The sequence below is a fragment of the Schistocerca americana genome, unplaced genomic scaffold (assembly GCF_021461395.2).
Source record: "Schistocerca americana isolate TAMUIC-IGC-003095 unplaced genomic scaffold, iqSchAmer2.1 HiC_scaffold_16, whole genome shotgun sequence".
Taxonomy (NCBI): Eukaryota; Metazoa; Arthropoda; class Insecta; order Orthoptera; family Acrididae; genus Schistocerca; species Schistocerca americana.
In genome coordinates this window covers 4,949,053-5,021,141 of record NW_025725687.1, presented here as the reverse complement: position 1 = coordinate 5,021,141, position 72,089 = coordinate 4,949,053, and positions in this window count along the sequence as shown.

Sequence of the window (72,089 nt, the reverse complement as noted above, 5' to 3'; positions counted from 1 at the left end):
GCAATTTCTGTGTTTCATCGTCAATAAGAAGGTCCAAGGGATTCAGTATACCTGAAGTGAGGCATCGGAATCTAAAACTGGACTCACAGGACAGGTTCAAATCATAGAAAATTAGAGTGTCATCCTCTTGTACTTAAGTCGGCATTGTGCCTTTTGTATTAAATTCGGATGCAATTTCTGTGTTTCATCGTCAACAAGAAGGTCCAAGGGTTACAGTAAACCGGAAGTGAAACATCGGAATTTAAAACTGAACTCACAGGAGAGGTTCAAATCATAGAAAGTTAGAGTGTCAGTCCTCTTGTACTTAAGTCGGCATTGTGCCTTTTGTATTGAATTCGGATGCAATTTCTGTGTTTCATCGTCAATAAGAAGGTCCAAGGGATTCAGTATACCTGAAGTGAATCATCGGAATCTAAAACTGGACTCACAGGACAGGTTCAAATCATAGAAAGTTACAGTGCCATCCTCTTGTACTTAAGTCGGCATTGTGCCTTTTGTATTAAATTCGGTTGCAATTTCTGTGTTTCATCGTCAACAAGAAGGTCCAAGGGTTACAGTAAACCTGAAGTGAGGCATCGCAATCTAAAACTGGACTCACAGGAGAGGTTCAAATATTAGAAGGTGAGAGTGTCAGTCCTCTTGTACTTAAGTCGGCATTGTGCCTTTTGTATGAAATTCGGATGCAATTATTGTGTTTCATCGTCAATAAGAAGGTCCAAGGTGTACTGTAAATCTGACGTGAAGCATCGGAATCTAAAACTGGACTCACAGGAGAGGCTAGAAACATAGAAAGTTAGAGTGTCAGTCCTCTTGTACTTAAGTCGGCATTGTGCCTTTTGTATGAAATTCGGATGCAATTTCTGTCTTTCATCGTCAATAAGAAGGTCCACGAGATTCAGTATACCTGAAGTGAAGCATCGGAATCTAAAACTGGACTCACAGGAGAGGTTCAAATCATAGAAAGTTAGAGTGTCAGTCCTCTTGTTCTTAAGTCGGCATTGTGCCTTTTGTATTAAATTCGGATGCAATTTCTGTGTTTCATCGTCAACAAGAAGGTCCAAGGGTTACAGTAAACCTTAAATGAAACATCGGAATTTAAAACTGAACTCACAGGCGAGGTTCAAATCATAGAAAGTTAGAGCGTCAGTCCTCTTGTACTTATGTCATCATTGTGCCTTTTGTATGAAATTCGGATGCAATTTCTGTGTTTCATCTTCAATACGATGGTCCTAGGAATACAGTAAACCTGAAGTGAAGTATCGGATCTAAAACTGGTCTCACAAGAGAGGTTCAAATCATAGAAAGTTAGAGTGTCAGTCCTCTTGTACTTATGTCGGCATTGTGCCTTTTCTATTAAATTCGGATGCAATTTCTGTGTTTCAACGTCAATAAGAAGGTCCAAGGTATACAGTAAACCTGACGTGAAGCATCGGAATCTAAAACTGGACTCACAGGAGAGGTTCAAATCATAGAAAGTTAGAGTGTCTGTCCTCTTGTACTTAAGTCAGCATTGTGCCTTTTGTATGAAATTCGGATGCAATTTCTGTCTTTCATCGTCAATAAGAATGTCCAAGGTATACAGTAAACCTGAAGCGGAGCATCGGAATCTACAACTCAACTCACAGGAGAGGTTCAAATCATAGAAAAATAGAGTATCAGTCCTCTTTTACTTAAGTCGGCATTGTGACTTGTGTATTAATTTCGGATGCAATTTCTGTGTTTCATCGTCAATAAGAAGGTCCATGGTATACAGTAAACCTGAAGTGAAGCATCGGAATCTAAAACTGGATACACACGAGAGGTTTAAATCATAGAAAGTGTGTCAGTCCTCTTGTACTTAAGTCGACATTGTGCCTTTAGTATTAAATTCGGATGCAATTTCTGTGTTTCATAGTCAATAAGAAGGTCCAAGGTTTACAGTTAACCTGAAGTGAAGCATCGAAATCTAAAACTCATTTCACAGGAGAGGTTCAAATCATGGAAAGTTAGAGTGTCAGTCCTCTTGTACTTAAGTCGGCATTGTGCCTTTTGTGTTAAATTCGGATGCAATTTCTGTGTTTCAACGTCAATAAGAAGGTCCAAGGTATACAGTAAACCTGAAGTGAAGCATCGGAATCTAAAACTGGACTCACAGGAGAGGTTCAAATTATAGCAAGTTAGAGTGTCAGTCCTCTTGCACTTAAGTCAGCATTGTGCCTTTTGTATTAAATTCGGATGCAATTTCTGTCTTTCATCGTCAATAAGAAGGCCCAAGGGATACAGTAAACCTGAAGTGAGGCATCGGAAACTAAAACTGGACTCACAGGAGAGGTTCAAATCATAGAACGTTAGAGTGTCAGTCCTCCTGTACTTAAGTTGGCATTGTGCCTTTTGTACTAAATTCGGATGCAATTTCTGTGTTTCATCGTCAATAAGAATGTCCAAGGTATACAGCAAACCCGAAGTGAAGAATCAAAATCTAAAACTGGATTCACACGAGAGGTTTAAATCATACAAAGAGTGTCAGTCCTCTTGTACTTAAGTCGGCATTGTGTCTTTTGTATTAAATTCGGATGCAATTTCTGTGTATCATCGTCAATAAGAAGTTCCAGGGTTTACAGTTAACCTGAAGTGAAGCATCGAAATCTAAAACTCATCTCGCAGGAGAGGTTCAAATCATTGAAAGTTAGAGTGTCAGTCCTCTTGTACTTAAGTTGGCATTGTGCCTTTTGTATTAAATTCGGATGCAATTTCTGTATTTCATCGTCAATAGGAAGGTCACAGGTATACAGTAAACCTGAAGTGAAGCGTCGGAATCTAAAACTGGACTCACAGGAGAGGTTCAAATCATAGAATGTTAGAGTGTCAGTCCTCTTGTACTTAAGTCGGCATTGTGCCTTTTGTATTAAATTCGGATGCAATTTCTGTGTTTCATCGTCAATAAGATGGTCCTAGGAATACAGTAAACCTGAAGTGAAGCATCGGAATCTAAAACTGGACTCACAGGAGCGGTTAAATCATAGAAAGTTAGAGCGTCAGTCCTCTTGTACTTAGGTCGGCATTGTGCCTTTTGTATTGAATTCGGATGCAATTTCTGTGTTCCATCGTCAATAAGAAGGTCCAAGGTGTACTGTAAATCTGAAGTGAAGCATCGGAATCTAAATCTGGACTCACAGGAGTGGTTAAAATCATAGAAAGTTGGAGTTTCAGTCCTCTTGTACTTAAGTCGGCACTGTGCCTTTTGTATTAAATTCGGATGCAATTTCTGTGTTTCATCGTCAATAAGAATGTCCAAGGTATACAGTAAACCTGAAGCGAAGCATCAGAATCTACAACTCAACAAACAGGAGAGGTTAAAATCATAGAAAGTTAGAGTGTCAGTCCTCATGTACTTAAGTCGGCATTGTGCCTTTTGTATTAAATTCGGTTGCAATTTCTGTGTCTCATCGTCAATAAGAATGTCCATGGTATACAGTAAACCTGAAGTGAAGCAACGGAATCTAAAATTCGATTCACACGAGAGGTTTAAATCATAGAAAGTTAGAGTATCAGTCCTCTTGTACTTAAGTCGGCATTGTGCCTTTTGTATTAAATTCGGATGCAATTTCTGTGTTTCATCGTCAATAAGAAGGTCCAAGGCTTACAGTTAACCTGAAGTGAAGCATCGAAATCTAAAACTCAACTCACAGGAGAGGTTCAAATCATACAAAGTTAGAGTGTGAGTCCTCTTGTACTTAAGTCGGCATTGTGCCTTTTGTATTACACAGGAGAGGTTTAAATAATAGAAAGTTAGAGTGTCAGTCCTCTTGTACTTATGTCGGCATTGTGCCTTTTGTATTAAATTTGCATGCAATTTCTGTGTTTCATCGTCAACAAGAAGGTCCAAGGGTTACAGTAGACCGGAAGTGAAACATCGGAATTTAAAACTGAACTCACAGGAGAGGTTCAAATCATACAAAGTTAGAGTGTCAGTCCTCTTGTACTTAGGTCGGCATTGTGCCTTTTGTATTGAATTCGGATGCAATTTCTGTGTTCCATCGTCAATAAGAAGGTCCAAGGTGTACTGTAAATCTGAAGTGAAGCATCGGAATCTAAATCTGGACTCACAGGAGAGGTTAAAATCATAGAAAGTTGGAGTTTCAGTCCTCTTGTACTTAAGCCGGCACTGTGCCTTTTGTATTAAATTCGGATGCAATTTCTGTGTTTCATCGTCAATAAGAAGGTCCAAGGCTTACGGTTAACCTGAAGTGAATTTTCGAAATCTAAAACTCAACTCACAGGAGAGGTTCAAATCATACAAAGTTAGAGTGTCAGTCCTCTTGTACTTAAGTCGGCATTGTGCCTTTTGTATTACACAGGAGAGGTTCAAAACATAGTAATTTAGAGTGTCAGTCCTCTTGTACTTAAGTCGGCATTGTGCCTTTTGTATGAAATTCGGATGCAATTATTGTGTTTCATCGTCAACAAGAAGGTCCAAGGTGTACTGTAAATCTGAAGTGAAGCATCAGAATATAAATCTGGACTCACAGGAGAGGTTAAAATCATAGATAGTTAGAGTGTCAGTCCTCTTGTACTTAAGTCGGCTTTGTGACTTTTGTATTAAATTCCGATGCAATTTCTGTGTTTCATCGTCAATAACAAGGTCCAAGGGATACAGTAAACCTGAGGTGAAGCATCGGAAGCTAAAACTGGACTCACAGGAGAGGTTCAAATCATAGAAATTTAGAGTGTCAGTCGTCTCGTAATTAAGTCGGCATTGTGCCTTTTGTATTAAATTAGGATGCAATATCTGTGTTTCAACGTCAATAAGAAGGTCCAAGGTATACAGTAAACCTGAAGTGAAGCATCGGAATCTAAAACTGGACTCACAGGAGAGGTTCAAATCATAGAAAGTTAGAGTGTCAGTCCTCTTGTTTTTAAGTCAGCTTTGTGCCGTTTGTATTAAATTCGGATGCAATTTCTGTGTTTCATCGTCAATAAGAAGGTCCAAGGGTTACAGTAAACCTGAAGTGATGCATCGGAATCTAAAACTGTACTCACAGGAGCGGTTACATCGTAGAAAGTTAGAGCGTCAGTCCTCCTGTACATAAGTCGGCATTGTGCCTTTTGTATTAAATTCGCATGCAATTTCTGTGCTTCATCGTCAATAAGAAGGTCCAAAGGATACAGTAAACCTGAAGCGAAGCATCGGAATCTACAACTCAACTCACAGGAGAGGTTCAAATCATAGAAAGTTAGAGTGTCAGTCCTCTTGTACTTAAGTCTGCATTGTGCCTTTTGTATTAAATTCGGATGTAATTTCTGTCTTTCATCGTCAATAAGAAGGACCAAGGTACACAGTAAACCTGAAGTGAAGCATCAGAATCTAAAACTGGACTCACAGGAGAGGTTTAAATCATAGAGAGTTAGTGTCAGTCCTCTTGTACTTAAGTCGGCATTGTGCCTTCTGTATTAAATTCGGATGCAATTTCTGTGTTTCATCGTCAATAAGAAGGTCCAAGGTATACAGTAAATCTAAAGTGAATCATCGGAATCTAAAACTGGACTCACAGGAGAGGTTAAAATCATAGAAACTTAGAGTGTCATTCCTCTTGTACATATGTCCTCATTGTGACTTTTGTATTAAATTCGGATGCAATTTCTGTGTTTCATCGTCAATAAGAAGGTCCAAAGGATACAGTAAACCTGAAGTGAAGCATCGGAATCTAAAACTGGACTCACAGGAGAGGTTCAAATCATAGAACGTTAGAGTGTCAGTCCTCTTGTACTTAAGTTTGCATTGTGCCTTTTGTATTAAATTCGGATGCAATTTCTGTGTTTCATCGTCAATAAGAATGTCCAAGGTATACAGTAAACCTGAAGCGAAGCATCAGAATCTACAACTCAACTCACAGGAGAGGTTCAAATCATAGAAAGTTAGAGTGTCAGTCCTCATGTACTTAAGTCGGGATTGTGCCTTTTGTATTAAATTCGGTTGCAATTTCTGTGTCTCATCGTCAATAAGAATGTCCATGGTATACAGTAAACCTGAAGTGAAGCAACGGAATCTAAAACTGGATTCACACGAGAGGTTTAAATCATAGAAAGTTAGAGTATCAGTCCTCTTGTACTTAAGTCGGCATTGTGCCTTTTGTATTAAATTCGGATGCAATTTCTGTGTTTCATCGTCAATAAGAAGGTCCAAGGCTTACGGTTAACCTGAAGTGAAGCATCGAAATCTAAAACTCAACTCACAGGAGAGGTTCAAATCATACAAAGTTAGAGTGTGAGTCCTCTTGTACTTAAGTCGGCATTGTGCCTTTTGTATTACACAGGAGAGGTTTAAATCATAGAAAGTTAGAGTGTCAGTCCTCTTGTACTTATGTCGGCATTGTGCCTTTTGTATTAAATTTGCATGCAATTTCTGTGTTTCATCGTCAACAAGAAGGTCCAAGGGTTACAGTAGACCGGAAGTGAAACATCGGAATTTAAAACTGAACTCACAGGAGAGGTTCAAATCATAGAAAGTTAGAGTGTCAGTCCTCTTGTACTTAGGTCGGCATTGTGCCTTTTGTATTGAATTCGGATGCAATTTCTGTGTTCCATCGTCAATAAGAAGGTCCAAGGTGTACTGTAAATCTGAAGTGAAGCATCGGAATCTAAATCTGGACTCACAGGAGAGGTTAAAATCATACAAAGTTAGAGTGTCAGTCCTCTTGTACTTAAGTCGGCATTGTGCCTTTTGTATTACACAGGAGAGGTTCAAAACATAGTAATTAAGAGTGTCAGTCCTCTTGTACTTAAGTCGGCATTGTGCCTTTTGTATTAAATTCGGATGCAATTACTGTGTTTCATTTTCAATAAGATGGTCCAAGGGATACAGTAAACCTGAAGTGAAGCATCAGAATCTAAAACTGGACTCACAGGAGAGGTTTAAATCATAGAAAGTTAGAGTGTCAGTCCTCTTGTACTTAAGTTGGCATCGTGAATTTGGATTAAATTCGGATGCAATTTCTGTGTTTCATCGTCATTAAGAAGGTCCAAGGTATACAGTAAATCTAAAGTGAAGCATCGGAATCTAAAACTGGACTCACAGGACAGGTTCAAATCATAGAAAGTTACAGTGCCATTTTCTTGTACTTAAGTCGGCATTGTGCCTTTTGTATTAAATTCGGATGCAATTTCTGTGTTTCATCGTCAACAAGAAGGTCCAAGGTTTACAGTAAACCTGAAGTGAAGCATCGCAATCTAAAGCTGGACTCACAGGAGAGGTTCAAATATTAGAAAGTGAGAGTGTCAGTCGTCTTGTACTTAAGTCGGCATTGTGCCTTTTGTATGAAATTCGGATGCAATTATTGTGTTTCATCGTCAATAAGAAGGTCGAAGGTGTACTGTAAATCTGAAGTGAAGCATGGGAATCTAAAACTTGACTCACAGGAGAGGTTAGAATGATAGAAATGGAGAGTGTCAGTCCTCTTGTACTTAAGTCGGCATTGTGCCTTTTGTATTTAATTCGGATGCAATTTGTGTGTTTCATCGGAAATAGGAAGGTCCAAGGTATACAGTAAAACGAAGGGAAGCATCGGAATCTAAAATTGGACTCTCAGGAGAGGTTCAAATCATAGAATGTTGGAGTGTCAGTCCTCTTGTACTTATGTTGGCATTGTGCCTTTTGTATTAAATTCGGATGCAATTTCCGTGTTTCATCGTCAATAAGAAGGTCCAACGTATACAGGAAACCTGAAGTGAAGCATCGGAATCTAAGACAGGACTTACAGGAGAGGTTAAAGTCATTGAAAATTAGAGTGTCCCCTCTTGTACTTAAGTCAGCATTGTGCCTTTTACATTAAATTCGTATGCAATTTCTGTGTTTCATCGTCAATAAGAAGATCCAAGGTATACAGTAAATCTGAAGTAAAGCATGGGAATCTAAAACTGGACTCACAGGTGAGGTTCAATTCATTGAAAGCTAGAGTGTCAGTCCTCTTGTACTTAAGTCGGCATTGTGCCTTTTGTATTAAATTTGGATGCAATTTCTGTGTTTCATCGTCAATAAGAAGATTCAAGGAATATAGGTAACCTGAAGTGAAGAATCGGAATCTCAAACTGGACTTACAGGAAAGGTTCAAATCATAGAGAGTTAGAGTGTCAGTCCTCTTGTACTTAAGTCGGCATTGTGCCTTTTGTATTAAATTCGGATGCAATTTCTGTGCTTCATCCTCAATAAGAAGGTCCAAGGTATACAGAAAACCTCAAGAGAAAGCATCGGAATCTAAAATTGGACTCAAAGGAGCGGTTAAATCGTAGAAAGAGTGTCAGTCCTCTTGTACTTTAGTCGGAGTTGTGCCTTTTATATTAAATTCGGATGCTATTTCTGTGTTTCATCGTCAATAAGAAGGTCCAAGGGTTATAGTTAACCTGAAGTGAAGCTACGGAATCTAAAACTGGACTCACAGGAGAGGTTCAAATAATAGAAAGTGAGAGTGTCAGTCCTCTTGTACTTAAGTCGGCATTGTGCCTTTTGTATTAAATTCGGATGCAATTATTGTGTTTCATCGTCAATAAGAAGGTCGAAGGTGTACTGTAAATCTGAAGTGAAGCATGGGAATCTAAAACTTGACTCACAGGAGAAGTTAGAATCATAGAAATGTAGAGTGTCAGTCCTCTTGTACTTAAGTCGGCATTGTGACTTTTGTATTGAATTCGGATGCAATTTCTGTGTTTCATCGTCAATAAGACGGTCTAAGGGATACAGTGAACCTGAAGTGAAGCATCGGAATCTAAAACTGGACTCACAGGAGAGGTTCAAATCATTGAAAGTTAGAGTGTCAGTCCTCTTGCACTTATGTCGGCATTGTGCATTTTGTATTAAATTCGGATGCAATTTCTGTCTTTCATCTTCAATAAGAAGGTCCAAGGGATACAGTAAACCTGAAGTGCAGCATCGGAACCTAAAACTGGACTCACAGGAGATGTTCAAATCATAGAAAGTTAGAGTGGCAGTCCTCTTGTACTTAAGCTGGTATTGTGCCTTTTGTATTAAACTCGGATGCAATTTCTGTGTTTCATCATCAATAAGAAGGTCCAAGGGAAACATTAAACCTAAAGTGAAGACTCGGAATCTAAAACTGGTCTCACAGGAGAGGTTGCAATCATAGAAAGTTAGAGTGTCAGTCCTCTTGTACTTAAGTCGGCATTATGCCTTTTGAGTTTAATTTCGATGCAGTTTCTGTGTTTCATCGCCAATAATAAGGTGCAAGGGATACAGTAAACCTAAAGTGAAGCATCGGAATCTAAAACTGGACTCACAGGAGAGGTTCAAATCATAGAAAGTTAGAGTGTCAGTCCTCTTGTACTTAAGTCGGCATTGTGCCTTTTGTATTAAATTCGAATGCAATTTTTGTGCTTCATCGCCAATAAGAAGGTCCACGGTAACCAGTAAACCTGAAGTGAAGCGTCGGAATCTAAAACTGGACTCACAGGAGAGGTTCAAATCATAGAAAGTAAGAGTGTCAGTCCTCTTGTACTTAAGTCGCATAGTGCCTTCTGAATTTAATTCCGTTGCAATATCTGTGTTTCATCGTGATAAGAAGGTCCAAGGGATACAGTCAAGCTGAAGTGAAGCATCGGAATGTAAAACTGGACTCACAGGAGCGGTTTACATCATAGAAAGTTAGAACGTCAATCCCCTTGTACTTAAGTCGGCGTTGTGCATTTGTATTAAATTCGAATGCATTTTCTGTGCTTCATCGCCAATAAGAAGGTCCAAGGTATACAGTAAACCTGAAGTGAAGCATGAGAATCTAAAACTGGACTCACGGGAGAGGTTCAAATCATAGAAATTTAGAGTATCAGTCCTCTTGTACTTAAGTCGGCATTGTGCCTTTTGAATTTAATTCCAATGCAATATCTGTGCTTCACCGTCGATAAGAAAGTCCAAAGGGTACAGTAAACGTGAAGTGAAGCGTAGGAATCTAAAACTGGACTCACAGGAGATGTTCAAATCATAGAAAGTTAGAGTGTCAGTCCTCTTGTACTTAAGTCGGCATTGTGCCTTTTGAATTTAATTCCGTTGCAATTTCTGTGTTTCATCGTGAATAAGAAGGTCCAAGGGATACTGTAAACCTGAAGTGAAGCATCGGAATGTAAAACTGGACTCACAGGAGCGGTTTACATCATAGAAAGTTAGAGTGTCAATCCTCTTTTACTTAAGTCGGCATTGTGCCTTTTGTATTAAATTCGAATGCAATTTCTGGGCTTCATCGCCAATAAGAAGGTCCTAGGTATACAGTATACCGGAAGTGAAGCATCGGAATCTAAAACTGGACTCACGGGAGAGGTTCAAATCATAGAAATTTTGAGAATCAGTCCTCTTGTACTTAGGTCGGCATTGTGCCTTTTGTATTCAATTCGGATGCAATTTCTGTGTTTCATCGTCAATAAGAAGGTTCAAGGGATACAGTAAACCTGAAGTGAAGCATCGTAATCTAAAACTGTACCCAGAGGAGAGGTTCAAATCAAGGAAAGTTAGAGTGTAGGTCCTCTTGTACTTAAGTCGGTATTGTGCCTTTTGTATTAAATTCGGATGCAATTTCTGTGTCTCATCGTCAATAAGAAGGTCCAAGGGATACAGTAAACCTGAAGTGAAGCATCGGAATCTAAAACTGGACTCAAAGGAGAGGTTCAAATTATACAAAGTTAGAGTGTCAGTCCTCTTTCACTTAAGCTGGTATTGTGCCTATTGTATTAAATTCAGATGCTATTTCTGTGTTTCATCAACAATAAGAAGGTCCAAAAGATACAGTAAACCGGAAGTGAAGCATCGGAATCTAAAACTGGAGTCACAGGAGAGGTTCAAATCATAGAAAGTTAGAATGTCAGTCCTCTTGTACTTAAGTCGGCATTGTGCCTTTTGAATTTAATTCCGATGCAATTTCTGTGTTTCATCGTCAATGAGAAGGTCCAAGGGATTCAGTAAACCTAAAGTGAAGCATCGGAATCTAAAACTGGCCTCACAGGAGAGGTTCAAATCATAGAAAGTTAGAGTGTCAGTCAGTTTTGTACTTAAGTCGGCATTGTGCCTTTTGAATGGAATTCCGATGCAGTTTCTATGTTTCATCGTCAAGAAGAAGGTCCAAGGGATACAGTAAACCTGAAGTGAAGCATCGGAATCTAAAACTGGACTCACAGGAGGGGTTCAAATCGTAGAAAGTTAGAGTGTCTGTCCCCTGGTTCTTAAGTCGGCATTTTGCCTTTTGAATTTAATTCCAATGCAATTTCTGTGCTTCATCGTCAATAAGAAGGGTCAAGGGGTACAGTAGACCTGAAGTGAAGCATCAGAATCTAAAACTGGACTCACAGGAGAGGTTCAAATCATACAAAGTTAGAGTGTCAGTCAGTTTTGTACTTAAGTCGGCATTGTGCCTTTTGAATGTAATTCCGATGCAATTTCTGTGCTTCATCGTCAATAAGAAGGTCCCAGGGATACAGTAAACCTGAAGTGAAGCATCGGAATCTAAAATGAGAACGAAGTTTTTCGCGGCGGCACTTATGTATAAAATATTCTCGGTATTCTTGCCACGTCAGTTCTGGATAAAATCTCGAGCTTTCGACGATTACCTCCATCGTCATCGTCAGGAGCTGACTGTCTCTACTGCTGCTATGGTAGCCTCTATATAGCCCGAAGACGGCTTCTGATTGGTCGGATTCTGATTGGTCGGCGATTACGTGCTGCTGTCTCAGACGGTGTCACTGTGTGCGCCGGTGGCGCCACCGCTTCCGTTTAAACGTAAACCTTGGAAGGAACGTCTCTGCTGCTTCTCTGCATCAAGCGCTCGTTTCCACGCACAGCTCAGATGGTATCCGCTATCGCGGTTAAAGTTCTTTTGGCTCATTCTGATTTCAACAGCCTCCTTAATAACAGAATCCCAGTACGTGGAGGCATGGGACAGAATTTTAGTTTCATCGAACAATATTTTGTGTTTGTTCGTGAGGCTGTGCTCCGCAATTGCCGATTTCTCAAGCTCTCTATTTTTAATGTGGCGTTGGTGTTCTGCACAGCGGTCGGAAACGGTACGAATAGTCTGACCTATATAATTGCTTCCACACTCACAGGGTATATTATAAACACCGGGGACCCTGAGGTCGAGATTATCCTTAACAGGGCGCATCATCTCCTTAATTTTCTTAGGAGGACGAAAAATCGGTCTAATACCCCGTCTACGCAGGACTCTTCCTATTTTGCTGGAAATTGCGCCACAAAAAGGAAGAACCGCAATCGGTGTTTCATCCTGTGAGGTTGCAGCATTATCACGTTTCCTTCTTTTGGAGAACGCTGCCTTTATATCGCGTGCACTATAGCCGTTCTTTCGGAACACGTTCTTTAGGTGATTAATCTCGAACCTTAAGTGGTCCTCGTCAGAAACAGTTTTGGCTCTATATACCAACGTGTTCAAAACGGCTCTCTTCTGAGCAGGGTGATGGAAACTCTGTGCGTTAAGATATAAATCGGTATGCGTCGGCTTACGGTATACAGAGTGGCCAAGACGCCCGTCCGTCTGTCGTTGTACTAAAACGTCTAAGAAAGGCAGTCTCCCTTCCTTCTCCATCTCGACAGTGAACTGGATGTTCGAATGGATGCTGTTCATGTGTTCAATGAATTCTTTAAGAGCTTCTTCGCCGTGTGGCCAGATCATAAATGTATCGTCAACGTAACGATAAAATAAGGAATCTAAAGCTGGACTCACAGGAGAGGTTCAAATCATAGAAAGTTGGAATGTCAGTCCTCTTGTACTTAAGTCGGCATTGTGCCTTTAGAATTTAATTCCGATGCGATTTCTGTGTTTCAGCGTCAATAAGAAGGTCCAAGAGAAACATTAAACCTGAAGTGTAGACTCGGAATCTAAAACTGGACTCACAAGAGAGGTTGAAATCATAGAAAGTTAGAGTGTCAGTCCTCTTGTACTTAAGTCGGCTTTATGCCTTTTGATTTTAATTTCGATGCAGTTTCTGTGTTTCATCGTCAATAAGAAGGTCCAAGGGATACAGTAAATCTAAAGTGAAGCATCGGAATCTAAAACTGGACTCACAGGAGAGGTTCAAATCATAGAAAGTTAGAGTGTCAGTCCTCTTGTACTTAAGTCGGCATTGTGCCTTTTGAATTTAATTCCAATGCAATTTCTGTGCTTCACCGTCAATAAGAAGGTCCAAGGGATACAGTAAACGTGAAGTGAAGCACAGGAATCTAAAACTGGCCTCACAGGAGAGGTTCAAATCATAGAAAGTTAGAGTGTCAGTCCGCTTTGTACTTAAGTCGGCATTGTGCCTTTTGAATTTCATTCCGATGCAATTTCAGTGTTTCATCGTCAATAACTAGGTCCAAGGCATACAGTAAACCTAAAGTGAAACATCGGAATCTAAAACTGGACTCACAGGAGAGGTTCAAATCATAGAAAGTTGGAGTGTCAGTCCTCTTGTACTTAAGTCGGCATTGTGCCTTTTGTATTAAATTCGAATGCAATTTTTGTGATTCATCGCCAATAAGAAGGTCCACCGTATACAGTAAACCAGAAGTGAAGCGTCGGAATCTAAAACTGGACTCACAGGAGAGGTTCAAATCATAGATATTAAGAGTGTCAGTCCTCTTGTACTTAAGTCGGCATTGTGCCTCTTGAATTTAATTCCGTTGCAATTTCTGTGTTTCATCGTGAATAAGAAGGCCCAAAGGATACAGTAAACCTGAAGTGAAGCATCGGAATCTAAAACTGTACCCAGAGGAGAGGTTCAAATCAAGGAAAGTTAGAGTGTCAGTCCTCTTGTACTTAAGTCGGTATTGTGCCTTTTTTATTAAATTTGGATGCAATTTCTGCGTTTCATCGTCAATAAGAAGGTCCAAGGGATACAGTAAACCTGAAGTGAAGCATCTTAATCTAAAACTGGACTCAAAGGAGAGGTTCAAATCATAGAAATTTAGAGTGTCAGTCCTCTTGTACTTAAGCTGGTATTGTGCCTTTTGTATTAAACTCGGATGCAATTTCTGTGTTTCATCATCACTAAGAAGGTCCAAGGGATACAGTACACCTGAAGTGAAGCATCGGAATCTAAAACTGGACTCACAGGAGAGGTTCAAATCATTGAAAGTTAGAGTGTCAGTCCACTTGTACTTAAGTCGGCATTGTGCCTTTTGCATTTAATTTGGATGCAATTTCTGCGTTTCATCGTCAATAAGAAGGTCCAAGGTATTCAGTAAACCTCAAATGAAGCATCGGAATCTAAAACTGGACTCACAGGACAGGTTCAAATCATAGAAAGTTAGAGTGTCAGTCCTCTTGTACTTAAGTCGGCATTGTGCCTTTTCAATTTAATTCCGATGCAGTTTCTGTGTTTCATCGTCAATAAGAAGGTCCAAGGGATTCAGTAAACCTAAAGTGAAGCATCGGAAACTAAAACTGGCCTCACAGGAGAGGTTCAAATCATTGAAAGTTACAGTGTCAGTCCTCTTGTACTTAAGTCGGCATTGTGCCTTTTGAATTTAATTCCATTGCAATTTCTGTGCTTCATCGTCAATGAGAAGGTCCAAGGATTACAGTAAACCTAAGGTGAAGCATCGGAATCTAAAACTGGACTCCCAGGAGAGGTTCAAATCATAGAAAGTTAGAGTGTCAGTCCTCTTGTACTTAAGTCGGCATTTAGCCTTTTGAATTTAATTCCAATGCAATTTCTGTGCTTCATCGTCAATAAGAAGGTCCAAGGGGTACAGTAAACCTGAAGTGAAGCATCAGAAGCTAAAACTGGACTCACAGGAGAGGTTCAAATCATAGAAAGTTAGAGTGTCAGTCAGTTTTGTACTTAAGTCGGCATTGTGCCTTTTGAATGTAATTCCGATGCAGTTTCTGTGTTTCATCGTCAATAAGAAGGTCCAAGGAATTCAGTAAACCTAAAGTGAAGCATCGGAAACTAAAACTGGCCTCACAGGAGGGGTTCAAATCATAGAAAGTTAGAGTGTCAGTCCTCTTGTACTTAAGTCCGCATTGTGCTATTTGTATTAAATTTGGAATGCAATTTCTGGGCTTCATCGTCAATAAGAAGGTCCAATGTATACAGTAAACCTGATGTGAAGCATCGGAATCTAAAGCTCGACTCACAGGAGAGGTTCAAATCATAGAAAGTTCGAAAGTCAGTCCTGTTGTACTTAAGTCGGCATTGTGCGTTTAGAATTTAATTCCGATGCAATTTCTGTGCTTCATCGTCAATAAGAAGGTCCAAGGGAAACATTAAACCTGAAGTGAAGACTCGGAATCTAAAACTGGACTCACAGGAGAGGTTGAAATCATAGAAAGTTAGAGTGTCAGTCCTCTTGTACTTAAGTCGGCATTGTGCCTTTTGAATTTAATTCCAATGCAATTTCTGTGCTTCACCGTCAATAAGAAGGTCCAAGGGATACAGTAAACGTGAAGTGAAGCATAGGAATCTAAAACTGGACTCACAGGAGAGGTTCAAATCATAGAATGTTGGAGTGTCAGTCCTCTTGTACTTAAGTCGGCATTGTGCCTCTTGTATTAAATTCGGATGCAATTTTTGTGCTTTATCGCCAATAAGAAGGTCCACGGTATACAGTAAACCTGAAGTGAAGCGTCGGTATCTAAAAGTGGACTCACAGGAGAGGTTCAAATCATAGAAAGTAAGAGTGTCAGTCTTCTTGTACTTAAGTCATCATTGTGCCTTTTGAATTTTATTCCGTTGCAATTTCTGTGTTTTATCGTGAATAAGAAGGTCCAAGGGATACCGTAAAGCTGAAGTGAAGCATCGGAATGTAAAACTGGACTCACAGGAGCGGTTTACATCATAGAAAGTTAGAGTGTCAATCCTCTTGTACTTAAGTCGGCATTGTGCCTTTTGTATTAAATTAGAATGCATTTTCTGTGCTTCATCGCCAAGAAAAAGGTCTAAGGTATACAGTAAACCTAAAGTGAAGCATCGGAATCTAAAACTGGACTCACGGGAGAGGTTCAAATCATAGAAATTTAGAGTATCAGTCCTCTTGTACTTAAGTCGGCATTGTGACTTTTGTATTTAATTCGGATGCAAATTCTGTGTTTCATCGTCAACAAGTAGGTCCAAGGGATACAGTAAACCTGAAGTGAAGCATCGGAATCTAAAACTGGACCCAAAGGTGAGGTTCAAATCAAGGAAAGTTAGAGTGTCAGTCCTCTTGTACTTAAGTCGGTATTGTGCCTTTTGTATTAAATTCGGATGCAATTTCTGTGTTTCATCATCAATAAGAAGGTCCAAGGGATACAGTAAACCTGAAATGAAGCATTGGAATCTAAAACTGGACTCGCAGGAGAGGTTCAAATCATAGAAAGTTAGAGTGTGAGTCCTCTTGCACTTAAGTCGGCATTGTTCCTTTTGAATTTAATTCCGATGCAATTTCTGTGTTTCATCGTCAATAAGAAGGTCCAAGGGATTCAGTAAACCTAAAGTGAAGCATCGGAATCTAAAACTGGCCGCACAGGAGAGGTTCAAATCATAGAAAATTAGAGTGTCAGTCCTCTTGTACTTAAGTCGGCATTGTGCCTTTTGAATTTAATTCCAATGCAATTACTGTGCTTCATCGTCAATAAGAAGGTCCAAGGGTACAGTAAACGTGAAGTGAAGCATAGGAATCTAAAACTGGACTCACAGGAGAGGTTCAAATCATAGAAAGTTAGAGTGTCAGTCCTCTTGTACTTAAGTCGGCATTGTGCCTTTTGAATTTAATTACGTTGCAATTTCTGTGTTTCATGGTGAATAAGAAGGTCCAAGGGATACAGTAAACCTGAAGTGAAGCATCGGAATGTAATACTGGACTCACAGGAGCGGTTTACATCATAGAAAGTTAGAGTGTCAATCCTCTTGGACTTAAGTCGGCATTGTCCCTTTTGTATTAAATTCTAATGCAATTTCTGTGCTTCATCGCCAATAAGAAGGTCCAAGGTATGCAGTAAACCTGAAGTGAAGCATCGGAATCTAAAACTGGACTCACAGGAGAGGTTCAAATCATAGAAATTTAGAGTATCAGTCCTCTTGTACATAAGTCGGGATTGTGCCTTTTGTATTTAATTCGGATGCAATTTCTGTGTTTCGTCGTCCATAAGAAGGTCCACGGGATACAGTAAACCTGAATTGAAGCATCGGAATCTAAAACTGGACCCAGAGGAGAGGTTCAAATCAAGGAAAGTTAGAGCGTCAGTCCTCTTGTACTTAAGTCGGTATTGTGCCTTTTGTATTAAATTCGGATGCAATTTCTGTGTTTCATCGTCAATAAGAAGGTCCAAGGGATACAGTAAACCTGAAGTGAAGCATCGGAATCTAAAACTGGACTCAAAGGAGAGGTTCAAATCATAGAAAGTTAGAGTGTCATTCCTCTTGTACTTAAGCTGGTATTGTGCCTTTTGTATTACATTCGGATGCAATTTCTGTGTTTCATCATCAATACGAAGGTCCAAGGGATACAGTAAACCGGAAGTGAAGCAACTGAATCTAAAACTGGCCTCACAGGAGAGGTTCAAATCATAGATAGTTAGAGTGTCAGTCCTCTTGTACTTATGTCGGCATTATGCCTTTTGAATTTAATTTCGATGCAGTTTCTGTGTTTCATCGTCAATAAGAAGGTCCAAGGGATACAGTAAACCTAAAGTGAAGCATCGGAATCTAAAACTGGACTCACAGGAGAGGTTCAAATCATAGAAAGTTAGAGTGTCAGTCCTCTTGTACTTAAGTCGGCATTGTGCCTTTTGAATTTCATTCCAATGCAATTACTGTGCTTCATCGTCTATAAGAAGGTCCAAGGGTACAGTAAACCTGAAGTGAAGCATCGGAATCTAATACTGGACTCACAGGAGAGGTTCAAATTATAGAAAGTTAGAGTGTCAGTCCTCTTGTACTTAAGTCGGCATTGTGCCTTTTGAGTTTTATTCCGTTGCAATTTCTGTGTTTCATCGTGAATAAGAAGGTCCAAGGGATACAGTAAACCTAAAGTGAAGCATCGGAATCTAAAACTGGACTCATGGGAGAGGTTCAAATCATAGAAATTTAGAGTATCAGTCCTCTTGTACTTAAGTCGGCATTGTGCTTTTGTATTAAATTCGGATGCAATTTCTGTGTTTCATCGTCAATAAGTTGGTCCAAGGGATACAGTAAACCTAAAGTGAAGCATCGGAATCTAAAACTGGACTCATGGGAGAGGTTCAAATCATAGAAATTTAGAGTATCAGTCCTCTTGTACTTAAGTCGGCATTGTGCTTTTGTATTAAATTCGGATGCAATTTCTGTGTTTCATCGTCAATAAGTTGGTCCAAGGGATACAGTAAACCTGAAGTGAAGCATCGGAATCTAAAACAGGACCCACAGGAGAGGTTCAAATCAAAGAAAGTTAGAGTGTCAGTCCGCTTGTACTTAAGTCGGCATTGTGCCTATTGTATTAAATTCGGATGCAATTTCTGTGTTTCTCGTCAATAAGAAGGTCCAAGGGATACAGTAAACCTGTAGTGAAGCATCGGAATCTAAAACTGGACTCAAAGGAGAGGTTCAAATCTTTGAATGTTAGAGTGTCAGTCCTCTTGTACTTAAGCCGGTATTGTGCCTTTTGTATTAAATTCGGATGCAATTTCTGTGTTTTATTATCAATAAGAAGGTCCAAGGGATACAGTAAACCTGAAGTGAAGCATCGAAATCTAAAACTGGACTCACAGGGGAGGTTCAAATCATCGAAAGTTAGAGTGTCAGTCCTCTTGTACTTAAGTCGGAATTGTGCCTTTGAATTTAATTCCGATGCAGTTTCTGTGTTTCATCGTCAATAAGAAGGTCCAAGGGATTCAGTAAACCTAAAGTAAAGCATCGGAATCTAAAACTGGCCTCACAGGAGAGGTTCAAATCATAGAAAGTTAGAGTGTCAGTCCACTTGTACTTAAGTCGGCATTTTGCTTTTTTTAAATTTATTTCCAATGCAATTTCTGTGCTCCATCGTCAATAAGAAGGTCCAAGGGATACAGTAAACCTGAAGTGAAGCATCGGAATCTAATACTGGACTCACAGGAGAGGTTTAAATCATTGAAAGTTAGAGTGTCAGTCCGTTTTGTACTTAAGTCGGCATTGTGCCTTTTGAATTTAATTCCGCTGCAATATCAGTGTTTCATCGTCAATAAGAAGGTCCCAGGGTTACAGTAAACCTGCAGTGAAGCATCGGAATCTAGAACTGGACTCACAGGAGAGGTTCAAATCATAGAAATTTAGAGTGTCAGTCCTCTTGTACTTAAGTCGGCATTGTGCTTTTCTATTAAATTCGGATGCAATTTCTGTGTTTCATCGTCAATAAGTTGGTCCAAGGGATACAGTAAACCTAAAGTGAAGCATCGGAATCTAAAACAGGACCCACAGGAGAGGTTCAAATCAAAAAAAGTTAGAGTGTCAGTCCTCTTGTACTTAAGTCGGCATTGTGCCTTTTGAATTTAATTACGTTGCATTTTCTGTGTTTCATGGTGAATAAGAAGGTCCAAGGAATACAGTAAACCTGAAGTGAAGCATCGGAATGTAATACTGGACTCACAGGAGCGGTTTACATCATAGAAAATTAGAGTGTCAATCCTCTTGGACTTAAGTCGGCATTGTCCCTTTTGTATTAAATTCTAATGCAATTTCTGTGCTTCATCGCCAATAAGAAGGTCCAAGGTATGCAGTAAACCTGAAGTGAAGCATCGGAATCTAAAACTGGACTCACAGGAGAGGTTCAAATCATAGAAATTTAGAGTATCAGTCCTCTTGTACATAAGTCGGGATTGTGCCTTTTGTATTTAATTCGGATGCAATTTCTGTGTTTCGTCGTCCATAAGAAGGTCCACGGGATACAGTAAACCTGAATTGAAGCATCGGAATCTAAAACTGGACCCAGAGGAGAGGTTCAAATCAAGGAAAGTTAGAGCGTCAGTCCTCTTGTACTTAAGTCGGTATTGTGCCTTTTGTATTAAATTCGGATGCAATTTCTGTGTTTCATCGTCAATAAGAAGGTCCAAGGGATACAGTAAACCTGAAGTGAAGCATCGGAATCTAAAACTGGACTCAAAGGAGAGGTTCAAATCATAGAAAGTTAGAGTGTCATTCCTCTTGTACTTAAGCTGGTATTGTGCCTTTTGTATTACATTCGGATGCAATTTCTGTGTTTCATCATCAATACGAAGGTCCAAGGGATACAGTAAACCGGAAGTGAAGCAACTGAATCTAAAACTGGCCTCACAGGAGAGGTTCAAATCATAGATAGTTAGAGTGTCAGTCCTCTTGTACTTATGTCGGCATTATGCCTTTTGAATTTAATTTCGATGCAGTTTCTGTGTTTCATCGTCAATAAGAAGGTCCAAGGGATACAGTAAACCTAAAGTGAAGCATCGGAATCTAAAACTGGACTCACAGGAGAGGTTCAAATCATAGAAAGTTAGAGTGTCAGTCCTCTTGTACTTAAGTCGGCATTGTGCCTTTTGAATTTCATTCCAATGCAATTACTGTGCTTCATCGTCTATAAGAAGGTCCAAGGGTACAGTAAACCTGAAGTGAAGCATCGGAATCTAATACTGGACTCACAGGAGAGGTTCAAATTATAGAAAGTTAGAGTGTCAGTCCTCTTGTACTTAAGTCGGCATTGTGCCTTTTGAGTTTTATTCCGTTGCAATTTCTGTGTTTCATCGTGAATAAGAAGGTCCAAGGGATACAGTAAACCTAAAGTGAAGCATCGGAATCTAAAACTGGACTCATGGGAGAGGTTCAAATCATAGAAATTTAGAGTATCAGTCCTCTTGTACTTAAGTCGGCATTGTGCTTTTGTATTAAATTCGGATGCAAATTTCTGTGTTTCATCGTCAATAAGTTGGTCCAAGGGATACAGTAAACCTAAAGTGAAGCATCGGAATCTAAAACTGGACTCATGGGAGAGGTTCAAATCATAGAAATTTAGAGTATCAGTCCTCTTGTACTTAAGTCGGCATTGTGCTTTTGTATTAAATTCGGATGCAATTTCTGTGTTTCATCGTCAATAAGTTGGTCCAAGGGATACAGTAAACCTGAAGTGAAGCATCGGAATCTAAAACAGGACCCACAGGAGAGGTTCAAATCAAAGAAAGTTAGAGTGTCAGTCCGCTTGTACTTAAGTCGGCATTGTGCCTATTGTATTAAATTCGGATGCAATTTCTGTGTTTCTCGTCAATAAGAAGGTCCAAGGGATACAGTAAACCTGTAGTGAAGCATCGGAATCTAAAACTGGACTCAAAGGAGAGGTTCAAATCTTTGAATGTTAGAGTGTCAGTCCTCGTGTACTTAAGCCGGTATTGTGCCTTTTGTATTAAATTCGGATGCAATTTCTGTGTTTTATTATCAATAAGAAGGTCCAAGGGATACAGTAAACCTGAAGTGAAGCATCGAAATCTAAAACTGGACTCACAGGGGAGGTTCAAATCATCGAAAGTTAGAGTGTCAGTCCTCTTGTACTTAAGTCGGAATTGTGCCTTTGAATTTAATTCCGATGCAGTTTCTGTGTTTCATCGTCAATAAGAAGGTCCAAGGGATTCAGTAAACCTAAAGTAAAGCATCGGAATCTAAAACTGGCCTCACAGGAGAGGTTCAAATCATAGAAAGTTAGAGTGTCAGTCCACTTGTACTTAAGTCGGCATTTTGCTTTTTTTAAATTTATTTCCAATGCAATTTCTGTGCTCCATCGTCAATAAGAAGGTCCAAGGGATACAGTAAACCTGAAGTGAAGCATCGGAATCTAATACTGGACTCACAGGAGAGGTTCAAATCATTGAAAGTTAGAGTGTCAGTCCGTTTTGTACTTAAGTCGGCATTGTGCCTTTTGAATTTAATTCCGCTGCAATATCAGTGTTTCATCGTCAATAAGAAGGTCCAAGGGTTACAGTAAACCTGCAGTGAAGCATCGGAATCTAGAACTGGACTCACAGGAGAGGTTCAAATCATAGAAATTTAGAGTGTCAGTCCTCTTGTACTTAAGTCGGCATTGTGCTTTTCTATTAAATTCGGATGCAATTTCTGTGTTTCATCGTCAATAAGTTGGTCCAAGGGATACAGTAAACCTAAAGTGAAGCATCGGAATCTAAAACAGGACCCACAGGAGAGGTTCAAGTCAAAAAAAGTTAGAGTGTCAGTCCTCTTGTACTTAAGTCGGAATTGTGCCTTTTGTATCAAATTCGGATGCAATTTCTGTGTTTCATTATCAATAAGAAGGTCCAAGGGATACAGTAAACCTGAAGTGAAGCATCGAAATCTAAAACTGGACTTACAAGAGAGGTTCAAATCATAGAAAGTTAGAGTGTCAATCCTCTTGAACTTAAGTCGGCATTGTGCCTTTTGAATTTAATTCGGATGCAGTTTCTGTGTTTGATCGTCAATACGAAGGTCCAAGGGATACAGTAAACCTGAGGTGAAGCATCGGAATCTAAAACTGGACTCACAGGATAGGTTCAAATCATAAAAAGTTAGAGTGTCAGTCCGCTTGTACTTATGCCGGCATTGTGCCTTTTGTATTAAACTCGGATGGAGTTTCTGTGTTTCTTCGTCAATATGAAGGTCCAAGGGATACAGTAAACCTGAAGTGAAGCATTGGAATCTAAAACTGGACTCACAGGAATGGTTCAAATCATAGAAAATTAGAGTGTCAGTCCTCTTGTACTTAAGTCGGCATTGTGCCTTTTGAATTTAATTCTGATGCAGTTTCTATGTTTCATCGTCAATAGGAAGGTCCAAGGGATACAGTAAACCTGAAGTGAAGCATCGGAATCTAATACTGGACTCACAGGAGAGGTTCAAATCATAGAATGTTAGAGTGTCACTCTTCTTGTACTTAAGTCGGCATTGTGCCTTTTGAATTTAATTCCGATGCAATTTCTGTGCTTCATCGTCAATAAGAAGGTCCAAGGGATACAGTAATCCTGAAGTGAAGCATCGGAATCTAAAACTGGACTCACAGGAGAGGTTCAAGTCATAGAATGTTAGAGTGTCAGTCCTCTTGTACTTAAGTCGGCATTGTGCCTTTTGAATTTAATTCCGATGCAGTTTCTGTGTTTCATCGTCAATAAGAAGGTCCAAGGGATACAGTAAACCTGAAGTGAAGCATGGGAATCTAAAACTGGACCCAGAGGAGGGGTTCAAATCAAGGGAAGTTAGAGTGTCAGTCCTTTTGTACTTAGGTCGGTATTGTGCCTTTTGAATTTAATTCCGCTGCTATTTCTGTGTTTCATCGTCAATAAGAAGGTCCAAGGGTTACAGTAAACCTAAAGTGGAGCGTCGGAATCTAAAACTGGACTCACAGGAGAGGTTCAAATCATAGAAAGTTAGAGTGTCAATCCTCTAGTACTTAAGTCGGCATTGTGCCTTTTGTATTAAATTCGGATGCAATTTCTGTGCTTCATCGCCAATAAGAAGGTCCAAGGTATACAGTTAACCTGAAGTGAAGCATCGGAATCTAAAACTGGACTCACAGGAGAGGTTCAAATCATAGAAATTTAGAGTGTCAGTCCTCTTGTACTTAAGTCGGCATTGTGCTTTTCTATTTAATTCGGATGCAATTACTGTGTTTCATCGTCAATAAGTTGGTCCAAGGGATACAGTAAACCTGAAGTGAAGCATCGGAATCTAAAACTGGACTCACAGGAGGGGTTCAAATCATAGAAAATTAGAGTGTCAGTCCTCTTGTACTTAAGTCGGCATTGTGCCTTTTGAATTTAATTCCGATGCAATTTCTGTGCTTCATCGTCAATAAGAAGGTCCAAGGGATACAGTAAACCTGAAGTGAAGCATCGGAATCTAAAACTGGACTCACAGGAGAGGTTCAAATCATAGAATGTTAGAGTGTCAGTCCTCTTGTACTTAAGTCGGCATTGTGCCTTTTGAATTTAGTTCTGATGCAATTTCTATGCTTCATCGTCAATAAGAAGGTCCAAGGGATACAGTAAACCTGAAGTGAAGCATCGGAATCTAAAACTGGACTCACAGGAGAGGTTCAAATCATAGAAAGTTAGAGAGTCAGTCCTCTTGTACTTACGTCGGCATTGTGCCTTTTGAATTTAATTCCGATGCAATTTCTGTGCTTCATCGTCAATATGAATTTCCCGGGGACACAATAAACCAGAAGTGAAGTATCGGAATCTAAAACAGGGCTCACAGGAGAGGTTCAAATCATAGAAAGTTAGAGTGTCAGTCCTCTTGTACTTAAGTCGGCATTATGCCGTTTGAGTTTAATTCCGATGCAACTTCTGTGTTTCATCGTCAATAAGAAGGTCCAGAGGATACAGTAAACCTGAAGTGAAGCATCGGAATCTTAAACTAGACTCACAGGAGAGGTTCAAATCGTAGAAAGTTAGAGTGTCAGTCCTCTTGTACTTAAGTCGGCATTGTGCCTTTTGAATTTAATTCCGCTGTAATTTCTGTGCTCCATCGTCGATAACAAGGTCCCAGGGATACAGTAAACCTGAAGTGAAGCATCGGAATCTAAGCTGGTCTCTCAGGAGAGGCTCAATTCATAGAATGTTAGTGTGTCAGTCCTCTTGTACTTATGTCGGCATTGCGCCTTTTGAATTCAATTCCGATGCAATTTCTGTGTTTCATCGCCAATAAGAAGGTCCAAGGGAAACAGTAAACCTGAAGTGAAGAATCGGAATCGAAAACTGGACTAACAGGAGAGGTTCAAATCATAGAAAGTTAGAGTGTCAGTCCTTTTGTACTTAAGTCGGCATTGTGCCTTTTGTATTAAATTCGGATGCAATTTCTGGGCTTCATCGCCAATAAGATGTCCAAGGTATACAGTAAACCTGAAGTGAAGCATCGGAATCAAAAACTGGACTCACAGGAGAGGTTCAAATCATAGAAAGTTAGAGTGTCAGACCTCTTGTACTTAAGTCGGCATTGTGCATTTTGAATTTAATTCCGATGCAATTTCTGTGTTTCATCATCAATAAGAAGGTCCAAGGGATACAGTAAACAAAGAGCGAAGCATCAGAATCTAAAACTGGCCTCACAGGAGCGGTTTAAATCATAGGAAGTTAGAGTGTCAGTCCTCTTTTACTTAAGTCGGCATTGTGCCTTTTGTATTAAATTCGGATGCTGTTTCTGTGCTTCATCGCCAAAAAGAAGGTCCAAGCTATACAGTAAACCAGAAGTGAAGCATCGGAAACTAAAACTGGACTCACAGGAGGTGTTGAAATCATAGAAATTTAGAGTGTCAGTCCTCTTGTACTTAAGTCGGCATTGTGCCTTTTGTATTACATTCGGATGCAAATTCTATAATTCTTCGTACAATAAGAAGGTCCAAGGGATACAGTAAACCAAGAGCGAAGCATCAGAATCTAAAACTGGCCTCACAGGAGCGGTTTAAATCATAGAAAGTTAGAGTGTCAGTCCTCTTTTACTTAAGTCGGCATTGAGCCTTTTGAATTTAATTCCGATGCAATTTCTGTGTTTCATCGTCAATACGAAGGTCCAAGGGATAAAGTAAACCTGACGTGAAGCATCGGAATCAAAAACTGGACTCACAGGAGTGGTTCAAATCGTAGAAAGTTAGAGTGTCAGTCCTCTTGTACTTAAGTGGGCATTGTGCCTTTTGAATTTAATTCCGTTGAATTTTCTGTGCTTCATCGTCAATAAGAAGGTCCCAGGGATATAGTAATCCTGAAGTGAAGCATCGAAATCTAAAACTGGATTCAAAGGAGAGGTTCAAATAATAGAAAGTTTGGACGTCAGTCCTGTTGTACTTAAGTCGGCATTGTGCCTTTTGAATTTAATTCCGATGCAATTTCTGTGTTTCATCGTCAATAAGAATGCCCAAGGGAAACAGTAAACCTGAAGTGAAGCATCGGAATGTAAAACTTGGCACACAGGAGAGGTTCAAATTATAGAAAGTTAGAGTGTCAGTCCTCTTGTACTTAAGTCGGCATTGTGCGTTTTGTATTAAATTCGGATGCAATTTCTGTGCTTCACCGCCAATAAGAAGGTCCAAGGTATACAGTAAACCTGAGGTGAAGCATCGGAATCTAAAACTGGACTCACAGGAGAGGTTCAAATCATAGAAAGTTAGAGTGTCAGTCCTCTTGTACTTAAGTCGGCATTGTTCCTTTTGTATTAAATTCGGATGCAATATCTGTGTTTCATCGTCAATAAGAAGGTCCAAGGGATACACTAAACCTGAAGTGAAGCATCGGAATCTAAAACTGGACTCACAGGAGAAGTTCAAATCATAGAAAGTTAGAGTGTCAGTCTGCTTGCACTTAAGTCAGCAGTGTGCCTTTTGTATTAAATTCGGATGCAATTTCTGTGCTTCATCGCCAATAAGTAGGTCCAAGGTATACAGTAAACCTGAGGTGAAGCATCGGAATCTAAAACTGGACTCACAGGAGAGGTTCAAATCATAGAAAGTTAGAGTGTCAGTCCTCTTGTACTTAAGTCGCTATTGTGCCTTTTGTATTAAATTCGGATGCAATTTCTGTGTTTCATCATCAGTAAGAAGGTCCAAGGGATACAGTAAACCTGAAATGAAGCATCGGAATCTAAAACTGGACTCACAGGAGAGGTTCAAATCCTAGAAATTTAGAGTGTCAGTCCGTTTTGCACTTAAGTCGGCATTGTGCTTTTGAATTTAATTCCGATGCAATTTCTGTGTTTCATCGTCAATAACAAGGTCCAAGGGATACAGTAAACCTGAAGTGAAGCGTCGGAATCTAAAACTGGACCCACAGGAGATGTTCAAATCAAAGAAAGTTAGAGTGTCAGTCCTCTTGTACTTAAGTCGGCATTGTGCCTTTTGTATTAAATTCGGATGCAATTTCTGTGTTTCATCGTCAAAACGAAGGACCAAGGGATACAGTAAACCTGAGGTGAAGCATCGGAATCTAAAACTGGATTCACAGGAGAGGTTCAAATCATAGAAAGTTAGAGAGCCAGTCCTCTTGTACTTAAGCCGGCATTGTGCCTTTTGTATTAAATTCGGATGCAATTTCTGTGTTTCATCGTCAATAAGAAGGTCCAAGGGATACAGTAAACCTGAAGTGAAACATCGGAATCTAAAACTGGACTCACAGGAGAGGTTCAAATCATAGAAAGTTACAGTATCACTCTACTTGTATTTAAGTCGGCATTGTGGCTTTTCAATTTAATTCCGATGCAATTTCTGTGCTTCATCGTCAATACGAATGTCCCAGGGATACAGTAAACCTGAAGTGAAGCATCGGAATCTAAAACTGGACTCACAGGAGAGGTTCAAATCATAGAAACTTAGAGTGTCAGTCCTCTTGTACTTAAGTCGGCATTGTGCTTTTTTAATTTAACTCCGATGCAATTTGTGTGTTTCATCGTCAATAAGAAGGTCCAAGGTATACAGTAAACCTGAAGTGAAGCATCGGAATCTAAAACTGGACTCACAGGAGAGGTTCAAAACATAGAAAGTTAAAGTGTCAGTCCTCTTGTACTTAGGTCGACATTATGCCTTTTGAATTTAATTCCGATGCAATTTCTGTGCTTCATCGTCAATAGGAAGGTCCCAGGTATACAGTAATCCTGAAGTGAAGCATCGAAATCTAAAACTGGATTCACAGGGAGGTTCAAATCATAGATAGTTTGAGTGTCAGTCCTCTTGTACTTAAGTCGGCATTGTGCCTTTTGAATCTAATTCCGATGCAATTTCTGAGTTTCATCGTCAGTAAGAAGGTCCAAGGGAAACAGTAAACCTGAAGTGAAGCATCGGAATCTAAGCTGGTCTCTCAGGAGAGGCTCAATTCATAGAACGTTAGTGTGTCAGTCCTCTTGTACTTATGACGGCATTGCGCCTTTTGAATTCAATTCCGATGCAATTTCTGTGTTTCATCGACAATAAGAAGGTCCAAGGGAAACAGTAAAGCTGAAGTGAAGATTCGGAATCGAAAACTGGACTAACAGGAGAGGTTCAAATCATAGAAAGTTACAGTGTCAGTCCTCTTGTACTTAAGTTGGCATTGTGCCTTTTGTATTAAATTCGGATGCAATTTCTGGGCTTCATCGCCAATAAGAAGTCCAAGGTATACAGTAAACCTGAAGTGAAGCATCGGCATCTAAAACTGGACTCACAGGAGCGGTTTAAATCATAGAAAGTTAGAGTGTCAGTCCTCTTTTACTTAAGTCGGCATTGTGCCTTTTGTATTAAATTCGGATGCTATTTCTGTGCTTCATCGCCAAAAAGAAGGTCCAAGGTATACAGTTAACCAGAGGTGAAGCATCGGAAACTAATACTGCACTCACTGAAGGTGTTGAAATCATAGATATTTAGAGTGTCAGTCCTCTTGTACTTAAGTCGGCATTGCGCCTTTTGTATTAAATTCGGATGCAATTTCTGTGTTTCATCGTCAAAACGAAGGACCAAGGGATACAGTAAACCTGAGGTGAAGCATAGGAATCTAAAACTGGTTTCACAGGAGAGGTTCAAATCATAGAAAGTTAGAGAGCCAGTCCTCTTGTACTTAAGCCGGCATTGTGACTTTTGTATTAAATTCGGATGCAATTTCTGTGTTTCATCGTCAATAAGAAGGTCCAAGGGATACAGTAAACCTGAAGTGAAACATCGGAATCTGAAACTGGACTCACAGGACAGGTTCAAATCATAGAAAGTTAGAGTATCACTCTTCTTGTACTTAAGTCGGCATTGTGGCTTTTGAATTTAATTCCGATGCAATTTCTGCGCTTCATCGTCAATACGAATGTCCCAGGGATACAGTAAACCTGAAGTGACGCATCGGAATCTAAAACTGGACTCACAGGAGTGGTTCAAATCATAGAAACTTAGAGTGTCAGTCCTCTTGTACTTAAGTCGGCATTGTGCTTTTTGAATTTAATTCCGATGCAATTTGTGTGTTTCATCGTCAATAAGAAGGTCCAAGGTACACAGTAAACCCGAAGTGAAGCATCGGAATCTAAAACTGGACTCACAGGAGAGGTTCAAATCGCAGAAAGTTAGAGTGTCAGTCCTCGTGTACTTAAGTCGCTATTGTGCCTTTTGTATTAAATTCGGATGCAATTTCTGTGTTTCATCATCAGTAAGAAGGTCCAAGGGATACAGTAAACCTGAAATGAAGCATCGGAATCTAAAACTGGACTCACAGGAGAGGTTCAAATCCTAGAAATTTAGAGTGTCAGTCCGTTTTGCACTTAAGTCGGCATTGTGCTTTTGAATTTAATTCCGATGCAATTTCTGTGTTTCATCGTCAATAACAAGGTCCAAGGGATACAGTAAACCTGAAGTGAAGCGTCGGAATCTAAAACTGGACCCACAGGAGATGTTCAAATCAAAGAAAGTTAGAGTGTCAGTCCTCTTGTACTTAAGTCGGCATTGTGCCTTTTGTATTAAATTCGGATGCAATTTCTGTGTTTCATCGTCAAAACGAAGGACCAAGGGATACAGTAAACCTGAGGTGAAGCATCGGAATCTAAAACTGGATTCACAGGAGAGGTTCAAATCATAGAAAGTTAGAGAGCCAGTCCTCTTGTACTTAAGCCGGCATTGTGCCTTTTGTATTAAATTCGGATGCAATTTCTGTGTTTCATCGTCAATAAGAAGGTCCAAGGGATACAGTAAACCTGAAGTGAAACATCGGAATCTAAAACTGGACTCACAGGAGAGGTTCAAATCATAGAAAGTTACAGTATCACTCTACTTGTATTTAAGTCGGCATTGTGGCTTTTCAATTTAATTCCGATGCAATTTCTGTGCTTCATCGTCAATACGAATGTCCCAGGGATACAGTAAACCTGAAGTGAAGCATCGGAATCTAAAACTGGACTCACAGGAGAGGTTCAAATCATAGAAACTTAGAGTGTCAGTCCTCTTGTACTTAAGTCGGCATTGTGTTTTTTAATTTAACTCCGATGCAATTTGTGTGTTTCATCGTCAATAAGAAGGTCCATGGTATACAGTAAACCTGAAGTGAAGCATCGGAATCTAAAACTGGACTCACAGGAGAGGTTCAAAACATAGAAAGTTAAAGTGTCAGTCCTCTTGTACTTAAGTCGACATTATGCCTTTTGAATTTAATTCCGATGCAATTTCTGTGCTTCATCGTCAATAGGAAGGTCCCAGGTATACAGTAATCCTGAAGTGAAGCATCGAAATCTAAAACTGGATTCACAGGGAGGTTCAAATCATAGATAGTTTGAGTGTCAGTCCTCTTGTACTTAAGTCGGCATTGTGCCTTTTGAATTTAATTCCGATGCAATTTCTGAGTTTCATCGTCAGTAAGAAGGTCCAAGGGAAACAGTAAACCTGAAGTGAAGCATCGGAATCTAAGCTGGTCTCTCAGGAGAGGCTCAATTCATAGAACGTTAGTGTGTCAGTCCTCTTGTACTTATGACGGCATTGCGCCTTTTGAATTCAATTCCGATGCAATTTCTGTGTTTCATCGCCAATAAGAAGGTCCAAGGGAAACAGTAAAGCTGAAGTGAAGATTCGGAATCGAAAACTGGACTAACAGGAGAGGTTCAAATCATAGAAAGTTACAGTGTCAGTCCTCTTGTACTTAAGTTGGCATTGTGCCTTTTGTATTAAATTCGGATGCAATTTCTGGGCTTCATCGCCAATAAGAAGTCCAAGGTATACAGTAAACCTGAAGTGAAGCATCGGCGTCTAAAACTGGACTCACAGGAGCGGTTTAAATCATAGAAAGTTAGAGTGTCAGTCCTCTTTTACTTAAGTCGGCATTGTGCCTTTTGTATTAAATTCGGATGCTATTTCTGTGCTTCATCGCCAAAAAGAAGGTCCAAGGTATACAGTTAACCAGAGGTGAAGCATCGGAAACTAATACTGCACTCACTGAAGGTGTTGAAATCATAGATATTTAGAGTGTCAGTCCTCTTGTACTTAAGTCGGCATTGCGCCTTTTGTATTAAATTCGGATGCAATTTCTGTGTTTCATCGTCAAAACGAAGGACCAAGGGATACAGTAAACCTGAGGTGAAGCATAGGAATCTAAAACTGGTTTCACAGGAGAGGTTCAAATCATAGAAAGTTAGAGAGCCAGTCCTCTTGTACTGAAGCCGGCATTGTGACTTTTGTATTAAATTCGGATGCAATTTCTGTGTTTCATCGTCAATAAGAAGGTCCAAGGGATACAGTAAACCTGAAGTGAAACATCGGAATCTGAAACTGGACTCACAGGACAGGTTCAAATCATAGAAAGTTAGAGTATCACTCTTCTTGTACTTAAGTCGGCATTGTGGCTTTTGAATTTAATTCCGATGCAATTTCTGCGCTTCATCGTCAATACGAATGTCCCAGGGATACAGTAAACCTGAAGTGACGCATCGGAATCTAAAACTGGACTCACAGGAGTGGTTCAAATCATAGAAACTTAGAGTGTCAGTCCTCTTGTACTTAAGTCGGCATTGTGCTTTTTGAATTTAATTCCGATGCAATTTGTGTGTTTCATCGTCAATAAGAAGGTCCAAGGTACACAGTAAACCCGAAGTGAAGCATCGGAATCTAAAACTGGACTCACAGGAGAGGTTCAAATCGCAGAAAGTTAGAGTGTCAGTCCTCTTGTACTTAAGTCGACATTGTGCCTTTTGAATTTAATTCCGATGCAATTTCTGTGCTTCATCGTCAATAAGAAGGTCCCATGTATACAGTAATCCTGAAGTGAAGCATCGAAATCTGAAACTGGATTCACAGGAGAGGTTCAAATCATAGAAGGTTTGAGTGTCAGTCCTCTTGTACTTAAGTCGGCATTGTGCCTTTTGAATTTAATTCCGATGCAATTTCTGTGTTTCATCATCAATAAGAAGGTCCAAGGGATACAGTAAACCAAGAGCGAAGCATCAGAATCTAAAACTGGCCTCACAGGAGCGGTTTAAATTATAGAAAGTTAGAGTGTCAGTCCTCTTTTACTTAAGTCGGCATTGTGCCTTTTGTATTAAAATCGGATGCTATTTCTGTGCATCATCGCCAAAAAGAAGGTCCAAGGTATACAGTAAACCAGAGGTGAAGCATCGGAAACTAAAACTGGACTCATTGGAGGTGTTGAAATCATAGATATTTAGAGTGTCAGTCCTCTTGTACTTAAGTCGGCATTGCGCCTTTTGTATTACATTCGAATGCAAATTCTGTGTTTCTTCGTCAATAGGAAGGTCCAAGGGATACAGTAAACCAAGAGCGAAGCATCTGAATCTAAAACTGGCCTCACAGGAGCGGTTTAAATCAAAGAAAGTTTGAGTGTCAGTCCTCTTTTACTTAAGTCGGCATTGAGCCTTTTGAATTTAATTCCGATGCGATTTCTGTGTTTCATCGTCAATACGAAGGTCCAAGGGATAAAGTAAACCTGAAGTGAAGCATCGGAATTTAAAACTGGACTCACAAGGGAGGTTCAAATAATAGAAGGTTCGAGTGTCGGTCCTCTTGCAATTAAGTCGGCATGGCGCATTTTGAATGTAATTCCGATGCAGTTTATGAGTTTCATCGTCAATACGAAGGTCCAAGGGATTCAGTAAACCTAAAGTGAAGAATCGGAATCTAAAACTGGCCTCACAGAAGAGGTTCAAAGCATAGAAAGTTAGAATGTCAGTCCTTTTGTACTTAATTCGGCATTGTGCCTTTTGAATTTAATTCCAATGCAATATCTGTGCTTCATCGTCAATAAGAGGGTCCAAGGGATACAGTAAACCTGAAGTGAAGCATCGGAATCTAATACTGGACTCACAGGAGAGGTTCAAATCCTAGAAATTTAGAGTGTCAGTCCGTTTTGTACTTAAGTCGGCATTGTGCTTTTGAATTTAATTCCGATGCAATTTCTGAGTTTCATCGTCAATAACAAGGTCCAAGGGATACAGTAAACCTCAAGTGAAGCGTCGGAGTCTAAAACTGGACCCACAGGAGATGTTCAAATCAAAGAAAGTTAGAATAACACTCTTCTTGTACTTAAGTCGGCATTGTGGCTTTTGAATTTAATTCCGATGCAATTTCTGTGCTTCATCGTCAATAAGAAGGTCCAAGGGATACAGTAACCTTGAAGTGAAGCATCGGAATCTATAACTGGACTCACAGGAGCGGTTCAAATCGTAGAAAGTTAGAGTGTCAGTCCTCTTGTACTTAAGTCGGCATTGTGCTTTTTGAATTTAATTCCGATGCAATTTGTGTGTTTTATCGTCAATAAGAAGGTCCAAGGTATACAGTAAACCTGAAGTGAAGCATCGGAATCTAAAACTGGACTCTGAGGAGAGGTTCAAATCGCAGATAGTTAGAGTGTCAGTCCTCTTGTACTTAAGTCGACATTGTGCCTTTTGAATTTATCTCCGATGCAATTTCTGTGCTTCATCGTCAATAAGAAGGTCCCAGGTATACAGTAATCCTGAAGTGAAGCATCGAAATCTAAAACTGGATTCACAGGAGCGGTTCAAATCATAGAAAGTTTGAATGTCAGTCCTCTTGTACTTAAGTCGGCATTGTGCCTTTTGAATTTAATTCCGATGCAATTTCTGTGTTTCATCATCAATAAGAAGGTCCAAGGGATACAGTAAACCAAGAGCGAAGCATCAGAATCTAAAACTGGCCTCACAGGAGCAGTTTAAATCATAGAAAGTTAGAGTGTCAGTCTGCTTGCACTTAAGTCAGCAGTGTGCCTTTTGTATTAAATTCGGATGCAATTTCTGTGCTTCATCGCCAATAAGTAGGTCCAAGGTATACAGTAAACCTGAGGTGAAGCATCGGAATCTAAAACTGGACTCACAGGAGAGGTTCAAATCATAGAAAGTTAGAGTGTCAGTCCTCTTGTACTTAAGTCGCTATTGTGCCTTTTGTATTAAATTCGGATGCAATTTCTGTGTTTCATCATCAGTAAGAAGGTCCAAGGGATACAGTAAACCTGAAATGAAGCATCGGAATCTAAAACTGGACTCACAGGAGAGGTTCAAATCCTAGAAATTTAGAGTGTCAGTCCGTTTTGCACTTAAGTCGGCATTGTGCTTTTGAATTTAATTCCGATGCAATTTCTGTGTTTCATCGTCAATAACAAGGTCCAAGGGATACAGTAAACCTGAAGTGAAGCGTCGGAATCTAAAACTGGACCCACAGGAGATGTTCAAATCAAAGAAAGTTAGAGTGTCAGTCCTCTTGTACTTAAGTCGGCATTGTGCCTTTTGTATTAAATTCGGATGCAATTTCTGTGTTTCATCGTCAAAACGAAGGACCAAGGGATACAGTAAACCTGAGGTGAAGCATCGGAATCTAAAACTGGATTCACAGGAGAGGTTCAAATCATAGAAAGTTAGAGAGCCAGTCCTCTTGTACTTAAGCCGGCATTGTGCCTTTTGTATTAAATTCGGATGCAATTTCTGTGTTTCATCGTCAATAAGAAGGTCCAAGGGATACAGTAAACCTGAAGTGAAACATCGGAATCTAAAACTGGACTCACAGGAGAGGTTCAAATCATAGAAAGTTACAGTATCACTCTACTTGTATTTAAGTCGGCATTGTGGCTTTTCAATTTAATTCCGATGCAATTTCTGTGCTTCATCGTCAATACGAATGTCCCAGGGATACAGTAAACCTGAAGTGAAGCATCGGAATCTAAAACTGGACTCACAGGAGAGGTTCAAATCATAGAAACTTAGAGTGTCAGTCCTCTTGTACTTAAGTCGGCATTGTGCTTTTTTAATTTAACTCCGATGCAATTTGTGTGTTTCATCGTCAATAAGAAGGTCCAAGGTATACAGTAAACCTGAAGTGAAGCATCGGAATCTAAAACTGGACTCACAGGAGAGGTTCAAAACATAGAAAGTTAAAGTGTCAGTCCTCTTGTACTTAGGTCGACATTATGCCTTTTGAATTTAATTCCGATGCAATTTCTGTGCTTCATCGTCAATAGGAAGGTCCCAGGTATACAGTAATCCTGAAGTGAAGCATCGAAATCTAAAACTGGATTCACAGGGAGGTTCAAATCATAGATAGTTTGAGTGTCAGTCCTCTTGTACTTAAGTCGGCATTGTGCCTTTTGAATTTAATTCCGATGCAATTTCTGAGTTTCATCGTCAGTAAGAAGGTCCAAGGGAAACAGTAAACCTGAAGTGAAGCATCGGAATCTAAGCTGGTCTCTCAGGAGAGGCTCAATTCATAGAACGTTAGTGTGTCAGTCCTCTTGTACTTATGACGGCATTGCGCCTTTTGAATTCAATTCCGATGCAATTTCTGTGTTTCATCGCCAATAAGAAGGTCCAAGGGAAACAGTAAAGCTGAAGTGAAGATTCGGAATCGAAAACTGGACTAACAGGAGAGGTTCAAATCATAGAAAGTTACAGTGTCAGTCCTCTTGTACTTAAGTTGGCATTGTGCCTTTTGTATTAAATTCGGATGCAATTTCTGGGCTTCATCGCCAATAAGAAGTCCAAGGTATACAGTAAACCTGAAGTGAAGCATCGGCATCTAAAACTGGACTCACAGGAGCGGTTTAAATCATAGAAAGTTAGAGTGTCAGTCCTCTTTTACTTAAGTCGGCATTGTGCCTTTTGTATTAAATTCGGATGCTATTTCTGTGCTTCATCGCCAAAAAGAAGGTCCAAGGTATACAGTTAACCAGAGGTGAAGCATCGGAAACTAATACTGCACTCACTGAAGGTGTTGAAATCATAGATATTTAGAGTGTCAGTCCTCTTGTACTTAAGTCGGCATTGCGCCTTTTGTATTAAATTCGGATGCAATTTCTGTGTTTCATCGTCAAAACGAAGGACCAAGGGATACAGTAAACCTGAGGTGAAGCATAGGAATCTAAAACTGGTTTCACAGGAGAGGTTCAAATCATAGAAAGTTAGAGAGCCAGTCCTCTTGTACTTAAGCCGGCATTGTGACTTTTGTATTAAATTCGGATGCAATTTCTGTGTTTCATCGTCAATAAGAAGGTCCAAGGGATACAGTAAACCTGAAGTGAAACATCGGAATCTGAAACTGGACTCACAGGACAGGTTCAAATCATAGAAAGTTAGAGTATCACTCTTCTTGTACTTAAGTCGGCATTGTGGCTTTTGAATTTAATTCCGATGCAATTTCTGCGCTTCATCGTCAATACGAATGTCCCAGGGATACAGTAAACCTGAAGTGACGCATCGGAATCTAAAACTGGACTCACAGGAGTGGTTCAAATCATAGAAACTTAGAGTGTCAGTCCTCTTGTACTTAAGTCGGCATTGTGCTTTTTGAATTTAATTCCGATGCAATTTGTGTGTTTCATCGTCAATAAGAAGGTCCAAGGTACACAGTAAACCCGAAGTGAAGCATCGGAATCTAAAACTGGACTCACAGGAGAGGTTCAAATCGCAGAAAGTTAGAGTGTCAGTCCTCTTGTACTTAAGTCGCTATTGTGCCTTTTGTATTAAATTCGGATGCAATTTCTGTGTTTCATCATCAGTAAGAAGGTCCAAGGGATACAGTAAACCTGAAATGAAGCATCGGAATCTAAAACTGGACTCACAGGAGAGGTTCAAATCCTAGAAATTTAGAGTGTCAGTCCGTTTTGCACTTAAGTCGGCATTGTGCTTTTGAATTTAATTCCGATGCAATTTCTGTGTTTCATCGTCAATAACAAGGTCCAAGGGATACAGTAAACCTGAAGTGAAGCGTCGGAATCTAAAACTGGACCCACAGGAGATGTTCAAATCAAAGAAAGTTAGAGTGTCAGTCCTCTTGTACTTAAGTCGGCATTGTGCCTTTTGTATTAAATTCGGATGCAATTTCTGTGTTTCATCGTCAAAACGAAGGACCAAGGGATACAGTAAACCTGAGGTGAAGCATCGGAATCTAAAACTGGATTCACAGGAGAGGTTCAAATCATAGAAAGTTAGAGAGCCAGTCCTCTTGTACTTAAGCCGGCATTGTGCCTTTTGTATTAAATTCGGATGCAATTTCTGTGTTTCATCGTCAATAAGAAGGTCCAAGGGATACAGTAAACCTGAAGTGAAACATCGGAATCTAAAACTGGACTCACAGGAGAGGTTCAAATCATAGAAAGTTACAGTATCACTCTACTTGTATTTAAGTCGGCATTGTGGCTTTTCAATTTAATTCCGATGCAATTTCTGTGCTTCATCGTCAATACGAATGTCCCAGGGATACAGTAAACCTGAAGTGAAGCATCGGAATCTAAAACTGGACTCACAGGAGAGGTTCAAATCATAGAAACTTAGAGTGTCAGTCCTCTTGTACTTAAGTCGGCATTGTGCTTTTTTAATTTAACTCCGATGCAATTTGTGTGTTTCATCGTCAATAAGAAGGTCCAAGGTATACAGTAAACCTGAAGTGAAGCATCGGAATCTAAAACTGGACTCACAGGAGAGGTTCAAAACATAGAAAGTTAAAGTGTCAGTCCTCTTGTACTTAAGTCGACATTATGCCTTTTGAATTTAATTCCGATGCAATTTCTGTGCTTCATCGTCAATAGGAAGGTCCCAGGTATACAGTAATCCTGAAGTGAAGCATCGAAATCTAAAACTGGATTCACAGGGAGGTTCAAATCATAGATAGTTTGAGTGTCAGTCCTCTTGTACTTAAGTCGGCATTGTGCCTTTTGAATTTAATTCCGATGCAATTTCTGAGTTTCATCGTCAGTAAGAAGGTCCAAGGGAAACAGTAAACCTGAAGTGAAGCATCGGAATCTAAGCTGGTCTCTCAGGAGAGGCTCAATTCATAGAACGTTAGTGTGTCAGTCCTCTTGTACTTATGACGGCATTGCGCCTTTTGAATTCAATTCCGATGCAATTTCTGTGTTTCATCGCCAATAAGAAGGTCCAAGGGAAACAGTAAAGCTGAAGTGAAGATTCGGAATCGAAAACTGGACTAACAGGAGAGGTTCAAATCATAGAAAGTTACAGTGTCAGTCCTCTTGTACTTAAGTTGGCATTGTGCCTTTTGTATTAAATTCGGATGCAATTTCTGGGCTTCATCGCCAATAAGAAGTCCAAGGTATACAGTAAACCTGAAGTGAAGCATCGGCATCTAAAACTGGACTCACAGGAGCGGTTTAAATCATAGAAAGTTAGAGTGTCAGTCCTCTTTTACTTAAGTCGGCATTGTGCCTTTTGTATTAAATTCGGATGCTATTTCTGTGCTTCATCGCCAAAAAGAAGGTCCAAGGTATACAGTTAACCAGAGGTGAAGCATCGGAAACTAATACTGCACTCACTGAAGGTGTTGAAATCATAGATATTTAGAGTGTCAGTCCTCTTGTACTTAAGTCGGCATTGCGCCTTTTGTATTAAATTCGGATGCAATTTCTGTGTTTCATCGTCAAAACGAAGGACCAAGGGATACAGTAAACCTGAGGTGAAGCATAGGAATCTAAAACTGGTTTCACAGGAGAGGTTCAAATCATAGAAAGTTAGAGAGCCAGTCCTCTTGTACTTAAGCCGGCATTGTGACTTTTGTATTAAATTCGGATGCAATTTCTGTGTTTCATCGTCAATAAGAAGGTCCAAGGGATACAGTAAACCTGAAGTGAAACATCGGAATCTGAAACTGGACTCACAGGACAGGTTCAAATCATAGAAAGTTAGAGTATCACTCTTCTTGTACTTAAGTCGGCATTGTGGCTTTTGAATTTAATTCCGATGCAATTTCTGCGCTTCATCGTCAATACGAATGTCCCAGGGATACAGTAAACCTGAAGTGACGCATCGGAATCTAAAACTGGACTCACAGGAGTGGTTCAAATCATAGAAACTTAGAGTGTCAGTCCTCTTGTACTTAAGTCGGCATTGTGCTTTTTGAATTTAATTCCGATGCAATTTGTGTGTTTCATCGTCAATAAGAAGGTCCAAGGTACACAGTAAACCCGAAGTGAAGCATCGGAATCTAAAACTGGACTCACAGGAGAGGTTCAAATCGCAGAAAGTTAGAGTGTCAGTCCTCTTGTACTTAAGTCGACATTGTGCCTTTTGAATTTAATTCCGATGCAATTTCTGTGCTTCATCGTCAATAAGAAGGTCCCATGTATACAGTAATCCTGAAGTGAAGCATCGAAATCTGAAACTGGATTCACAGGAGAGGTTCAAATCATAGAAGGTTTGAGTGTCAGTCCTCTTGTACTTAAGTCGGCATTGTGCCTTTTGAATTTAATTCCGATGCAATTTCTGTGTTTCATCATCAATAAGAAGGTCCAAGGGATACAGTAAACCAAGAGCGAAGCATCAGAATCTAAAACTGGCCTCACAGGAGCGGTTTAAATTATAGAAAGTTAGAGTGTCAGTCCTCTTTTACTTAAGTCGGCATTGTGCCTTTTGTATTAAAATCGGATGCTATTTCTGTGCATCATCGCCAAAAAGAAGGTCCAAGGTATACAGTATACCAGAGGTGAAGCATCGGAAACTAAAACTGGACTCATTGGAGGTGTTGAAATCATAGATATTTAGAGTGTCAGTCCTCTTGTACTTAAGACATCATTGCGCCTTTTGTATTACATTCGAATGCAAATTCTGTGTTTCTTCGTCAATAGGAAGGTCCAAGGGATACAGTAAACCAAGAGCGAAGCATCTGAATCTAAAACTGGCCTCACAGGAGCGGTTTAAATCAAAGAAAGTTTGAGTGTCAGTCCTCTTTTACTTAAGTCGGCATTGAGCCTTTTGAATTTAATTCCGATGCGATTTCTGTGTTTCATCGTCAATACGAAGGTCCAAGGGATAAAGTAAACCTGAAGTGAAGCATCGGAATTTAAAACTGGACTCACAAGGGAGGTTCAAATAATAGAAGGTTCGAGTGTCGGTCCTCTTGCAATTAAGTCGGCATGGCGCATTTTGAATGTAATTCCGATGCAGTTTATGAGTTTCATCGTCAATACGAAGGTCCAAGGGATTCAGTAAACCTAAAGTGAAGAATCGGAATCTAAAACTGGCCTCACAGAAGAGGTTCAAAGCATAGAAAGTTAGAATGTCAGTCCTTTTGTACTTAATTCGGCATTGTGCCTTTTGAATTTAATTCCAATGCAATATCTGTGCTTCATCGTCAATAAGAGGGTCCAAGGGATACAGTAAACCTGAAGTGAAGCATCGGAATCTAATACTGGACTCACAGGAGAGGTTCAAATCCTAGAAATTTAGAGTGTCAGTCCGTTTTGTACTTAAGTCGGCATTGTGCTTTTGAATTTAATTCCGATGCAATTTCTGAGTTTCATCGTCAATAACAAGGTCCAAGGGATACAGTAAACCTCAAGTGAAGCGTCGGAGTCTAAAACTGGACCCACAGGAGATGTTCAAATCAAAGAAAGTTAGAATAACACTCTTCTTGTACTTAAGTCGGCATTGTGGCTTTTGAATTTAATTCCGATGCAATTTCTGTGCTTCATCGTCAATAAGAAGGTCCAAGGGATACAGTAACCTTGAAGTGAAGCATCGGAATCTATAACTGGACTCACAGGAGCGGTTCAAATCGTAGAAAGTTAGAGTGTCAGTCCTCTTGTACTTAAGTCGGCATTGTGCTTTTTGAATTTAATTCCGATGCAATATGTGTGTTTTATCGTCAATAAGAAGGTCCAAGGTATACAGTAAACCTGAAGTGAAGCATCGGAATCTAAAACTGGACTCTGAGGAGAGGTTCAAATCGCAGATAGTTAGAGTGTCAGTCCTCTTGTACTTAAGTCGACATTGTGCCTTTTGAATTTATCTCCGATGCAATTTCTGTGCTTCATCGTCAATAAGAAGGTCCCAGGTATACAGTAATCCTGAAGTGAAGCATCGAAATCTAAAACTGGATTCACAGGAGCGGTTCAAATCATAGAAAGTTTGAATGTCAGTCCTCTTGTACTTAAGTCGGCATTGTGCCTTTTGAATTTAATTCCGATGCAATTTCTGTGTTTCATCATCAATAAGAAGGTCCAAGGGATACAGTAAACCAAGAGCGAAGCATCAGAATCTAAAACTGGCCTCACAGGAGCAGTTTAAATCATAGAAAGTTAGAGTGTCAGTCCTCTTTTACTTAAGTCGGCATTGTGCCTTTTGTATTAAATTCGGATGCTATTTCTGTGCTTCATCGCCAAAAAGAAGGTCCAAGGTATACAGTAAACCAGAGGTGAAGCATCGGAAACTAAAACTGGACTCACTGGAGGTGTTGAAATCATAGATATTTAGAGTGTCAGTCCTCTTGTACTTAAGTCGGCATTGCGCCTTTTGTATTACATTCGAATGCAAATTCTGTGTTTCTTCGTCAATAGGAAGGTCCAAGGGATACAGTAAACCAAGAGCGAAGCATCTGAATCTAAAACTGGCCTCACAGGAGCGGTTTAAATCATAGCAAGTTTGAGTGTCAGTCCTCTTTTACTTAAGTCGGCATTGAGCCTTTTGAATTTAATTCCGATGCAATTTCTGTGTTTCATCGTCAATACGAAGGTCCAAGGGATAAAGTAAACCTGAAGTGAAGCATCGGAATGTAAAACTGGACTCACAAGGGAGGTTCAAATAATAGAAGGTTCGAGAGTCGGTCCTCTTGCAATTAAGTCGGCATGGCGCATTTTGAATTTAATTCCGATGTAGTTTATGTGTTTCATCGTCAATAAGAAGGTCCAAGCGATTCAGTAAACCTAAAGTGAAGCATCGGAATCTAAAACTGGCCTCACAGAAGAGGTTCAAAGCATAGAGAGTTAGAATGTCAGTCCTTTTGTACTTAATTCGGCATTGTGCCTTTTGAATTTAATTCCAGTGCAATATCTGTGCTTCATCGTCAATAAGAGGGTCCAAGGGATACAGTAAACCTGAAGTGAAGCATCGGAATCTAATACTGGACTCACAGGAGAGGTTCAAATCCTAGAAATTTAGAGTGTCAGTCCGTTTTGTACTTAAGTCGGCATTGTGCATTTGAATTTAATTCCGATGCGATTTCTGTGTTTCATCGTCAATAACAAGGTCCAAGGGATACAGTAAACCTGAAGTGAAGCGTCGGAGTCTAAAACTGGACCCACAGGAGATGTTCAAATCAAAGAAAGTTAGAGTATCACTCTTCTTGTACTTAAGTCGGCATTGTGGCTTTTGAATGTAATTCCGATGCAATTTCTGTGCTTCATCGTCAATAAGAAGGTCCAAGGGATACAGTAACCCTGAAGTGAAGCATCGGAATCTAAAACTGGACTCAAAGGAGCGGTTCAAATCGTAGAAAGTTAGAGTGTCAGTCCTCTTGTACTTAAGTCGGCATTGTGCTTTTTGAATTTAATTCCGATGCAATCTGTGTGTTTTATCGTCAATAAGAAGGTCCAAGGTATACAGTAAACCTGAAGTGAAGCATCGGAATCTAAAACTGGACTCACAGGAGAGGTTCAAATCGCAAATAGTTAGAGTGTCAGCCCTCTTGTACTTAAGTCGACATTGTGCCTTTTTGAATTTATCTCCGATGCAATTTCTGTGCTTCATCGTCAATAAGAAGGTCCCAGGTATACAGTAATCCTGAAGTGAAGCATCGAAATCTAAAACTGGATTCACAGGAGAGGTTCAAATCATAGAAAGTTTGAGTGTCAGTCCTCTTGTACTTAAGTCGGCATTGTGCCTTTTGAATTTAATTCCAATGCAATTTCTGTGTTTCATCGTCAATAAGAAGGTCCAAGGGAAACAGTAAACCTGAAGTGAAGCATCGGAATCTAAAACAGGACTCACAGGAGAGGTTCAAATCGTAGAAAGTTAGAGTGTCAGTCCTCTTGTACTTAGGTCGGCATTGTGCCTTTTGAATTTAATTCCGATGCAATTTCTGTGTTTCATCGTCAATAAGAAGGTCCACGGTATACGGTAAACCTGAAGTGAAGCGTCGGAATCTAAAACTGGACTCACAGGAGAGGTTCAAATCATAGAAAGTTAGAGTGTCAGTCCTCTTGTACTTAAGTCGGCATTGTTCTTTTGTACTAAATTCGGATGCAATTTCTGTGTTTCATCGTCAGTAAGGAGGTACAAGGGATACAGTAAACCTGATGTGAAGCATCGGAATCTATAACTGGACTCACAGGATAGGTTCAAATCATAGAAAGTTAGAGTGGCAGTCCTCTTGTACTTAAGTCGGCATTGTGCGTTTTGAATTTAATTCCGATGCCTTTTCCGTGTTTCATCGTCAATACGAAGGTCCAAGGGATAAAGTAAACCTGAAGTGAAGCATCGGAATCTAAAACTGGACTCACAGGAGAGGTTCAAATCATGGAAAGTTAGAGTTTCAGTCCTCTTGTACCTAAATCGGTATTGTGCCTATTACATTTAATTCCGATTTAGTTTCTGTGTTTCATCGTCAATAAGAAAGTCCCAGGGATTCAGTAAACCTAAAGTGAAGCATCGGAATCTAAAACTGGACTCACAGGAGAGGTTCAAATCATAGAAAGTTAGAGTGTCATTCCTCTTGTACTTAAGTCGGCATTGTGAATTTTGAATTTAATTCAAATGCAATTTCTGTGCTTCATCGTCAATAAGGAGGTCCAAGGGAAACAGTAAACCTGAAGTGAAGGATCGGAATCTAAAACTGGTCTCACAGGAGAGGTTCAAATCAAGGAGAGTTAGAGTGTCACTCCGTTTTGTACTTAAGTCGGCATTGTGCCTTTTCCATTTAATTCCGATGCAATTTCTGTGTTTCATCGTCAATAAGAAGGTCCAAGGGATACAGTAAACCTGAAGTGAAGCATCGGAATCAAAACTGGACTCACAGGAGAGGTTCAAATCGTAGAAAGTTAGAGTGTCAGTCCTCTGGTACTTAAGTCGCCATTGTGCCTTTTGAATTTAATTCCGATGTAATTTCTGTGTTTCATCGTCTATAAGAAGGTCCCAGGGATACAGTAAACTTGAGGTGAAGCATCTGAATCTAAAACTGGATTCGCAGGAGAGGTTCAAATCCTAGAAAGTTAGAGTGCCAGTCCTCTTGTACTTAAGCCGGCATTGTGCCTTTTGTATTAAATTCGGATGCAATTTCTGTGTTTCATCGTCAACAAGAAGGTCCAAGGGATACAGTAAACCTGAAGGGAAACATCGGAATCTAAAACTGGACTCACAGGAGCGGTTCAAATCATAGAAAGTTAGAGTGTGAGTCCTCTTGTACTTAAGTCGGCATTGTGCCTTTTGAATTTAATTCCGATGCAATTTCTGTGCTTCATCGTCAATACGAATGTCCCAGGGATACAGTAAACCTGAAGTGAAGCATCGGAATCTAAAACTGGACTCACAGGAGAGGTTCAAATCATAGAAACTTAGAGTGTCAGTCCTCTTGTACTTAAGTCGGCATTGTGCTTTTTGAATTTAATTCTGATGTAATTTCTGTGTTTCATCGTCAATAAGAAGGTCCTTGGGATACAGTAAACCTGAAGTGAAGCATCGGAATCTAAAACTGGACTCACAGGAGAGGTTCAAATCGCAGAAAGTTAGAGTGTCAGTCCTCTTGTACTTAAGTCGACATTGTGCCTTTTGAATTTAATTAAGATGCAATTTCTGTTCTTCATCGTCAATAAGAAGGTCCACGGGAATCAGTAAACCTGAAGTGAAGCATCGGACTCTAAAACTGGACTCACAGGAGAGGTTCAAATCGTAGAAAGTTAGAGTGTCAGTCCTCTTGTACTTAAGTCGGCATTGTGCCTTTTGAATTTAATTCCGATGCAATTTCTGTGTTTCATCGTCAATAAGAAGGTCCAAGGGAAACAGTAAACCAGAAGTGAAGCATCGGAATCTAAAACTGGACCCAAAGGAGAGGTTCTAATCATAGAAAGTTAGAGTGTCAGACCTCTTGTACTTAAGTCGGCATTGTGCCTTTTGAATTAAATTCGGATGCAATTTTTGTGCTTCATTGCCAATAAGAAGGTCCACGGTATACGGTAAACCTGAAGTGAAGCGTCGGAATCTAAAACTGGACTCACAGGAGAGGTTCAAATCATAGAAAGTTAGTGTGTCAGTCCTCTTGTACTTAAGTCGGCATTGTTCTTTTGTACTAAATTCGGATGCAATTTCTGTGTTTCATCGTCAATAAGGAGGTACAAGGGATACAGTAAACCTGAAGTGAAGCATCGGAATCTATAACTGGACTCACAGGATAGGTTCAAATCATAGAAAGTTAGAGTGGCAGTCCTCTTGTACTTAAGTCGGCATTGTGCGTTTTGAATTTAATTCCGATGCTTTTTCCTTGTTTCATCGTCAATAAGAAGGTCCAAGGGATACAGTAAACCTGAAGTGAAGCATCGGAATCTAAAACTGGACTCACAGGAGAGGTTCAAATCATAGTAACTTAGAGTGTCAATCCTCTTGTACTTAAGCCGGCATTGTGCCTTTTGAATTTAATTCCAATGCAATTTCTGTGCTTCATCGTCAATAAGGAGGTCCAAGGGAATCTGTAAACCTGAAGTGAAGCATCGGAATCTAAAACTGTTCTCACAGGAGAGGTTCAAATCAAGGAGAGTTAGAGTGTCAGTCCGTTTTGTACTTAAGTCGGCATTGTGCCTTTCGAACTTAATTCCGATGCAATTTCTGTGCTTCATCGTCAATAAGAAGGTCCCAGGTATACAGTAATCCTGAAGTGAAGCATCGAAATCTAAAACTGGATTCACAGGAGAGGTTCAAATCATAGAAAGTTTGAGTGTTAGTCCTCTTGTACTTAAGTCGGCATTGTGCCTTTTGAATTTAATTCCGATGCAATTTCTGTGTTTCATCGTCAATAAGAAGGTCCAAGGAAAACAGTAAACCTGAAGTGAAGCATCGGAATCTAAAACTGGACTCACAGGAGAGGTTCAAATCGTAGAAAGTTAGGGTGTCAGTCCTCTTGTACTTAAGTCGGCATTGTGCCTTTTGAATTTAATTCCAATGCAATTTCTGTGCTTCATCGCCAATAAGGAGGTCCAAGGGAAACTGTAAACCTGAAGTGAAGCATCGGAATCTAAAACTGGACTCACAGGAGAGGTTCAAATCAAGGAGAGTTAGAGTGTCAGTCCGTTTTGTACTTAAGTCGGCATTGTGCCTTTTGAATTTAATTCCGATGCAATTTCTGTGTTTCATCGTCAATAAGAAGGTCCAAGGGATACAGTAAACCTGAAGTGAAGCATCGGAATCTAAAACTGGACTCACAGGAGAGGTTCAAATCGTAGAAAGTTAGAGTGTCAGTCCTCTGGTACTTAAGTCGCCATTGTGCCTTTTGAATTTAACTCCGATGTAATTCCTGTGTTTCATCGTCTATAAGAAGGTCCCAGGGATACAGTAAACCTGAAGTGAAGCATCGGAATCTAAGGCCGGACTCACAGGAGAGGTTCACATCATAGAAAGTTAGAATGTCAGTCCTCTTGTACTTATGTCGGCATTGTGCCTTTTGATTTCAATTCCGATGCAATTTCTGTGTTTCATCGCCAATACGAAGGTCCAATGGAAACAGTAATCCAGAACTGAAGAATCGGAATCTAAAACTGGACTCAAAGGAGAGGTTCAAATCATAGAAAGTAAGAGTGTCAGTCCTCTTGTACTTAAGTCGGCATTGTGCCTTTTGTATTAAATTCGGATGCAATTTCTGTGTTTCATCGTCAGTAAGAATGTCCAAGGGATAAAGTGAACCTGAAATGAAGCATCGGAATCTAAAACTAAACTCACAGGAGAGGTACTAAACATAGAAATTTAGAGTGTCAGACCTCTTGTACTTAAGTCGGCATTGTGCCTTTTGTATTAAATTCGGATGCAATTTTTGTGCTTCATCGCCAATAAGAAGGTCCACGGTATACGGTAAACCTGAAGTTTAGCGTCGGAATCTAAAACTGGACTCACAGGAGAGGTTCAAATCATAGAACGTTAGAGTGTCAGCCCTCTTGTACTTAAGTCGGCATTGTGCCTTTTGAATTTAATTCCGAGGCAATTTCTGTGCTTCATCGTCAATAAGAAGGTCCAAGGGAAACAGTAAACCAGAAGTGAAGCATCGGAATCTAAAACTGGACCCAAAGGAGAGGTTCTAATCATAGAAAGTTAGAGTGTCAGACCTCTTGTACTTAAGTCGGCATTGTGCCTTTTGTATTAAATTCGGATGCAATTTTTGTGCTTCATTGCCAATAAGAAGGTCCACGGTATACGGTAAACCTGAAGTGAAACGTCGGAATCTAAAACTGGACTCACAGGAGAGGTTCAAATCATAGAAAGTTAGAGTGTCAGTCCTCTTGTACTTAAGTCGGCATTGTTCTTTTGTACTAAATTCGGATGCAATTTCTGTGTTTCATCGTCAATAAGGAGGTACAAGGGATACAGTAAACCTGAAGTGAAGCATCGGAATCTATAACTGGACTCACAGGATAGGTTCAAATCATAGAAAGTTAGAGTGGCAGTCCTCTTGTACTTAAGTCGGCATTGTGCGTTTTGAATTTAATTCCGATGCTTTTTCCGTGTTTCATCGTCAATAAGAAGGTCCAAGGGATACAGTAAACCTGAAGTGAAGCATCGGAATCTAAAACTGAACTCACAGGGGAGGTCCAAATCATAGTAACTTAGAGTGTCAGTCCTCTTGTACTAAAGTCGGCATTGTGCCTTTTGTATTACATTTGGATTCAATTTCTGTGCTTCATCGTCAATAAGAAGGTCCAAGGGATAAAGTAAACCTGAAGTGAAGCATCGGAATCTAAAACTGGACTCACACGAGAGGTTCAAATCATAGAAATGTAGAGTGTCAGTCCTCTTGTACTTAAGTCGGTATTGTGCCATTTGTATCAAATTCGAATGCAATTTCTGTGTTGCATCATCAATAAGAAGGTCCAAGGGATACAGTAAACCTGAAGTGAAGCATCGGAATCTAAAACTGGACTCACAGGAGAGGTTCAAATCATGGAAAGTTAGAGTTTCAGTCCTCTTGTACCTAAGTCGGTATTGTTCCTATTAAATTTAATTCCGATGCAGTTTCTGTGTTTCATCGTCAATAAGAAAGTCCAAGGGATTCAGTAAACCTAAAGTGAAGCATCGGAATCTAAAACTGGACTCACAGGAGAGGTTCAAATCATAGAAAGTTAGAGTGTCATTCCTCTTGTACTTAAGTCGGCATTGTGCCTTTAGAATTGAATTCCAATGCAATTTCTGTGCTTCATCGTCAATAAGGAGGTCCAAGGGAAACTTTAAACCTGAAGTGAAGCATCGAATCTAAAACTGGTCTCACAGGAGAGGTTCAAATCAAGGAGAGTTATAGTGTCAGTCCGTTTTGTACTTAAGTCGGCATTGTGCCTTTTGAACTTAATTCCGATGCAATTTCTGTGTTTCATCGTCAATAAGAAGGTCCAAGGGATACAGTAAACCTGAAGTGAAGCATCGGAATCAAAACTGGACTCACAGGAGAGGTTCAAATCGTAGAAAGTTAGAGTGTCAGTCCTCTGGTACTTAAGTCGCCATTGTGCCTTTTGAATTTAATTCCGATGTAATTTCTGTGTTTCATCGTCTATAAGAAGGTCCCAGGGATACAGTAAACCTGAGGTGAAGCATCTGAATCTAAAGCTGGATTCACAGGAGAGGTTCAAATCATAGAAAGTTAGAGTGCCAGTCCTCTTGTACGTAAGCCGGCATTGTGCCTTTTGTATTAAATTCGGATGCAATTTCTGTGTTTCATCGTCAATAAGAAGGTCCAAGAGATACAGTAAACCTGAAGTGAAGCATCGGAATCAAAAACTGGACTCTGTGGAGAGGTTCTAATCGCAGAAAGTTAGAGTGTCAGTCCTCTTGTACTTAAGTCGACATTGTGCCTTTTGAATTTAATTCCGATTCAATTTCTGTGCTTCATCGTCAATAACAAGGTCCCAGGTATACAGTAATCCTGAAGTGAAGCATCGAAATCTAAAACTGGATTCACAGGAGAGGTTCAAATCATAGAAAGTTTGAGTGTCAGTCCTCTTGTACTTAAGTCGGCATTGTGCCTTTTGAATTTAATTCCGATGCAATTTCTGTGTTTCATCGTCAATAAGAAGGTCCAAGGGAAACAGTAAACCTGAAGTGAAGCATCGGAATCCAAAACTGGACTCACAGGAGAGGTTCAAATCGTAGAAAGATAGGGTGTCAGTCCTCTTGTACTTAAGTCGGCATTGTGCCCTTTGAATTTAATTCCAATGCAATTTCTGTGCTTCATCGTCAATAAGGAGGTCCAAGGGAAACTGTAAACCTGAAGTGAAGCATCGGAATCTTAAACTGGACTCACAGGAGAGGTTCAATTCAAGGAGAGTTAGAGTGTCAGTCCGTTTTGAACTTAAGTCGGCATTGAGCCTTTTGAATTTAATTCCGATGCAATTTCTGTGTTTCATCGTCAATAAGAAGGTCCAAGGGATACAGTAAACCTGAAGTGAAGCATCGGAATCTAAAACTGGACTCACAGGAGAGGTTCAAATCGTAGAAAGTTAAAGTGTCAGTCCTCTGGTACTTAAGTCGCCATTGTGCCTTTTGAATTTAATTCCGATGTAATTTCTGTGTTTCATCGTCTATAAGAAGGTCCCAGGGATACAGTAAACCTGAAGTGAAGCATCGGAATCTAAAGCCGGACTCACAGGAGAATTTCACATCATAGAAAGTTAGATTGTCAGTCCTCTTGTACTTATGTCGGCATTGTGCCTTTTGATTTCAATTCCGATGCAATTTCTGTGTTTCATCGCCAATACGAAGGTCCAATGGAAACAGTAATCCTGAAGTGAAGAATCGGAATCTAAAACTGGACTCAAAGGAGAGGTTCAAATCATAGAAAGTTAGAGTGTCAGTCCTGTTGTACTGAAGTCGGCAATGTGCCTTTTGTATTAAATTCGGATGCAATTTCGGTGCTTCATCGCCAATAAGAAGGTCCAAGGCATACAGTATACCTGAAGTGAAGCATCGGAATCTAAAACTGGACTCACAGGAGAGGTTCAAATCATAGAAAGTGAGAGTGTCAGTCCTCTTGTACTTAAGTCGGCATTGTGCCTTTTGTATTAAATTCGGATGCAATTTCTGTGTTTCATCGTCAGTAAGAATGTCCAAGGGATAAAGTGAACCTGAAATGAAGCATCGGAATCTAAAACTAAACTCACAGGAGAGGTACTAATCATAGAAATTTAGAGTGTCAGACCTCTTGTACTTAAGTCGGCATTGTGCCTTTTGTATTAAATTCGGATGCAATTTTTGTGCTTCATCGCCAATAAGAAGGTCCACGGTATACGGTAAACCTGAAGTTAAGCGTCGGAATCTAAAACTGGACTCACAGGAGAGGTTCAAATCATAGAACGTTAGAGTGTCAGTCCTCTTGTACTTAAGTCGGCATTGTGCCTTTTGAATTTCATTCCGATGCAATTTCTGTGTTTCATCGTCAATAAGAAGGTCCAAGGGATACAGTAAACCTGAAGCAAAGCATCGGAATCTAAAACTGGACACACAGGAGCGGTTTAAATAATAGAAAGTTAGAGTGTCAGTCCTCTTGTACTTAAGTCGGCATTGTGCCTTTTAAATTAAATTCGGATGCAATTTCTGTGCTTCATCACCAATGAGAAGGGCCAAGGTATACAGTAAACCTGAAGTGAAGCATCGGAATCTAAAACTGGACTCACAGGATAGGTTCAAATCATAGAAATTTAGAGTGTCAGTCCTCTTGTACTTAAGTCGGCATTGTGCCTTTTGTATTAAATTCGGATGCAATTTCTTTGTTTCATCGTCAATAAGAAGGTCCAAGGTATACAGCGAACCTGAAGTGAAGCATCGGAATCTAAAACTGGACTCACAGGAGAGGTTCAAATCATAGTTAATTAGAGTGTCAGGCCTCTTGTACGTAAGTTAGCATAGTGCCTTTTGTATTAAATTCGGATGCAATTTCTGTGCTTCATCGTCAATAAGAAGGTCCAAGGGATACGGTAAACTTGAAGTGAAGCATCGGAAACTAAAATTCAACTCACAGGAGAGGTTAAAATCAAAGAAAGTTAAAGTTTCAGTCCTCTTGTACTTACGTCGGCAATGCGCCATTTGAATTTAATTCCGATGCAATTTCTGTGTTTCATCGTCAATATGAAGGTCCAAGGGATTCAGTAAACCTGAAGTGAAGCATCGGAATCTAAAACTGGACCCACAGGAGAGGTTCAAATAATAGAAATTTAGAGTGTCAGTCCTCTTGTACTTAAGTCGGCATTCTTCCTTTTGTATTAAAATCGGATGCAATATCTGTGTTTCATCGTCAATAGGATGGTCCAAGGGATACAGTAAACCTGAAGTGAAACATCAGAATCTAAAACTGGACTCACAGGAGGGATTCAAATCATAGAAAGTGAGAGTATCAGTCCTCATGTACTTAAGTCGGCATTTTGCCCTTTGTATTTAATTCCGATGCAATTACTGTGTTTCATCGTCAATAAGAACGTCCAAAGGAAACAGTAAACCTGTAGTGAAGCATCCGAATCTTACACTGGACTCACAGGAGAGGTTCAAATCATAGAAAATTAGAGTGTCAGTCCTCTTGTACTTAAGTCGGCATTGTGCCTTTGGAATTTAATTCCGATGCAATTTCTGTGTTTCATCGTCAATAAGAGGGTCCAAGGGATACAGTAAACCTGAAGTGAAGCATCGGAATCTAAAACTATACTCACAGGAGAGGTTCAAGTCATAGAAAGGTAGAGTGTAAGTGTTCTTGTACATAAGTCGGCACTGTGCCTTTTGAATTTAATTCCGATGCAATTAGTGTGCTTCATCGTCAATTAGAAGCTAAAAGGAATACAGTAACCCTGAAGTGAAGCATCGGAATCTAAAACTGGACTCACAGGAGAGGTTCAAAGCATACAAAGTTAGAGTGTCTGTCCCCTTGTACATAAGTCGGCATTGAACCTTTTGAATTTAATTCCGATGCAATTTCTGTGCTTCATCGTCAATAAGAAGGTCCCAGGGACACAGTAAACCTGAAGTGAAGCATCGGAATCTAAAACTGGACTCACAGGAGAGGTTCAAGTCATAGAGAGTTAGAGTGTCAGTGTTCTTGAACTTAAGTCGGCATTGTGCCTTTTGAATTTAATTCCGATGCAATTTGCGTGCTTCATCGTCAATAAGAAGGTAAAAGGGATACAGTAAACCTGAAGTGAAGCATGGAATCTAAAACTGGACCCACAGGAGAGGTTCAAATCATAGAAAGTTAGAGTGTCAGTCCTTTTGTACTTAAGTCGTCATTGTGACTTTTGTATTAAATTCGGATGCAATTTCTGTGCCTCATCGTCAATAAGAAGGTCCGAGGTATACAGTAAACCTGAAGTGAAGCATCGGAATCCAAAACTGGACTCACAGGCGAGGTTCAAATCATAGAAAGTTAGAGCGTCAGTAATCTTGTACATAAGTCGGCATTGTCCCTTTTGAATTTAATTCCGATGCAATTTCCGTGCTTCATCGTCAATAAGAAGGTCCAAGGTATACAGTAAACCTGAAGCGAAGCATCGGAATCTTAACTGGACTCACAGGAGAGGTTCAAATCATATAAAGTTAGAGTGTCAGTCCTCTTGTACTTAAGTCAGCATTGTGCCATTTGTATTAAATTCGGATGCAATTTCTGTGCTTCATCGACAATAAGAAGGTCCAAGGGATACAGTAAACCTGAATTGAAGGATCGGAATCTAAAACTGGAGTCACTAGAGAGGTTCAAATCATAGAAAGTTAGAGTGTCAGTTCTCTTGTACTTAAGTCGGCATTGTGCTTTTTGTATTAAATTCGAATGCAATTTCTGTGTTTCATCGTCAATAGGAAGGTCCAAGGGATACAGTAAACCTGAAGTGAAACATCGGACTCTAAAACTGGACTCACAGGAGAGGTTCAAATAATAGAAAGTTAGAGTGCCAGACATCTTGTACTTATGTCGGCATTGTGCCTGTTGAATTTCTTTCCAATGCAATTTCTTTGCTTTATTGTCAATAAGAAGGTTCATGGTATACAGTGAACCTGAAGTGTAGCATCGGAATCTAAAATTAGACTCACAGAATAGATTCAAATCATAGAAAGTTTGAGTGTCCGTCCTCTTGTACTTAAGTCGGCATTGTGCATTTTGAATTTAATTCCGATGCTATTTCTGTGTTTCATCGTCAATAAGAAGGTCCAAGGGATGCAGTAAACCTGAAGTGAAGCATCGGAATCTACAACTGGACCCACAGGAGAGGTTCAAATAATAGAAAGTTAGAGTGTCAGTCCTCTTGTACATAAGTCGGCATTGTTCCTTTTGTATTAAGTTCGGATGCAATTTCTGTGTTTCATCGTCAATAAGAAAGTCCAAGGGATATAGTAAACCTGAAGTGAAACATCGGATTCTAAAACTGGACTCACAGGAGAGGTTCAAATCATAGAAAGTTAGAGTGCCAGTCATCTTGTACTTAAGTCGGCATTGTGCCTGTTGAAATTCTTTCCGATGCAATTTCTTTGCTTCATCGTCAATAAGAAGGTTCATGGTATACAGTAAACCTTAAGTGTAGCATCGGAATCTAAAACTGGACTCACAGGAGAGGTTCAAATCATAGAAAGTTAGAGTGTCCGTCCTCTTGTACTTAAGTTGGCATTGTGCCTTTTGAATTTAATTCCGATGCAATTTCTGTGTTTCATCGTCAATAAGAAGGTCCCAGGGATACAGTAAACCTGAAGTGAAGCATCGGAATCTAAAACAGGACGCACAGGAGAGGTTGAAATCATAGAAAGTTAGAGTGTCAGTCCCCTTGTACTTAAGTCGGCATTGTGCCTTTTGAATTTAATTCCGATGCAGTTTCTGTGCTTTATCGTCAATAAGAAGGTCCCTGGGACACAGTAAACCTGAAGTGAAGCATCGGATCTAAAACTGGACTCACAGGAGAGGTTCAAGTCATAGAAAGTTAGAGTGTCAGTGTTCTTGAACTTAAGTCGGCATTGTGCCTTTTGAATTTAATTCCGATGCAATTTGTGTGCTTCATCGTAATAAGAAGGTAAAAGGGATACAGTAAACCTGAAGTGAAGCATCGGAATCTAAAGATGGACTCACAGGAGAGGTTCAAATCATAGAAAGTTAGAGTGTCAGTCCTTTTGTACTTAAGTCGTCATTGTGACTTTTGTATTAAATTCGGATGCAATTTCTGTGCTTCATCGTCAATAACAAGGTCCGAGGTATACAGTAAACCTGAAGTGAAGCATCGGAATCCAAAACTGGACTCACAGGAGATGTTGAAATCATAGAAAGTTAGAGTGTCAGTAATCTTGTACGTAAGTCGGCATTGTGCCTTTTGAATTTAATTCCGATGCAATTTCTGTGCTTCATCGTCAATAAGAAGGACCAAGGTATACAGTAAACCTGAAGTGAAGCATCGGAATCTAAAACTGGACTCACAGGAGAGGTTGAAATCATAGAAAGTTAGAGTGTCAGTCCTCTTGTACTTAAGTCGGCATTGTGCCTTTTGAATTTAATTCCGATGCAATTTCTGTGTTTCATCGTCAATAAGAAGGTCCAAGGTGTACAGTGAACCTGAAGTGAAACATCGCAAACTAAAACTGGACTCACAGGAGAGATTCAAATCATAGAATGTTAGAGTGTGAGTCCCCTTGTACTTAAGTCGGCACTGTGCCTTTTGAATTTAATTCCGATGCAATTTCAGTGCTACATCGCCTATAAGAAGGTCCCAGGAATACAATAAACCTGAAGTGAAGCATCGGAATCTAAAACTGGACTCACAGGAGAGGTTCAAATCATAGAACGTTAGAGTGTCAGTCCTCTTGTACTTAAGTCGGCATTGTGCCTTTTGAATTTCATTCCGATGCAATTTCTGTGTTTCATCGTCAATGAGAAGGTCCAAGGGATACAGTAAACCTGAAGCAAAGCATCGGAATCGAAAACTGGACTCACAGGAGCGGTTTAAATAATAGAAAGTTAGAGTGTCAGTCCTCTTGTACTTAAGTCGGCATTGTGCCTTTTGTATTAAATTCGGATGCAATTTCTTTGTTTCATCGTCAATAAGAAGGTCCAAGGTATACAGCGAACGTGATGTGAAGCATCGGAATCTAAAACTGGACTCACAGGAGAGGTTCAAATCATAGATAATTAGAGTGTCAGGCCTCTTGTACGTAAGTCAGCATAGTGCCTTTTGTATTAAATTCCGATGCAATTTCTGTGTTTCATCGTCAATAAGAAGGTCCAAGGGATTCAGTAAACCGGAAGTGAAGCATCGGAATCTAAAACTGGACCCACAGGAGAGGTTCAAATAATAGAATGTTAGAGTGTCAGTCCTCTTGTACTTAAGTCGGCATTCTTCCTTTTGTATTAAAATCGGATGCAATATCTGTGTTTCATCGTCAATAGGATGGTCCAAGGGATACAGTAAACCTGAAGTGAAACATCAGAATCTAAAACTGGACTCACAGGAGGGATTCAAATCATAGAAAGTAAGAGTATCAGTCCTCTTGTACTTAAGTCGGCATTTTGCCCTTTGTATTTAATTCCGATGCAATTACTGTGTTTCATCGTCAATAAGAACGTCCAAAGGAAACAGTAAACCTGTAGTGAAACATCCGAATCTTACACTGGACTCACAGGAGAGGTTCAAATCATAGAAAATTAGAGTGTCAGTCCTCTTGTACTTAAGTCGGCATTGTGCCTTTGGAATTTAATTCCGATGCAATTTCTGTGTTTCATCGTCAATAAGAGGGTCCAAGGGATACAGTAAAAATGAAGTGAACCATCGGAATCTAAAACTATACTCACAGGAGAGGTTCAAGTAATAGAAAGGTAGAGTGTAAGTGTTCTTGTACATAAGTCGGCATTGTGCCTTTTGAATTTAATTCCGATGCAATTAGTGTGCTTTATCGTCAATTAGAAACTACAAGGAATACAGTAACCCTGAAGTGAAGCATCGGAATCTAAAACTGGACTCACAGGAGAGGTTCAAAGCATAGAGAGTTAGAGTGTCTGTCCCCTTGTACATAAGTCGGCATTGAGCCTTTTGAATTTAATTCCGATGCAATTTCTGTGCTTCATCGTCAATAAGAAAGTCCCTGGGACAAAGTAAACCTGAAGTGAAGCATCGGAATCTAAAACTGGACTCACAGGAGAGGTTCAAGTCATAGAAAGTTAGAGTGTCAGTGTTCTTGAACTTAAGTCGGCATTGTGCCTTTTGAATTTAATTCCGATGCAATTTGCGTGCTTCATCGTCAATAAGAAGGTAAAAGGGATACAGTAAACCTGAAGTGAAGCAAGGAATCTAATACTGGACTCACAGGAGAGGTTCAAATCATAGAAAGTTAGAGTGTCAGTCCTTTTGTACTTAAGTCGTCATTGTGACATTTGTATTAAATTCGGATGCAATTTCTGTGCTTCATCGTCAATAAGAAGGTCCGAGGTATACAGTAAACCTGAAGTGAAGCATCGGAATCGAAAACTGGACTCACAGGGGAGGTTCAAATCATAGAAAGTTAGAGCGTCAGTAATCTTGTACATAAGTCGGCATTGTCCCTTTTGAATTTAATTCCGATGCAATTTCTGTGCTTCATCGTCAATAAGAAGGTCCAAGGTATACAGTAAACCTGAAGCGAAGCATCGGAATCTTAACTGGACTCACAGGAGAGTTTCAAATCATATAAAGTTAGAGTGTCAGTCCTCTTGTACTTAAGTCAGCATTGTGCCATTTGTATTAAATTCGGATGCAATTTCTGTGCTTCATCGACAATAAGAAGGTCCAAGGGATACAGTAAACCTGAATTGAAGGATCGGAATCTAAAACTGGAGTCACTAGAGAGGTTCAAATAATAGAAAGTTAGAGTGTCAGTCCTCTTGTACATAAGTCGGCATTGTTCCTTTTGTATTAAGTTCGGATGCAATTTCTGTGTTTCATCGTCAATAAGAAAGTCCAAGGGATATAGTAAACCTGAAGTGAAACATCGGATTCTAAAACTGGACTCACAGGAGAAGTTCAAATCATAGAAAGTTAGAGTGCCAGTCATCTTGTACTTAAGTCGGCATTGTGCCTGTTGAAATTCTTCCCGACGCAATTTCTCTGCTTCATCGTCAATAAGAAGGTCCCTGGGACACAGTAAACCTGAAGTGAAGCATCGGATCTAAAACTGGACTCACAGGAGAGGTTCAAGTCATAGAAAGTTAGAGTGTCAGAGTTCTTGAACTTAAGTCGGCATTGTGCCTTTTGAATTTAATTCCGATGCAATTTGTGTGCTTCATCGTCAATAAGAAGGTAAAAGGGATACAGTAAACCTGAAGTGAAGCATCGGAATCTAAAACTGGACTCTCAGGAGAAGTTGAAATCATAGAAAGTTAGAGTGTCAGTCCTCTTGTACTTAAGTCGGCATTGTGCCTTTTGAATTTAATTCCGATGCAATTTCTGTGTTTCATCGTCAATAAGAAGGTCCAAGGTGTACAGTGAACCTGAAGTGAAACATCGGAAACTAAAACTGGACTCACAGGAGAGATTCAAATCATAGAATGTTAGAGTGTGAGTCCCCTTGTACTTAAATCGGCATTGTGCCTTTTGAATTTAATTCCGATGCAATTTCAGTGCTACATCGCCTATAAGAAGGTCCCAGGAATACAATAAACCTGAAGTGAAGCATCGGAATCTAAAACTGGACTCACAGGGGAGGTTCAAATCATAGAAAGTTAGAGTGTCAGTCCTCTTGTACTTAAGTCGGCATTGTGCCTTTTGAATTTAATTCCGATGCAATTTCTGTGTCTCATCGTCAATAAGAAGGTCCAAGGGAAACAGTAAACCTGAAGTGAAGCATCCGATTCTAAAACTGGACTCACAGGAGAGGTGCAAATCATAGAAAGTTGAAGTGTCAGTCCTCTTGTACTTAAGTCGGCATTGTGACTTTCTAATTTAATTCCGATGCAATTTGTGTGCTTCATCGTCATTAAGAAGGTAAAAGGGATACAGAAAACCTGAAGCGTCGCATCGGAATCTAAAACTGGACTCACAGGAGTGGTTCAAATCAGAGAAAGTTAGAGTGTCAGTCCTCTTGTACTTAAGTCAGCATTGTACCTTTTGTATTAAATTCGGATGCAATTTCTGTGCTTCATCGACAATAAGAAGGTCCAAGGTATACAGTAAACCTGAGGTGATGCATCGGAATCTGAAACTGGACTCACAGGAGAGGTTCAAATCATAGAAAGTTAGAGTGTCAGTCCTCTTGTACGTAAGTCGGCATTGTGCCTTTTGTATTTAATTCGGATGCAATTTCTGTGTTTCATCGTCACTAAGAAGGTCCAAGGGATACAGTAAGCCTGAAGTGAAGCATCGGAATCAAAACTGGACTCACAGGAGAGGTTCAAATCATAGAAAATTAGAGTGTCAGTCCTCTTGTACTTAAGTCGGCATTGTGCCTTTTGAATTTAATTCCGATGCAATTTCTGTGCTTCATCGACAAAAAGAAGGTTCAAGGTATACAGTAAACATGAAGTGAAGCATCGGAATCTAAAACTGGACTCACAGGAGAGGTTCGACTCATAGTAACTTAGAGTGTCAGTCCTCTTGTACTTAAGTCGGCATTGTGCCTTTTGTATTAAATTCGGAAGAAAATTTGTGTGTTTCATCCTCAACAAGAACGTCCAAGGGATACTTAAACCTGAAGTGAAGCATCGGAATCTAAAACTGGACTCGCAGGAGAGGTTCAAAACATAGAAAGTTAGAGTGTCAGTCCACTTGTACTTAATTCGGCATTGTGCCTTTTGAATTTTATTCCGATGCAATTTCTGAGCTTCATCGTCAATACGATGGTCCATGGTATACAGTAAACCTGAAGTGTAGCATCGGAATCTAAAACTGGACTCGCAGGAGAGGTTCAAATCATAGAGAGTTAGAGTGTCAGTCCTCTTGTACTTAAGTCGGCTTTGTGCCTTTTCTATTTAATTCCGATGCAATTTCTGTGTTTCATCGTCAATAAGAAGGTCCAAGGTATACAGTAAACTTGAAGTGAAGCAGCGGAATCTAAAACTGGACTCACAGGAGAGATTCAAATCATAGAAAGTTAGAGTGTGAGTCCTCTTGTACTTAAGTCGGCATTGTGCCTTTAGAATTTATTTCCGATGCAATTTCTGTGCTTCATCGTCAATAAGAAGGTCCCAGGGATACAGTAAACCTGAAGTGAAGCATCGGAATCAAAAACTGGACTCACAGGAGAGGTTCAAATTATAGAAAGTTAGAGTGGCAATCCTCCTGTACTTAAGTCGGCATTGTGCTTTTCAATCTAATTCCGATGCAATTTCTGTGTCTCATCGTCAATAAGAAGGTAAAAGGGAAACAGTAAACCTGATGTGAAGCATCCGAATCTAAAACTGGACTCACAGGAGAGGTTCAAATCATAGAGAGTTCAAGTATCAGTCCTCTTGTACTTAAGTCGGCATTGTGCCTTTGGAATTAAATTCCGATGCAATTTGTGTGCTTCATCGTCAATAAGAAGGTAAACGGGATACAGTAAACCTGAAGTGAAGCATCGGAATCTAAAACTGGACTCACAGCAGAGGTTCAAATCATAGAAAGTTAGAGTGTCAGTCCTCTTGTACTTAAGTCGGCATTGTGCCTTTTGAATTTAATTCCGATGCAATTTCTGTGCTTCATCGTCAATAAGAAGGTCCAAGGAATACACAAAACCCGAAGTGAAGCATCGGAATCTAATACTGGACTCACAGGAGAGGTTCAAATCATAGAAAATTAGAGTTTCAGTCCTTTTGTACTTAAGTCGTCATTGTGCCTTTTGTATTACATTCGGATGCAATTTCTGTATTTCATCGTCAATAAGAAGGTCGGAGGGACACAGTATACCTGAAGTGACGCATCGGAATCTAAAACTGGACTCACAGGAGAGGTTCAAATCAGAGAAAGTTAGAGTGTCAGTCCTCTTGTACTTAAGTCGGCATTGTGCCTTTTGAATTTAATTCCGATGCAATTTCTGTGTTTCATCGTCAATAAGAAGGTCCAAGGAATACACTGAACCTGAAGTGAAGCATCGGACTCTAAAAGTGGACTCACAGGAGAGGTACAAATCATAAAAAGTTAGAGTGTCAATCCTCAGGTACTTAAGTCAGCATTGTGCCTTTTGTATTAAACTCGGATGCAATTTCTGTGCTTCGTCGACAATAAGAAGGTCCGAGGGACACAGTTAACCTGAAGTGAAGCATCAGAATCAAAAACTGGACTCACAGGGAGGTTCAAATTATAGAAAGTTAGAGTGTCTGTCCTCTTGTACTTAAGTCGGCATTGTGCCTTTTGTATTTAACTCGGATGCAATTTCTGTGATTCATTGTCAATAAGAAGGTCCAAGGGATACAGTAAACCTGAAGTGAAGCTTCGGAATCTAAAACTGGACTCAGAGGAGGGGTTCAAATCATAGAAAATTAGTGTATCAGTCCTCTTGTATTTAATTCGGCATTGTGCCTTTTGAATTTAATTCCGATGCAATTTCTGTGCTTCATCGACATAAAGAAGGTCCAGGGGATACGGGAAACATGAAGTGAAGCATCGGAATCTAAAACTGGCCTCACAGGAGAGGTTCGACTCATAGATATTTAGAGTGTCAGTCCTCTTGTACTTAAGTCGGCATTGTGCCTTTTGTATTAAATTCGGATGCAAATTTTGTGTTTCATCCTCAATAAGAAGGTCCAATGGATACAGTAAACCTGAAGTGATGCAGCGGAATCTAAAACTGGACTCGCAGGAGAGGTTCAAATCATAGAAAGTTAGAGTGTCAAACCACTTGTACTTAATTCGGCATTCTGCCTTTTGAATTTCATTCCGATGCAATTTCTGAGCTTCATCGTCAATAAGAAGGTCCAAGGGATACAGTAAACCTGAAGTGAAGCATCGGAATCTAAAATTCTACTCACAGGAGAAGTTAAAATCATAGAAAGTTATAGTATCAGTCCTCTTGTACTTACGTCGGCAATGTGCCTTTTGAATTTAATTCCGATGCAATTTCTGTGTTTCATCGTCAATAAGAAGGTCCAAGGTATACAGTGAACCTGAAGTGAAACATCGGAAACTAATACTGGACTCACAGGAGAGATTCAAATCATAGAATGTTAGAGTGTGAGTCCCCTTGTACTTAAGTCGGCATTGTGCCTTTTGAATTTAATTCAGATGCAATTTCTGTGCTACATCGCCAATAAGAAGGTCCCAGGAATACAATAAACCTGAAGTGAAGCATCGGAATCTAAAACTGGACTCACAGGAGAGGTTCAAATCATAGAAAGTTAGAGTGTCAGTCCTCTTGTACTTAAGTCGGCATTGTGCCTTTTGAATTTAATTTCAATGCAATTTCTGTGTTTTATCGTCAATAAGAAGGTCCAAGGTATACAGTGAACCGGAAGTGAAGCATCGGAATCTAAAACTGGACTCACAGGAGAGGTTCCAATCACAGAAAATTAGAGTGTCAGTCCTCTTGTACTTAAGTCAGCATTGTACCTTTTGTATTAAATTCGGATGCAATTTCTGTGCTTCATCGACAATAAGAAGGTCCAAGGGATACAGTAAACCTGAAGTGATGCATCGGAATCTGAAACTGGACTCACAGGAGAGGTTCAAATCATAGAAAGTTAGAGTGTCCGTTCTCTTGTACTTAAGTCGGCATTGTGCCTTTGGAAATTAATTCCGATGCAATTTGTGTGCTTCATCGTCAATAAGAAGGTAAAAGGGATACAGTAAACCTGAAGTGAAGCATCGGAATCTAAACCTGGACTCACAGGAGAGGTTCAAATCATAGAAAGATAGGGTGCGAGTCATCTTGTACTTAAGTCGGCATTGTGCCTGTTGAATTTCTTTCCGATGCAATTTCTTTGCTTCTCGTCAATAAGAAGGTTCATGGTATACAGTGAACCTGAAGTGTAGCATCGGAATCTAAAACTGGACTCACAGAAGAGGTTCAAATCATAGTAAGTTAGAGTGTCCGTTCTCTTGTACTTAAGTCGGCATTGTGCCTTTGGAAATTAATTCCGATGCAATTTGTGTGCTTCATCGTCAATAAGAAGGTAAAAGGGATACAGTAAACCTGAAGTGAAGCATCGGAATCTAAACCTGGACTCACAGGAGAGGTTCATATCATATAAAGTTAGAGTGTCAGTTCTCTTGTACTTAAGTCGGCATTGTGCCTTTTGAATTTAATTCCGATGCAATTTCTGTGCTTCATCGTCAATAAGAAGGTCCAAGGGATACACTAAACCCGAAGTGAAGCATCGGAATCTAATACTGGACTCACAGGAGAGGTTCAAATCATAGAAAATTAGAGTTTCAGTCCTTTTGTACTTAAGTCGTCATTGTGCCTTTTGTATTACATTCGGATGCAATTTCTGTATTTCATCGTCAATAAGAAGGTCCGAGGGGCACAGTATACCTGAAGTGACGCATCGGAATCTAAAACTGGACTCACAGGAGAGGTTCAAATCAGAGAAAGTTAGAGTGTCAGTCCTCTTGTACTTAAGTCGGCATTGTGCCTTTTGAATTTAATTCCGATGCAATTTCTGTGTTTCATCGTCAATAAGAAGGTCCAAGGAATACACTGAACCTGAAGTGAAGCATCGGAATCTAAAAGTGGACTCACAGGAGAGGTACAAATCATAAAAAGTTAGAGTGTCAATCCTCAGGTACTTAAGTCAGCATTGTGCCTTCTGTATTAAACTCGGATGCAATTTCTGTGCTTCGTCGACAATAAGAAGGTCCGAGGGACACAGTAAACCTGAAGTGAAGCATCGGAATCAAAAACTGGACTCACAGGGAGGTTCAAATTATAGAAAGTTAGAGTGTCTGTCCTCTTGTACTTAAGTCGGCATTGTGCCTTTTGTATTTAACTCGGATGCAATTTCTGTGATTCATTGTCAATAAGAAGGTCCAAGGGATACAGTAAACCTGAAGTGAAGCTTCGGAATCTAAAACTGGACTCAGAGGAGAGGTTCAAATCATAGAAAATTAGAGTGTCCGTCCTCTTGTTTTTAATTCGGCATTGTGCCTTTTGAATTTAATTCCGATGCAATATCTGTGCTTCATCGACATAAAGAAGGTCCAGGGGATACAGGAAACATGAAGTGAAGCATCGGAATCTAAAACAGGCCTCACAGGAGAGGTTCGACTCATAGAAATTTAGAGTGTCAGTCCTCTTGTACTTAAGTCGGCATTGTGCCTTTTGTATTAAATTCGGATGCAAATTTTGTGTTTCATCCTCAATAAGAAGGTCCAATGGATACAGTAAACCTGAAGTGATGCAGCGGAATCTAAAACTGGACTCGCAGGAGAGGTTCAAATCATAGAAAGTTAGAGTGTCAAACCACTTGTACTTAAATCGGCATTCTGCCTTTTGAATTTCATTCCGATGCAATTTCTGAGCTTCATCGTCAATAAGAAGGTCCAAGGGATACAGTAAACCTGAAGTGAAGCATCGGAATCTAAAATTCTACTCACAGGAGAAGTTAAAATCATAGAAAGTTATAGTATCAGTCCTCTTGTACTTACGTCGGCAATGTGCCTTTTGAATTTAATTCCGATGCAATTTCTGTGTTTCATCGTCAATAAGAAGGTCCAAGGTATACAGTAAACCTGAAGTGAAACATCGGAAACTAATACTGGACTCACAGGAGAGATTCAAATCATAGAATGTTAGAGTGTGAGTACCCTTGTACTTAAGTCGGCATTGTGCCTTTTGAATTTAATTCAGATGCAATTTCTGTGCTACATCGCCAATAAGAAGGTCCCAGGAATACAATAAACCTGAAGTGAAGCATCGGAATCTAAAACTGGACTCACAGGAGAGGTTCAAATCATAGAAAGTTAGAGTGTCAGTCCTCTTGTACTTAAGTCGGCATTGTGCCTTTTGAATTTAAATCCGATGCAATTTGTGTGCTTTATCGTCAATAAGAAGGTAAAAGGGATACAGAAAACCTGAAGCGTCGCATCGGAATCTAAAACTGGACTCACAGGAGTGGTTCAAATCAGAGAAAGTTAGAGTGTCAGTCCTCTTGTACGTAAGTCGGCATTGTGCCATTTGAATTAAATTCCGATGCAATTACTGTGTTTCATCGTCAATAAGAAGGTACAAGGGATACAGTAAACCTGAAGTGAAGCATCGGAATCTAAAACTGGACCCACAGGAGGGTTTCAAATAATAGAAAGTTAGAGTGTCAGTCCTCTTGTACTTAAGTCGGCATTGTGCCTTTTCAATTAAATTCAGATGCAATTTCTGTGTTTCATCGTCAATAGGAAGGTCCAAGGGATACAGTAAACCTGAAGTGAAACATCGGATTCTAAAACTGGACTCAAAGGAGAGGTTCAAATCATAGAAAGTTAGAGTGTCAGTCCTGTTGTACTGAAGTCGGCAATGTGCCTTTTGTATTAAATTCGGATGCAATTTCTGTGCTTCATCGCCAATAAGAAGGTCCAAGGCATACAGTATACCTGAAGTGTAGCATCGGAATCTAAAACTGGACTCACAGAAGAGGTTCAAATCATAGTAAGTTAGAGTGTCCGTGCTCTTGTACTTAAGTCGGCATTGTGCCTTTTCTATTTGATTCCCATGCAATTTCTGTCTTTCATCGTCAATAAGAACGTCCAAGGAATACAGTACACTTGAAACGAAGCATCGGAATCAAAACTGGACTTACAGGAGAGATTCAAATCATAGAAAGTTAAAGTGTCAGTCCTCTTGTACTTAAGTCGGCATTGTGCCTTTGGAAACTAATTCCGATGCAATTTGTGTGCTTCATCGTCAATAAGAAGGTAAAAGGGATACAGTAAACCTGAAGTGAAGCATCGGAATCTAATACTGGACTCACAGGAGAGGTTCAAATCATAGAAACTTAGAGTTTCAGTCCTTTTGTACTTAAGTCGTCATTGTGCCTTTTGTATTAAATTCGGATGCAATTTCTGTGTTTCATCGTCAATAAGAAGGTTCGAGGGATACAGTAAACTTGAAGTGACGCATCGGAATCTAAAACTGGACTCACAGGAGAGGTTCAAATCAGAGAAAGTTAGAGTGTCAATCCTCTTGTACTTAAGTCGGCATTGTGCCTTTTGAATTTAATTCCGATGCAATTTCTGTGTTTCATCGTCAATAAGAAGGTGCAAGGTATACCGTGAACCTGAAGTGAAGCATCGGAATCTAAAACTGGAGTCACAGGAGAGGTTCAAATCATAGAAAGTTAGAGTGTCGGTCCTCTTGTACTTAAGTCAGCTGTGTGCCTTTTGTATTAAATTCGGATGCAATTTCTGTGCTTCACCGACAATAAGAAGGTCCAAGGGATACAGTAAACCTGAAGTGAAGCATCGGAATCTAAAACTGGACTCACAGGGGAGGTTCAAATCATAGAAAGTTAGAGTGTCAGTCCTCTTGTACTTAAGTCGGCATTGTGCCTTTTAAATTCAATTCCGATCCGATTTCTGTGCTTCATCGTCAATAAGAAGGTCCATGGTAGACAGTAAACCTGAAGTGTAGCATCGGCATCCAAAACTGGACCCACAGATGAGGTTCTAAACATAGAAAGTTAGAGTGCCAGTCCTCTTGTACTTAAGTCGGCATTGTGCCTTTTGAATATAAGTCCGATGCAATTTCTGTGTTTCATCGTCATTAAGATGGTCCAAGGTATACAGTAAACCTGAAGTGAAGCATTGGAATCAAAACCTGGACTCACAGGAGAGGTTCAAATTATAGAAAGTTAGAGTGTCAGGCCTCTTGTACTTAAGTCGGCATTGTGCCTTTTGAATTTAATTCCGATGCAATTTCTGTGTTTCATCGTCAATAAGAAGGTCCAAGGGATACAGTTAACTTGAAGTGAAGCATCGGAATCTAAAACTGGACTCACAGGGGAGGTTCAAATCATAGAAAGTTAGAGTGTCAGTCCCCTTGTACTTAAGTCGGCATTGTGCCTTTTGAATTTAGTTCCGATGCTATTTCTGTGTTTCATCGTCAATAAGAAGGTCCAAGGGATACAGTAAACCTGGAGTGAAGCATCGGAATCTAAAACTGGACCCACAGGAGAGGTTCAAATCATAGAAAGTTAGAGTGTCAGCCCTCTTGTACTTAAGTCGGCATTGTGCCTTTTGAATTTAATTCCGATCCAATTTCTGTGCTTCATCGTCAATAAGAAGGTCCATGGTAGACAGTAAACCTGAAGTGTAGCATCGGAATCTAAAACTGGACTCACAGGAGAGGTTCAAATCATAGAAAATTAGAGTGGTAGTCCTCTTGTACTTAAGTCGGCATTGTGCCTTTTGAATTTAATTCCGATGCAATTTCTGTGCTTCATCGACAAAAAGAAGGTCCAAGGGATACAGGAAACATGAAGTGAAGCATCGGAATCTAAAACTGGCCTCACAGGAGAGGTTCAAATCATAGGAAGTTAGAGTGTCAGTCCACTTGTACTTAAATCGGCATCGTGCCTTTTGAATTTCATTCCGATGCAATTTCTGAGCTTCATTGTCAATAAGAAGGTCCAAGGGATACAGTAAACCTGAAGTGATGCATCGGAATCTAAAATTCTACTCACAGGAGACGTTAAAATCATAGAAAGTTAGAGTATCAGTCCTCTTGTACTTACGTCGCCAATGTGCCTTTTGAATTTAATTTCGATGCAATTTCTGTGTTTCATCGTCAATAAGAAGGTCCAAGGTATACAGTAAACCTGAAGTGAAGCATCGGAATCTAAAACTGGACCCACAGGAGGGTTTCAAATAATAGAAAGTTAGAGTGTCAGTCTTCTTGTACTTAAGTCGGCATTGTGCCTTTTGTATTAAATTCGGATGCAATTTCTGTGTTTCTTCGTCAATAGGAAGGTCCAAGGGATACAGTAAACCTGAAGTTAAACATCGGATTCTAAAACTGGATTCACAGGAGTGGTTCAAATCATAGAAAGCTAGAGTGCCAGTCATCTTGTACTTCAGTCGGCATTGTGCCTGTTGAATTTCTTTCCGATGCAATTTCTTTGCTTCATCGTCAATAAGAATTTAAAAGGGATACAGTAAACCTGAAGTGAAGCATCGGAATCTAAAAATGGACTCACAGGAGAGGTTCATATCATATAAAGTTAGAGTGTCAGTTCTCTTGTACTTAAGTCGGCATTGTGCCTTTTGAATTTAATTCCGATGCAATTTCTGTGTTTCATCGTCAATAAGAAGGTAAAAGGTATACCGTGAATCTGAAGTGAAGCATCGGAATCTAAAACTGGAGTCACAGGAGAGGTTCAAATCATAGCAAGTTAGAGTGTCAGTCCTCTTGTACTTAAGTCGTCATTGTGCCTTTTGAATTTAATTCCGATGCAATTTCTGTGTTTCATCGTCAATAAGACGTTCCTAGGGATACAGTAAACCTGAAGTGAAGCATCGGAATCTAAAACTGGACTCATAGGGGAGGTTCAAATCATAGAAAGTTAGAGTGTCAGTCCTCTTGTACTTAAGACGGCATTGTGCCTTTTGAACTTAATTCCGATCCAATTTCTGTGCTTCATCGTCAATAAGAAGGTCCATGGTAGACAGTTAACCTGAAGTGTAGCATCGGCATCTAAAACTGGACCCACAGGTGAGGTTCAAATCATAGAAAGTTAGAGTGCCAGTCCGCTTGTCTTTATGTCGGCATTGTGCCTTTTGAATATAAGTCCGATGCAATTTCTGTTTTTCATCGTCAATAAGAAGGTCCAAGGTATACAGTAAACCTGAAGTGAAGCATCGGAATCAAAACCTGGACTCACAGGAGAGGTTCAAATTATAGAAAGTTAGAGTGTCAGTCCTCTTGTACTCAAGTCGGCATTGTGCCTTTTGAATTTAATTCAGATGCAATTTCTGTGTTTCATCGTCAATAAGAAGGTCCAAGGGATACAGTAAACCTGAAGTGAAGCATCGGAATCTGAAACTGGACTCACAGGGGAGGTTCAAATCATAGAAAGTTAGAGTGTCAGTCCTCTTGTACTTAAGTCGGCATTGTGCCTTTTGAATTAAATTCCGATGCAATTTCTGTGTATCATCGTCAATAAGCAGGTCCAAGGGATACAGTAAACCTGGAGTGGAGCATCGGAATCTAAAACTGGACTCACAGGTGAGGTTCAAATCATAGAAAGTTAGAGTGTCAGCCCTCTTGTACTTAAGTCGGCATTGTGCCTTTTGAATTTCATTCCGATCCAATTTGTGTGCTTCATCGTCAATAAGAAGGTCCATGGTAGACAGTAAACCTGAAGTGTAGCATCGGCATCTAAAACTGGCCCCACAGGTAAGGTCCAATTCATAGAAATGTAGAGTGCCTGTCCTCTTGTACTTAAGTCGGTATTGTGCCTTTTGAATATAATTCCGATGCAATTTCTGTATTTCATCGTCAATAAGAATGTCCACGGTATACAGTAAACCTGAAGTGAAGCATCGGAATCAAGAAGTGGACTCACAGGAGAGGTTCAAATCATAGAAAGTTAGAGTGTCAGTCCTCTTGTACTTAAGTCGGCATTGTGCCTTTTGTATTTAATTCGCATGCAATTTCTGTGTTTCATCGTCAATAAGAAGGTCCAAGGGATACAGTAAACCTGAAGTGAAGCATCGGAATCTAAAACTGGCCTCACAGGAGAGGTTCGAATCATAGAAATTTAGAGTGTCAGTCCTCTTGTACTTAAGTCGGCATTGTGCCTTTTGAATATAAGTCCGATGCAATTTCTGTGTTTCATCGTCAATAAGAAGGTCCAAGGTATACAGTAAACCTGAAGTGAAGCATCGGAATCAAAACCTGGACTCACAGGAGAGGTTCAAATTATAGAAAGTTAGAGTGTCAGTCCTCTTGTACTTAAGTCGGCATTGTGCCTTTTGTATTAAATTCGGATGCAATTTTTGTGATTCATCCTCAATAAGAAGGTCCAAGGGATACAGTAAACCTGAAGTGATGCATCGGAAACTAATACTGGACTCACAGGAGAGGTTCAAATCATAGAAAATTAGAGTGTCAGTCCTTTTGTACTTAAGTCGTCATTGTGCCTATTGTATTAAGTTCGGATGCAATTTCTGTGTTTCATCTTCAATAAGAAGGTTCGAGGGATACAGTAAACCTGAAGTGACGCATCGGAATCTAAAACTGTACTCACTGGAGAGGTTCAAATCAGAGAAAGTTAGAGTGTCAGTTCTCTTGTACTTAAGTCGGCATTGTGCCCTTTGTATTAAATTCGGATGCAATTTCTGTGTTTCATCGTCAATAAGAAGGTACAAGGGATACAGTAAACCTGAAGTGAAACATCGGATTCTAAAACTGGACTCACAGGAGAGGTTCAAATCATAGAAAGTTAGAGTGCCAGTCATCTTGTACTTAAGTCGGCATTGTGCCTGTTGAATTTCTTTCCGATGCAATTTCTGTGTTTCATCGTCAATAAGAAGGTCCAAGGTATACAGTAATCCTGAAGTGAAGCATCGGAATCTAAAACTGGACTCACTGGAGAGGTTCTAATCATAGAAAGTTAGAGTGTCAGTCCACTTGTACTTAAGTCGGCATTGTGCCATTTGAATTTAATTCCGATGCAATTACTGTGTTTTATCGTCAATAAGAAGGTACAAGGGATACAGTAAACCTGAAGTGATGCATCGGAATCTAAAACTGGACCCACAGGAGGGTTTCAAATAATAGAAAGTTAGAGTGTCAGTCCTCTTGTACTTAAGTCGGCATTGTGCCTTTTCTATTTAATTCCGATGCAATTTCTGTCTTTCATCGTCAATAAGAAGGTCCAAGGTATACAGTACACTTGAAATGAAGCATCGGAATCTAAAACTGGACTTACAGGAAAGATTCAAATCATAGAAAGTTGAAGTGTCAGTCCTCTTGTACCTAAGTCGGCATTGTGCCTTTGGAATTTAATTCCGATGCAATTTGTGTGCTTCATCGTCAATAAGAAGGTAAAAGGGATACAGTAAACCTGAAGTGAAGCATCGGAATCTAAAAATGGACTCACAGGAGAGGTTCATATCATATAAAGTTAGAGTGTCAGTTCTCTTGTACTTAAGTCGGCATTGTGCCTTTTGAATTTAATTCCGATCCAATTTCTGTGCTTCATCGTCAATAAGAAGGTCCATTGTAGACAGTAAACGTGAGGTGTAGCATCGGCATCTAAAACTGGACCCACAGGTGAGGTTCAAATCATAGAAAGTTAGAGTGTCAGTCCTCTTGTACTTAAGTCGGCATTGTGCCTTTTGAATTTAATTCCGATGCAATTTCTGTGTTTCATCGTCAATAAGAAGGTCCAAGGGATACAGTAAGCATGAAGTGAAGCATCGGAATCTAAAACTGGCCTCACAGGAGAGGTTCGACTCATAGAAATTTAGAGTGTCGGTCGTCTTGTACTGAAGTCGGCATTGTGCCTTTTGTATTTAATTCGGATGCAATTTCTGTGTTTCATCGTCAATAAGAAGCATCGGAATCAAAAACTGGACTCACAGGATAGGTTCAAATCATAGAAAGTTAGAGTGTCAGTCCTCTTGTACTTAAGTCGGCATTGTGCCTTTTGTATTTAATTCGGATGCAATTTCTGTGTTTCATCGTCAATAAGAAGGTCCAAGGGATACAGTAACCCTGAAGTGAAGCATCGGAATCTATAACTGGACTCAAAGGAGAGGTTCAAATCATAGAAAATTAGAGTGGTAGTCCTCTTGTACTTAAGTCGGCATTGTGCCTTTTGAATTAATTTCCGATGCAATTACTGTGCTTCATCGACAAAAAGAAGGTCCAAGGGATACAGTAAGCATGAAGTGAAGCATCGGAATCTAAAACTGGCCTCACAGGAGAGGTTCGACTCATAGAAATTTAGAGTGTCGGTCGTCTTGTACTGAAGTCGGCATTGTGCCTTTTGTATTAAATTCGGATGCAATTTTTGTGTTTCATCCTCAATAAGAAATTCCAAGGGATACAGTAAACCTGAAGTGAAGCATCGGAATCTAAAACTGGACTCGCAGGAGAGGTTCCAATCATAGAAAGTTAGAGTGTCAGTCCACTTGTACTTAATTCGGCATTGTGCCTTTTGAATTTCATTCCCATGCAATTTCTGAGCTTCGTCGTCAGTAAGAAGGTCCAAGGGATACAGTAAACCTGAAGTGAAGCATCGGAATCTAAAATTCTACTCACAGGAGACGTTAAAATCATAGAAAGTTAGAGTATCAGTCCTCTTGTACTTACGTCGGCAATATGCCTTTTGAATTTAATTCCGATGCAATTTCTGTGTTTCATCGTCAAAAACAAGGTCCAAGGTATACAGTAAACCTGAAGTGAAGCATCCGAATCTAAAACTGGACTCACTGGAGAGGTTCAAATCATAGAAAATTAGAGTGTCAGTCCTCTTGTACTTAAGTCGGCATTGTGCCATTTGAATTTAATTCCGATGCAATTACTGTGTTTAGTCGTCAATAAGAAGGTACAAGGTATACCGTGAACCTGAAGTGAAGCATCGGAATCTAAAACTGGAGTCACAGGAGAGGTCCAAATCATAGAAAGTTAGAGTGTCAGTCCTCTTGTACTTAAGTCAGCATTGTGCCTTTTGTATTTAATTCGGATGCAATTTCTGTGCTTCATCGACAATAAGAAGGTACAAGGGATACAGTAAACCTGAAGTGAAGCATCGGAATCTAAAACTGGACCCACAGGAGGGTTTCAAATAATAGAAAGTTGGAGTGTCAGTCCTCTTGTACTTAAGTCGGCATTGTGCCTTTTCTATTTAATTCCGATGCAATTTCTGTCTTTCATCGTCAATAAGAAGGTCCAAGGTATACAGTACACTTGAAATGAAGCATCGGAATCTAAAACTGGACTTACAGGAGAGATTCAAATCATAGAAAGTTGAAGTGTCAGTCCTCTTGTACTTAAGTCGGCATTGTGCCTTTTCTATTTAATTCCGATGCAATTTCTGTCTTTCATCGTCAATAAGAAGGTCCAAGGTATACAGTACACTTGAAATGAAGCATCGGAATCTAAAACTGGGCTTACAGGAGAGATTCAAATCATAGAAATTTGAAGTGTCAGTCCTCTTGTACTTAAGTCGGCATTGTGCCTTTGGAATTTAATTCCGATGCAATTTGTGTGCTTCATCGTCAATAAGAAGGTAAAAGGGATACAGTAAACCTGAAGTGAAGCATCGGAATCTAAAACTGGACCCACAGGAGGGTTTCAAATAATAGAAAGTTAGAGTGTCAGTCCTCTTGTACTTAAGTCGGCATTGTGCCTTTTGAATTTAATTCCGATGCAATTTCTGTGTATCATCGTCAATA